The following is a 72,089-nucleotide window of genomic DNA, read 5'->3' as shown; positions in this document are numbered from 1 at the left end:
CCTGTGGACGCGGCTTACTGGGAAAGTGATCCCTGCTCTGGCAGAGCGAGATATCCCAGCTGTTGGCTTATTTGCAGCTTTCTTTCCTCATCCAGACATTGTTGGGCTAAGTAAACAAATAGGGTTTCAAACAAATTCCCTGAGAGTACAGACTTGTTTTTAAAAGGTACTCAAATGTAGAAATAGATACACATCCAACTCTAGGAACAGAATACTTACAAACTGAAAACATGTCAAATAAATTCCTTTATCAACCATTGACCCACTCACCAGAAAACCACAATCAGATGAAATACCAAGTGTGCAAATGACCTGCAGAAACATTATTTTATACTAAGCAGTGATTTATTGATTAATCCCACCTGGCTCCACTGCTGCACCTTTGCAACAGAAAAGTATTTTAAAGGCAAAGAAACTGTCAGATCAACTTAATTTGAACCAAAATATGACATTTAAGTTTCCAACAACATGACTAAATAAAGAAATATGCATAAAAGAAAATGATGTGTGTATCTTTGGCAACAAAAGCAGACTGTTTAACCACATGTTTTGATAGTTTTAATTTTTTTTGTTGGTTTTAACTTTATTTGTTATTGTATGCTTTCATTTGTTGAGAAGGCACATCTGATCCATGTTTACATTAGCAGCAAAAGTTTAATTGCTTAAATTGCATCACCTGAACTTAAAAGCATCAGCAGCAGGTGGCAGCACAGACCCCGTTGTAATGACACGTTTCCTTTAAATGCACACTCGTGATGTGGTGTATTTCTTCACGAAAACAAAATGCAACTAACTAATTCATTGACCCAACTCCTGAACTGAAGTGTTTGATTTTTAAGCTGCACAAACCAGTTTTATTTAATCCATCTCTCAAAAAAATATAAAATTGTGTTTTTACAAATGAATTTGCAAACCGGTTGACTAATACAGAGATATTATTATTATTATTATTATTGTTGTTGTTGCTGTGTGTTTGTGATGTTTATTCAAAGCCATAAAGCAGGTCCAAAACTAGTTTGACTCACTCACAGAACAAGACAAAAATTGGCACAAAAAAAAATAATAAAATATATATATATATATATATATATATATATATATATATATATATATATATATATATATATATATATATATATATATGTGCCTCTAACATTGGCTCCAGCCCTATTATTGTTGCATGTTTTCTTGTGCAACTGAATATCAGTATATCCATTTTTTTCTGGAAAAAATATGACAAAAGTCAATAATTCCAAACGCCAAAATATTTATTCACTCACACAAAGAAGTAGTCCTGAAAATGCATCGGAGACTAAGTCTCATACTTAGTTGTTGACAAGATCATGAAACAAATGACATCATCAGATTTAAATGTCTTTATTTGTCCCAACAAAAGATTTATTCCTAGCATTTCTGTCCATTCAGCCACTTCCAACATAAAAAGGAAAAATATATTGAAAAATAAAGTAAAAGTAAAATAAAAACGAGTTCTGTTACTCCACAAAGAGTTAAAAAAGGAATTATATTTTGCTAATCAACCTACAATAGCAGAATGAAAAAAGAGTATGCTGTTGCTGGCTGTGGTCTTGTTCGAGATGAGCCAGTTCTGCGCAGATTAGATCACGCAGTGCTTGCCGGTTAGATTTGTGTCCAACTTGACGCCGACTTGCTCTGACGTCATGCATACGTAGGCAACGATAACCTCGTGAGATCAAGGTGGCCGCAGATTTTGGAGCAAGGTGCTGCAGTTGCTCTCCACCGGCTGCAAAACCTAGGGCCTGACGGGAAACGCCTATCTCTCACCTGATCAAAGATCTGATTGGTTCACATTGTGATCCAAACATCCGGTGGTAGAACATGAAATGTTAGTTGGTCACATGTATTCTGTAAATCATGTTCGTTGATGATGACAACTATATAGGCCATAAAGAGAAATGTGTGTTGTGTTCTGTTGTTACGTTTCCTATGAGCACACTAAAACTACAGCTGATAACCTTTACTTATTATTACATTCATGTCTCCATATACAATATACAAGCACGTGAGGATGTGTTTCAGCTGCTAACAGGCACCAGAATTTAGGGGTTGTAAGAACTAGTCGACTTCACTGCTCTGTAGTGACTTTTTATGCCTGTCATCGACTAGTCGCTGTCACGTGATAATGACCGACAAGATGCAGTCCTCGGAAAAGACAGCAGGTGATGAGCCCCTGCACGTTGGGAGGCCATGCGCTGTGCCAGAGCGTTGGTATCTGACGCCCACCGTAAAACGGACATTTGACCAAATTGTGACCTTTACCCTCTTGCAATTTAACCTTCCCCTCACCCCCATCCTAATCTTAACCAGCTTGCGCATGCAAAGCTCTGATTGTTGACGCGCTCCAGACATCTGCATCCTGAGCACGGCTACAGTAACATTATCAAATTAGGTGTCACCACCTCAAAAACAAATTTAGCACGCGATCGTTCATGTTGGCTCATTTCTTTTTATGTTTTCTGTCTTTTAGTTGTGCCTGATGCTTTTCGCTGCTGTGGAGCGGAGCGCATCACCTGTTTTGTCCTCCGGTGATGCACCTCACCGATGTGGCCGGCGAGCAGCGTGCACTCCGCTGTTTTTGCGGTCGGTAGATCTTTTAGAACTGCAGTTCAAAGGTAACTCATAAGGTGAATATATATGAACCCAGGTAGCAGTTTTTCTTTAGGATTGAGAGGAGATGCAGGAAGATAATAAACAGGCAGGACAGAAAAATAGTCAAATAAAAACAAGTTAGTTTTTGTACCTGGTGGTTGCAACAAACAGACACCATTGAAGGTAGTCAGAAGTGAGGAACAGAAAATGAAATAATTATTTTAATGTTTAGAGCAACAGGAACTCTGAGAGGCTGCAGGCGCATCAGTGAGTTTGCGGCCACTGCGCAGGGGGAGGGGGAGAGGGCTGAAGCGGAACTACCGTTGTTAAAAGAGATGTGTTTAACTCTGAAAATGTGGGCGCAATCTTAATTGTCAAAAACTCCAGCAAACCAACTGACACCCCCCCCCCCACCACCACTTCAGGTGTATGATGTCATCAACGACTAGTCAAAGTCGACTCGCTTTTCATTTCTTGACTGTCGACTTTAAAAAAATTTTAGTCATGCAGCCCCTACCAGAATTAAAATAAAAAATTAAGCAAGTATGAACTCTAATGCGATATCTTCATCCATCGTCACCTGTGAGCTACACATGTAGGGAAATCTGTCCGACTTAAACGCCGACTTTCAGCCACTCCCCCTTCTGCATCCGTCTGCTTTCGTCTGTTTTCCAGGCGGGGCACTGCTCAACTCGATCAAGGCCGATGATAACAACATCAACATTAAAAAGGTAATTGCGTCCTGCTATCAATGGTGTCTAAGTAGGTAATTCTCTTAAATAATGTTTTGCAAAAGCTCAACACTGATTTTAACCAATAAAAAAATACTAAATGTGTAATCTGAATAGTCCTGTGACCTTTTTATGAGCTGGACAGCAGCTGTAACCCATTTGTCTGACAGCTTTTCCCTAGTGACAAACTCCCATTGTGCCGCTTCATTCTGCTGATAAAAGGTCATGTTGGAATGGAGGTTAAGTTCTTGTTCCAACAGGTAAAGTTTAACATGGTGCTAAACAGAAAACAGTGATTTGTGAGAGGAATGATAAGAGTCAAGGATAAGTGTTGTTTCGAAGCAAACTGGGCATACTGGGAAGAAGCCTTAGAGACATAATGGAAATACAGCACAAAAAAACTAAAAAGAATTCTAAACCTGAATGTTTTCTAACAGGTTATTAATAAAACAGGAAGTGAGGTGTCATTGTCAGATTCCTCACTGTCAAAGTCTCAGATCCTGTGTCCCCTTTTTCTTCTACCTTGGTGTTCTGACAGTGTAAGATACGGGATAGAAAGAGAAAGAGGCTTTGACAGAGTTCACTTTAAATGTGGCAAAGGGCCAATAGCAAAGCAGCAGGAAGACAAATTAAACAGGGACCTTCCCAGCAGGTCGTCCTTGGACCGATTGAAAGTGATTCAGTTTAACCTCTCAACATCCTACTAGGACAGGACAGGACTCACGAGCAGCCAGTCACTTGTACATCAGTCTAACTTTCACCTGCGTTGGTGCCAGTGAACACACTGAGCTGTTTCCTGATAGAATTTATTTGCACTCTGCTGAGACCAGATCAGGGTTTTAGACTGCAAGATGTAGTACTCTACATTTTTAAATCATGTCAGCTGCCATCATTGAGGCAAGCCATTTGTTTTCATGCAGCTCTCTTGAGGATCTCTGCCTGGATAAAGACTGAAGGCCTTCCGTATTTATTAGCAACAGTCGCTACTAACACTGCAGTTTCCACTCTGCTGCTGAGAGGGGAGGAGATGAAAGAATGAGGAGAGGAAGCCATGAAGGCAAAAGCAGACACAGCAGCATCTAATTGGTTTCCTTTGTGTCCGTCAGTTAATGATTCCAATAAAACAGCCACCACTCCATTGGTTCCCTTTTCCATTAAACTGATTGCTGACTTTACTTGTTTGCTTTTGGGTTTGCCTTTCCACAAGTTGAACTCCTTCAAGCTGACACACTAAAATAGGTGTGTTGTTTAAATTAGTGATACATCTAGATTTGCTTCTAGATGTTTACCTGATTTTCATAAACAAATAAGCCTTTTGCAACAACAGGGCTGTGGTACATAAACGCTATTGCAGATATGCTGTGCTACGATGATGTCAAATTCTCTAATCTAGAATATTTCTCCTAATTTTTTGGGGTGACAGTTAACTTTTGTCTTCTTTCTACTTTTATTTCACTAATGTTACTACAGCATCGCACTAAACCTGACACCTCAAAAATAGTTTGATTGTTAGCAGTAGCAACTTCACCTCACAGCAGAAGCTCCTCCAGGCTTGTGTTATTTGTGGGGATAAAAATCCATGTTTTTATATGTTTATGTTATCCAATCCAGGGTGAGTTGTCCAGATATCAGGAAATAAGACTCCAAATTCTGTCGTCTGAAGTTCAGCTGTGACTTGGTCCTGCTTAGGCAGGGGTTTGTGGGTTTTTTTGTGCCCTGAGCACTGCCTTCAATGCAGTCATTTCTACTAGAGACCACTGCAAATGTATTGATTAAATGAGTAATCCACATTATTATAAAACACCTGCTTTGTGGCCTATAAGGACTTTTAACTCAATAAATTTAGGCCCTTGTCTTGAAAAGTTTGGACAACCCTGTACTGAGCTATATTAAAAGGCACTTCTTGTGATTTAAAGTGATTAAAGGGTTAATAATTAGTGTGAGGTGTTCACATTAAATAAACAGTCAAGCTCTGACAGGAACCACTTTCATTACAGAACCTCGATGCTGGTTGTTATGAGGCCTCTTTTAGGAAACTGTCACTAAAAGCTCATAAAGGCCTTAAACCAAAAAGTTTGGGGACCCCTTGGGATTAAAAGGTGGATGTTAAATGTACATTTTAAGCCTAATTTAAAAGAGTGACTGATCTGTGGTGGTACGTAGGTCAGGGGGCAGTTTGCTCCACCGCTTTGGGGCTGCCACAGCAAAAGAGCGATCATCCCACGCTTTGTATCATGATCTGGGGACATCTAGAAACAGTTGACCTGATGACCTTGTTACTCTGTTTTGTGCACATAATAATAAACTATCTGATGTAGGAGGGATCAGTGCCATGAATACCTTGAAATGTAAACATCAAGATTTTGAACCGTATAAACTCACAGGAAGCCAGTGACGTGATGACAGAACAGGAGTAATATGAGTTCTCCCATCCTGGGAGTATAAGTTAGCAAACGTGCTGCGAAAAGGCATGCTTTACCTTGTTCCATTATTGTTTAATTGCCTGATCTTGTGTGCTATATGATTTTGGACCTAAGCAAGTTTAACTTCTTATTAAAGAAAAAAGTGTTTCATGATTTTCCTAGAAATATGATTTTATCAAATTAAATCCAATAAACTGTCTTTTATCTGAGCCAAAGAGCCAATATTTAATACCAAAGTGGAGGATCAGATCATACCTTTGTCTTGTGTTTTAGCTCCGACACAAGCCACCAGCATTCATGTTTGTGACAGTCGCTGGTTCATCCCATGTTTGTGGATAGCCTAGTTTAGGAGTGTTTTGGACTCTCCCACTGGAACTATTTTTGATCTGTAAGAAGACACTAAAGAGCCTCAGATAGTAAATGCCCAACAGTCTGTTGCCTCCTGAGAGAAATACTTGTGAGGCTGTGATAGTTTTTCCATGGCTGCTTCCGCAACTGTCTCGATTCACTCCCACTTGACAGACTCATAAACTAAAACTGGTTTCAGAAACAAAGTTAGTTTCCATCTTGGTGAAATTAATGTTTATATCTATGTTTTATAAAGATAGAACCAGAATAAGACCTCAAGCAATAATAAATGAAATGTGTTTATTTAAAAAGAAATAAAGACAAATTACACATTTTTAAAGTGCAATTAATTTATTTTTTATCAACAGTCACAGCTTCAGTATTTTGCGTGTTTGTTTTGAACATCACGTGGTCAAAGGGCTTAACTGTTCAGCTTTCTCTGGTGTAAGTTTGACTCATTGCCTTCAATTTTCTGCAATTTTCTGGGTGGAAAGCACTGGTGTCTCTAGGTAGCAATTTGAAATTGAAAAGCAGTAAAAAAATATCTTTAATCACATTTCCTCTCAACAAGGAAACAAATGGAAAAGGATTGTGATACAAAAGGTCAAAATCATGTAATTATCAAGCAATGTACTTGTCAGTGGGGAAGAAATTACTCTTACAAGGATTCTATTGTCTTCTCTTCAACTTTGACTCATCATTTCCAACTTTTATCCTCTTCAGGTTCTAAAGCAGCAGAGATGGCTACCAGATGTTTACACTGGTTGCAACCATTATCCCTTTTCCATTATGAACACAGAGGATAAACTTTGGGAGATTTAAAATCAGAGCAGGATTTGATCTGGCACTAAACATCGATGTATGGAGGGATTGACCAAAAGTGCACCAACACCTTCTGCCTCGTCATTAGAGGAAGACAGACGAATGAAGGACAAACAACTTTTCCATCATCCATCCATGCCACCTGTGCAAACCTCCCAGGTTTAGTTCCTCCATCTGTTTTTCACCCTTTTCTTTCTACCTACTAAAATAAAACTAGTTCAGGCTCTCTCTTATACTATTCTCCACCAACTTTGTTTTAAAAAAAAATATAATTCTCCTCCAGTCCTGCCTCTCCTCCCTGTGCCTTTGGTACCTCATCATCAATGCATACACAAAGAAGGAGGCATTCACACACTTCATTGCTTTAAATATTCATTTCCGTCTGTCTGTGATGTGTTTAGAGGAGTTTCCTGTTCCCAGCCTTCCCACTTCCCTGAGAACCAACATGTAGGAAGTGACAGCTCTGGGAATGGTTCCTCATGCCCCTCTGACTGGTAACAGTTCTACCTGATGGAGGCTGACAGACCTGGAAAGAAAGAGAAACAACTCTGCCATCGAGGTTTCAGATAATTTTTACAATACCAGTGTTTGGATTTGGTTGCAAAACGAGTGCCTTTTGTAGCCTTCTCTCAAGGAAACGTCTTCTTTACGAGACCATCTGCACAACCTGGATTGCCAATAAAGTCACCTTTTTTCAGAGCTGGAAGTTTCTCAGAATTTCTTTAATTGTTGTGACAGCAACAAGGAAGTTATCGTTTAGAAATGCATTGCTTATTTTATCCAACATAAACATACGATATTGAACTGTACAGTTGACTACACGTGGGAAACATCAAAATCTTTCACCTGGAACTCCACAGACCTATATTTTTAGGAGTTCTCTGCTCTCGTGTGAGTGAGCATGCTCAGCCTCATACCTGATGGTGTTTATGTTCACATGCCCAGTTTGGACACACATGATCACCACATAGATGGAACTCATGAAGGAAAGAACAATAATGTTCCTGCTTGAATAAGTTTTTCCACTAGTTTTTATCGTAGCAAATGCTTTTGTTAGCTGTCCATCTCTCTAACACAATTCATCTTAATGCTTTGGGAGTACATCACCACGGTTGTGTTTCATGCGTTATGTCAGCTAGTTTGTTAAAATTTTAGCCTTTAGGAGCATTTTCTAAGCTAGAGTTTCATTGTCTATTTTCTATCAGAAGCTAATGCAGGAGATGGGCAGCCTGGTGGTCTAGCCACGCTCCATTGGAACCTCCGCAGCTCTGGACAGTCTTGTGCCACATCACTGTGTTCTGTTTGGCAGGTGGGATGTTAGTGCAGTTGAACTAAACCAAGAAGGTGGCGACTCATTTGGGATCAACTTTGGAATATTTAGATTTGGGCTTTTCAATGAGTCAAGAGCAAATAGAGGTACTTAAGTCCTTTATTTAGAAAAAGGATGCATTTGTGTGTTCTTCAACAGTGTGTGGTGGACTGCCCTGTTGACTGACATCCGTGGCGGTGAGTATGTCACGTTTTTGTTGTCTAATAGCATGCAGAGACAGTTTGAAAGACAACCATAGATTCAGCCCCACAACTGAGACCATCAATGGGTCATGGCCAGACTAGGAGATAGGTGTAGATGACTATTTTCATGTTCAGCATGAAAAACTCTGAGTGACTAATTAAAATCAGAATTAAGATAAAAAAAATGTGTTTTTAATGTTCCACACATTTAAGGAAAGAAACTAATCTTTACCTGCTGTTATGTGCTGACCAAGGTTATTGCAGCACAGGTACCACAGGAAGTTAGTAGCTGTGTTGGACATGCCCACTCGTTCATTTCATACAGCCATTATTTCACTAGAGTTAACGAGTGGAGAGCACAAACCTCCCATGACTCATTGCTTCAACAATAAAGCAATGAGTTGTACTGTTAACAATGAAGTTGCTGATTTTTGCCTCATGTTGACAGTTTAATTTGACAAATCTCTCAGTTGTGGACCTGCTGAGAATGTTACGGTAATATTGATGAAAGCTCCTCATGTAATGAGCAATATTTAGCCAACACCATTAACGTAACAAGCCTGTAAAAGTCATCAAACAATGTTGAGCTGGTTAGTAGATTACTCAGTTCCAGTCTATGATCAGCCCAACTCCTCTTCCTTGAAAACGACTTTCCACTGAAGCAGACGGTGCAAGCGCAACAACCATTTGAATACGTTTTGATTTCCTCAAATAAAACTCAAATCAGTATGTCCACATTGAGTATTTTTCAAGATATTAACTATATATATATATATATATATATATATATATATATATATATATATATATATATATATATATACATATATATATATATATATATATATATATATATAGAGAGAGAGAGAGAGAGAGAGAGAGAGAGAGAGAGCAGGCAACATGACACAAATTTTTTTCAATCGTAGGACATTAACCATTGATGCAATTTGCTGGGTTCCTTACGTAGGAAACTTTTTACTGACTGGCTTAATGAACTGACCTGTAACTGTGTGAAGTGCCTTGAGACGACTGTTGTCGTGATTTGGTGCTATATAAGAAAAAGAGAGAACCATGACCAAAGACAGTGATTGTGAATTTGGTGATTGAAAATATACCATATTAGAGTGTGTGTGTTTATGTAAGTAGTCTTGTGTGTGTGTGTGTGTGTGTGTGTGTGTGTGTGTGTGTGTGTTATGATGGACCAGCGCCCTGTTCATGATGTTCAGGACATCCCACCTCCCATCTGACAGCGACTACAAAATGGATTTAACAGTTTATATTTATCCAAAGCATCTCATTGAATTAAGTATGAATTGCCAAGTTTGCCACTGAAGATAAACTATAACATTACTCAAACTCTTTAGCTAAACAATCCACAGTTGATTTACAGTTCAAATAAACAACACTGTCTTGAAGTGGGACATTAATTTTCTTGAGGTATTTTCTGTGATTGTTGGTTTTCTTGACATTGTTTCAATTTCTTGGATTGTATATGTTGATTTAATGGATATACGCACATTTCCTTCTGCTGCTGTTACCATTGTTGGTGATTTAATGGAATCAGTCCTCCCAGCCCTGAGTTCCTGAACAGCTTCCTAAATAAATGAATTCAAATGGACTGTGAGGGATGTTTATAAGACATGTTTTTAGTGTTTCCATCCTGTAACCCAACTTTCATCAGGATGTCTCTCTCCCCTTTTCCTCCAACTAAAACATAATCCTCATTCATGATAAGTTTAAAGATTTGAAGTGATTTCCACTGATTTCTATTGCCAGTCGTTTTCAAAACATATAATATGAACACCTGCTATAGTGCTCACTATTACAACAGGCTTTGCTGATGTTCCACAAGCGTTCAAATGGAAATGCTCCATGGCCTCTTGGCTGGCTTTTCTCTGCTTCCTTCCTAGTGGCTGTTGTTGCAATCTGCCAAACGCGAGGCACATAGCATCCACACACACTCATAGAAATTCACACACACCTGACACTGAGTCAGACCAGGTTTTGGGAATCTTCAGCACCACGTGGCAGCTTGTTTTTATTTAAAGATGTGCTTCCAGTCAGCCAGTTACATCTGGAGGAAGATAAATTCATCTATAAGAGCTGGAATTTGAATCAAAGTGAAATTTGTGTTATAATAATAGAAGAGAAGGGTTGGCATCAACAACATGGAAGAAAAATACAGCTGCTTAAGAAATAAAGGTGGCTAAATAATATTACAGACCATATTAGGTTTTGAAAAAAAATATTATTTTTAGGGCAACAAAGATGATCTGAAATCACTTGATCTGAAAATTAATCAAGTATTCTGATCTACTTTTATAAGGGTGATAACGCTAAAGTAAGAACTTCTTCTTCCGGCTGTTGGTGGGTGCAGACGCTTTTTTCCTCCTCTCCTCCATATCTTATCCTCAAGGCCTTTGTCTGTCTCTGTGTGCTGGGTGCACGGCTGCTTCTGCATTTTTCTGGAAACTGGAAACTGAAATACACTTAAATGGATCTCGTCAGCTGGTCTCTCAACGCGATTGATAAAATTTTTTCAACGATGAGAACGGGAGAAGGGGCTCCCGGATGTCCTGCCGGTACAGACCCAGTTGGACACATCATGGACTCCTGGAAACAGTGGAACTTGATTTGTTTGTCTCAGCTGTCTGTGGAGGACTCTGAAAATGTGTGGATATTCATGGTGTTGGTGTCAGGTTTCCTGCTCATTGGCCTTGGAGGCTACCTGGCTTACCGGAATATTAACGAGCTGTCGAGGAATATTGGCCTGATCCCGGAGCTCAGAGATAGTTTGCACCGCGCTGTGAATTCACAGACTCAAATAATTGTTGAGATGAATCATAAGCTTGGGACTGTGGCGGAGATTCATTCTTGGGCACAAAAGATTGATGCCATCAAGGAGTGAGTGGACGAATCAGCATGGCTTGGGATAGATTAACGTCCGTTGTTGGGATTCTGAGAGGTTGAGGACCAACAGACTGTAAGACAGAGAGGAAATTATCTCTGTCTGGCCCCAAAACAATTTCTAATCGGAGTCTGGCGCCCTTGAGCCTGCAAGGCTCCAACAACCCCCCCAGAAGATATGTGGAATGTGCCGTCGCTATGGCAACTCAACTCTGCTTCCTTTCCCAGCCTGGGCAGGACTGCGGGAAGGCCGCAGAAGCGTCCAGGGTCACTGCAACCCTCCAACCCTCAATGCTCCTCCCCCTATCCACCCTGAGATGACATGCGCTGCTTCATCGTGGCTGCAGGAACTGAAGTTGGGATAGTCCCAACCCACCACCCCTCCTAGTGGACACTTATGTTGTGTTGTCTGAAGTCTGTTGCATATCTCTGTCTGAGGAGTTTTTTTGCAGAGCAAAGCTGCCCTCCTGGTGGGAGGGTAACTTTGAAGTGCCTTTTTTCCCTCCACCTGAACCAATCCTCATGTAACCCCTCTTATCTCTATTAAGGTAGCGTGACTCAGGGTTGCGAATGACCACAGTCACCAATTCTTGTCATGTGTCTTGCCCATGTATGTCTGATCTCTGAATTGTGTGTACTGAAACTCTAATTTTCCTCTGGGATTAATAAAGTATCTTTGATTGATTGATTGATTGATTGAATATGTAAACCCAGCGAATAAAAAAAAATCCTGACAGAGTAAATAAAATCCATCACATTTACTAACATGGACCCAGGGCAAACACGAATAAAAAAGAAACTCATTGTAATATGAGTTTTAGATTCACACTCCATGACAACTATCAGACCCTTCAGGGCTTAAACACAATTAGATGAATGTGAACAACTACAGTTGTGGTCAGAAGTTTACATACACTTGTAAAAAATATAATATAATGGCTCTACTGAGTGTCCCGTTATTTCTAAAACTCTGATTTTTCTCTGATAGAGTGATTGGAACAGATACTTCTTTGTCACAAAAAACATTCATGAAGTTTGGTTCTTTAATGTCTTTATTATGGGTTAACAGAGAAAAGTGATCACATTTGCTGGGTCACAAATATACATACACCAGTGCTAATATTTGGTTACATGTCCCTTAGCCATTTTCACTTCAATTAGGCACTTTTGGTAGCCATCCACAAGCTTCTGGCAAGCTTCTGGTTGAATCTTTGACCACTCCTCTTGACAGAATTGGTGAAGTTCAGTTAAATTTGATGGCTTTCTGACATGGACTTGTTTCTTCAGCACTGTCCACATGTTTTCAATGGGGTTTAAGTCAGGACTTTGGGAAGGCCATTCTAAAACCCTTATTCTAGCCTGATTTAGCCATTCCTTTACCACTTTTGATGTGTGTTTGGGGTCATTGTCCTGTTGGAACACCCAACTGCGCCCAAGACCCAAACTTCGTGCTGATGATTTTAGGTTATGTTGAAGAATGTGAAGGTAATCCTCCTTCTTCATTATCCCATTTACTCTCTGTAAAGCACCAGTTCCATTGGCAGCAAAACAGCCCCACAGCATAATATTCCCACCACCATGCTTGACTGTAGGCATGGTGTTCTTGGGGTTAAAGGCCTCTCCTTTTCTCCTCCAAACATATTGCTGGGCATTGTGGCCAAACAGCTCGATTTTCGTTTCGTCTGACCACAGAACTTTCCTCCAGAAGGTCTTATCTTTGTCCATGTGATCAGCAGCAAACTTCAGTCGAGCCTTAAGGTGCCGCTTTTGGAGCAAGGGCTTCCTTCTTGCACGGCAGCCTCTTAGTCCATGGAGATGCAAAACACGTTTGACTGTGGACAATGACACCTGTGTTCCAGCAGCTTCTAATTCTTGACAGATCTGCTTTTTGATGATTCTTGGTTCACTCTTTACCCTCCTGACCAATTTTCTCTCAGCAGTAGGTGATAGCTTGCGTTTTCTTCCTGATCTTGGCAGTGATGAAACAGTGCCATGCACCTTATACTTACAAACAATTGTTTGCACTGTTGCTCTTGGGACCTGCAGCTGCTTTGAAATGGCCCCAAGTGACTTTCCTGACTTGTTCAAGTCAATAATTCGCTTTTTCAGATCCATGCTGAGCTCCTTTGACTTTCCCATTGTAGCGTTTGTGGCCGTTTGTATCCAATGAGCCCCATTTACCTGGCCTAAGAGAAGTCACCAGCTGTAGTCATTCATAATCACTCACAAGAAGTTAAGAGGCCATGCTATGAAGCTCAGTTCAATGACACGTTTCTAAGTCACCAAAATTGCTAGTTCATGTTGCTGTATGTATATTTGTGACCCAGCAAAAGTGATCACTTTTCTCTGTTAACCCATAATAAAGACATTAAAGAACCAAACTTCATGAATGTTTTTTGTGACAAAGAAGTATCTGTTCCAATCACTCTATCAGAGAAAAATCAGAGTTTTAGAAATAACTGGACACTCAGTAGAGCCATTATATTATATTTTTTACAAGTGTATGTAAACCTCTGACCACAACTGTACATAATGCTTTGCTGCCACTTGGGGGCAGCCTCAGAAAAATGTAATACAATCTGAGAAAGACATGATTCTTAATTAGCAGTTTAGCATATAATCTATGAGCATAACTAATAGATTCTTTAAAAGGACCAATTCATTTGGAAATGAACACATGCTCTCCTTCACAAAAATAGGAGTGATAGTTTTATTAATAATTCTTGTAAAGGCGCTTCAGTGGTTAGTCGCTACAATTCAAATCTTCTGTTAACAGTTAACTGATTGTTATAGAAAAAAAAATCTTGTATTAAAGGTTTAAATTAATTTAGATAAATTCATTCTCTAATTTAAGTTCTGTTTTCTTTACACACCAGTGTAATTTTTCTCTTTTCTTTCCCAGCACTACAATGTCGTGTTCTGTGTCCCTTTGGTCCCCAGCCCTTTTTGTCCCCAGCTCCATCCAGGTTTTCCTCATGTTCTCTTAGTCTCCCCACTGTAGTTTCTATAGGTTTATTATTTCAGTTCCTTAGGCCCTGTCCACACGTAGCCGGGGATCTGCCAAAACGTAGATATTTTTCTACGTTTTGGCCTGTCATCCACACGAAAATGGAGTTTTTTCACACGAAAACGGATCTTTTTAATAACTCCGGCCAAAGTGAAGATCTGCGTTTTCTCCGTTTTGTGTGTCTGCGTGTGGACAGACAAAACTGGAGTTTTAAGGTCCGCAGCGTCACTTTCCGCGACAAAAAAATGCTGACATCACGTGTGCGACCTGTGTTTACACTAGCCGGCATCATGGAAGCCTTCAGAGCTGCGCTCTGTCACTACCCGATTCATCAATTGTCCAAGCGCTTTCTGCTTGTTTGTTTTTGCAAGCGGAATTACTGCTCCTTGCGGAAGACCACAGACGAAGGACGAGGTTAAGAACGGGGGAAGTACTGCCGCCTACAGGTCTGGCATGCCCTTAACAACGTATTTATCCGGGTACGTGTGGACAGAGTTTGTTTTTAAAACACGGTGGTGTGGATGCAAGTTTTTGGAGGGGCGGATATTCGTTTTCAAAAAACCCCGGCTACGTGTGGACTAGGCCTTAGTCTCCTTTTAAGTGTGTGTGTGTTCCCTTCACCAGTTAGGTCTGGTTTCCTCCCATGCTCCGTTCTGCTCCTCCTCTCTGTTATTAGTTTCACCTGTACCCAATTCCTCACGCACCTGCTCCTCGTCTCCTATTACCCCAGCCCTGTGTACATAACCCTGTCTTATGCCAGCGTTGCGTTGTCCTCTACAGACTTATAGTTCCTGGCTCATGAGTGAGCTTTTGGTTTTTTGTCAATAGAACTTTAGATATCTTTTGCTTAGCGTCCTACAGTCTTGGTTTTCCTAATAAAAGGAATTTTATTTTCATACAACCTCTCCTGCCTTGAGTGGTGTGGTGTTCTACGTTTTGGGTCCAATCCTCCTGCTCTCGCAGCGTGACATACGAGGGCTTGTCACAATGTTTGTCCTGGTGAAACATCTCTAGCAATCTTGCAGTTCATTTAAAAACAAATGAACTTCAAATTTGTGGTTTGAAATTGGCATTTCTATGGCCCCTCAAGAGTTTCAGCTCATCTCTTCATTTGCCATCAGACAAAATAATTGCTTCTCCAGTGGCCCACCAGTAGAGATTAGAAGGTATATATCAGTCTTTCCATCACTTTGTCTTGGTACTGTACCCCCCCCCCCCCCCCCTTCGTCCCCTTGGAGTTACAGCTGGTGCAGCTGGAAACAAGTTCACATTTACAGCGGAAGGGAATTGAGGAAATACTTTTCTTCCACCCCTGGCCAATGCTTCCTCATCAGTGGGTGCATGATGTGATGAGGATGCTTTTAGAAGACACGGTGCTCAAAGTCTTTGTTTGCCGATATGAATGATCTGAAAGAGGCTGGTAAAGGTAACATACATGAAAACTATGAGCTGATGCAATGGGCAGTCATAATAATATTCTTAACAGAAATATGATTGAAGAACTGATTTAGTTTTACCAGCGATACTCTTACTCTCAGTTAGGAAAGAGGTAAGCAGATGTTCTCAATGAGGATGTTGTATACTTAACTTTATACATGTGCCTTTTGACTTTAATTGAAAACTGTTAGCCTGTAAAAGTGGAAACATTGGCTGAAGAGGGAAAATGACTTTGTTTTTTTACAAGAACTTTGATCACATTTGGTCAGCCGAGCAACTTGACCCTTGTCCGATCAAATAGAATATAATTTTTAACTTTACCTTGTAGATGTGGTTCCAGTGGTATGAAGCCTGATGGCTGATCTGTTCTAACCCAAACCCTAGCCCTAACCCTAACCCCCCAAAGGACACTCCATCTTTGATCATCCTTTGGGCGTAGGATCCTCCAAACGTATGCCCAGACCTCTTTAACCAAAGTGACAAATTCTGAGTTATTCAGACTTAATTTCTCTAGAACAATTTACATAAATTCCCTCTTCAGTATTTCATGGGTCAAACTTGCCTTTCTCCATACTCTTGTCACCTCCAGTTCATCAGTGGAGGCCAAATCAGGGTTTTCACTTGTGTACATAAAGAGTCCACAACTTTTAAGAGACTATCTCTAGCAATTGCACTCAGCACAGTCTGGACTGTCCCTGGAAGGTAGGATACGGAGACATCCTAAACCACAGCCTCTGTTTTTCTTTGGATTTTATAAAGTCACTCACATTCCTCCCTTATAATTTGTAGTTTTGGTACCCCCTGATACATCTTCCTAGTTGGATTCTGCCAGGCTGATTGCTCACACCTGTGTGCTTTCAGTTTTGGTTGTCTTGGAAATGCAAGCATTTTAGTTGTATTCTTGTGCTTTTCTTATGTTTTAACCCTGCTTGTTAGTTATTTGTGTCTTTTGCTAAACTGCTCTCCACTGTCGCTGCATGCTTGCTTATTATGAGGATTGCTGTAAAGGCACTGACACGGTCAGTCTTGAGATGACTCTTGTCGTGATTTGGCTCTACATAAATAAACAGAACTGACTTGAAATCATTGATGTTACTCCACCTGATTAAAGCCAGCATCGTATCTCAATGGGCTGTGATTTTCTGCATAATTAGAGACACAAAACTGTGAAAAATAAGGACATTTGCAGCTGGAATTATTTTGAATTGTGGAAAAGGTTTTGCATATTGGAGGGCATCATCATGTGTGGCACATGATATTATTGCAAATGAACAATCATACAAACATGCTTCATTTGTAATTAAAATTGATGCAAGGTGTCTAATTTTTCTCTTTTGCCCTTATTTTATGCTCCTTATACCTTTTAGATTTGGCTCCTCCCTTCCTAACTCACTCGCAGAGATAAAATTAAGATGTTTGCAAAGACTTTGTGACAACTTTGAGAAGAAGTCTGTCGCCCACATTCAGTCAAAATTCCAGGAGTGTCAGAGCAAGGCCCAGTGACTCATGGGAGGAAAAGGAGAATCTTTGCTAATATTTTGAGAAAATTTGGAAACTCTCCTGCAAGTACTGTTGAAAATTTATTGCAAATAGTTGCAACAAAGATTGAAGGCGATGCATCACACTAACAGCTATGAAACCAGAATGAAATGTTTTGAAATTGAAAGGCACACTGACCAGTTTCAGTAAAGACAGGGCCACTGTACAGATAATTATGGGCCAGCTATTGAGTTTTTATTGTTCACAGTGTGAAAGTTGGAGGAAAAAAATAATCTTTTGTCTCAAAGTCCTGAGCGAGAAACAGCATCTGTAGGCAATGGATTAAAGGAAAAGTGAAGAGAAAGAGCAGAGGAATAATTGTGAAATCTGGCTATGATCTGTGGGGAAGTGGTAACTTGGGCCGGACGAGTTCACAGATGTTTTAAAGTGAGAATCTAATCTTTATGCCAGGCCTTACCTCAACTTTTTTTCTCCTTTCTTCCTCTCACTCTTTTTCTGGAGGGAGGCTGGAAAGACTCCCAGTGTATGTTAATGCATCTCAGGAGCATCATGTACCACCGCTGCTCAGTGATGGACCTAGTTATTCATGTGCCTGTTATCAGCCCTGCTTTCAGATTCAGACACATGTGCAATTGCAATAAAGGGAGTCTGGAACTGAGACAAAGAAATGATGAAAAATAATCTAGAACGGAGCTGCCAACACAAAGGGATAAAAGACAAGTGAAGACACAAGAGAGCAGATCAACTTTCCTGTTTTTAAGCTTGACACACCTGTTGATAAGGTTTAAGTCTGGTGATCAATAGATTTTTACACTGACCATTTCAGTTGTATCATCTAAGCACCGCTGAAACTATGTTAAAGAGGTATTATTAAGTTTGATTAAGGATAAAAGACAAATCCAAATTCCAGGTCCCATTGGAGCTTTAACTTATTTCCTCTTCCTGTCGTTCTCTTCCTGAGTTCCCCTTTTTGCTTTTCCTGCCTTCCTCCCTCTCCTTCCTTGATAGCAGGGAGGCTCTGTGTCAGACAGTAACTGCATTAAAACACACTGAGAACTCCCTCAGTTTAATGGATGCACATAAATTAATCTCACTCTCCTGTTTAACAGCCAACACAATCGGCAATTCCTGCTGACACTCTGAACAAGGGGAAAAGAGGTTGCTGCTTGTCAGAAAAATCCCCAAGTCACAAAAACTGGAAACGTAGCCAAAGATTAGAAATATAAAAGCATGAGAAATCTACATTTATCAAGAGAGCATGAACTGTAAATCATCCATGAAGGTAATTTCCTCACAAACATGCTATTATTTATTGTTAATGATTGATTATTGAATTTTACACCATAAAATGTTTTTGCTTATTTGCTTTTTCAACACATTATTTTCTGCAAATTTGACAAACTGTGATGTTACATTGGGTGATTGTCAGTCATACGGAATGTTAAAGGTGGAATTCACTGAGAAACGTGTAATACTTGTTCTTTGTGAAAGACACAGAGTTTCGCACACAGGCTGTGCATGAAAAAAGTCTTCCACTCCTATTTCTTGCATTAGCCACAGATGAAAAGTTGACAGGGAAATGCTCGAGTCAGAAAAAGCCACAGGGACTTATCAACCTGTAAATTATTATTCATGGGCTCATTAATCTTGGACTGCGACTGTGGAAGGCTGATGTTGGAGCAACCAGGTCAAGCAACCAGGAGAGAGCAGAGCGTTTTGGCTAGTAGAAGCTACCTGTTAGCATTAGCATCCCCGCAACACAGCAGAACACTTTTGGGCTTGTGTTATTTGTGGAGATAAAACATCCACGAGGCAGAGCAAATGGAGGCAGCAGATAAGCCACGTTGCTGTTAGCCAATCACAGGTGAGATGTTCACATATAATGAATATTAATGAGTAAGATTCCAAATTCTGCCGTTTTCTGACCCCCTTTCCTCCGGCTAAATTCTACTTCCTGCCAAAGGTGCATCAGAGGTTTTTAGCAAGTGAATAACAACTTTAAAAGCTTGAGCCAAAAGCAGCTGGACCTATGTTAATGTGGAGAAAATTTGCTTCTTGTTATTAAATTAATGTCTTTAAATTTGCTAATTTTAAAATGGTCTGCAATGAATCTGACTCAACAAAAGTCCATGCGCTCATGCTCCTGTCACTGTCTGTTCTCAGACTTCCTGCTATGTTCTGCCTCCCTTTTCATCAGCGCGTTGCTAAACATCTGGAGAAAAGTGATATTCTCCAAGTAAACAGACCAACAGCTGTCAGACAGCTTCTATGTTTCCCTCTTTTTGCTCTTTTTCCAACTTTTCTCATTTCTAATATTGTATTCTTTTCATTCACTACCATATTTGTAATTATTAAAATAAGGAGTTGTATTGTCTGGTAGCTATCAACAGCTGACCTGGGCTTTTCAAACAGTTTGACTGAGCCAAAAACTGAATCTACATTACATTAAAGGTTGGGTATGTGTTTGCTTGTTGAGTTTTACTATTATAAATATCCAAAACATTTCAGGACCACTTTCAAGATCTGATCATATCACTTCTTTTTTGTGAATTTGCTGAATTTCTTACTATCAAAGATCCCTTTGACGTGTGTACATTGTGATAAACTTTCATGTTGGTTGCTTCCAGGAAAAGTTTGGAATGTAAAGCTGTTGTAAGCAGAGCCGGCCCAAGGCACATGCGAGTTAAGCAACTGCTTGGGGCCCCCATCCCACCAGAAGTATAAATAATAAAAACTTTATCACATTACACATGGGAAAACAATGTATGTATTATATTTACATAGTCTCTTTTGTGTCAAAAAGTGACATTTGGTTTTATACAGTAGTGACTGCACATTTGCATGAAATTTTATGAACCAAAGATAATAAACTCAACTTGTTTACTGTAACTTCAGTGTTTGTTTGCTGATGTTACTTTCAATAAATCAATAAATAATATACCCCACTTAAAAATTCTGTATTTCAAAATGCAAATTGTTTAGAGCCTTTCTTTTGGTTTGCTACTCCTGTAAAGTCCAAACCAATAGCCATAATAACACCTGTATGATGTAAGCTAATTACAAAAGACACTGATGTTCGCGGGTATATTGGATACATAGTGTAGCCTAGGAAAGATGAAAAATCTGGTGTTGACTTGTTGGTGTGGGGGGGCCAAAAGTAATGCCTGCTCAGGGCCCCACAAATGCTTGGAACGGCCCTGGTTGTAAAAGAGAAATATCCATTTTCCTGCCCAGCCATTGAACTTGGAAACAAGTTCTTTCCTCTTCTCAGCTTCAGTTATATATTTCCTGGAGCATATACACACTGTGTCAAAAGTAAATCAGAGGCACAAAGAGACGCAGAATAGAGGAAAGGAGTTATAGCACTTTCTATCAGAGCTACAGCTCCATCTGCATCAGTAGACACCTGCAAAAACATAGTTCTTCATTCTCACGCTGCAAAGGAATGTGTGGAAATGAGAGGAAGCCTTAAATTTGGAGATAAATGCACTAAAGAAAAAAAGAAAGTAAAAAGGTACATGTAATTTATTTGTCAGAGGTTAAACTAAAATTGCTGTAGATGAAAAATCTAATTTGTTGCACACATTTCCAGTTGGAAAGGTCTGGCAATGTTTTGTTGGGGAAAACAGCTGGTCCTTTTGCAACCTCTGCAGTGCTACATTAAACACACATGCAGTCAGAGAGACAGAGTGGCCCTCCCTGACATCAGGGGTCAGTGTTCTGGCTCATGAGTTCCCTGTTTCCGGCCGATCTTCCTGGTGCTGCACCTGCTTCTCACTGTGACCCACAGGTCTATTTTTGCTGATCTGGTTTCAGTACGAGTCTGTCTTTGAAGCTCAAGGGCGAAACCCAAAACCCTCGCTATCTGTTTTATGTGTTCCAGACCTAACCACCAACTGGTAGATCCATTCACATCTGCTACAGTAATCTGGGACACCATCATTTTATTGTGTGACACACTATATGTATCAAACTGCAGTTTAGTGTACTTAAGGGGTTAGAATGATTGAAAACTCATTGTGATGTCCAAAAAGGAAAGTTTCACACCCATTAAGGGTCTTTGACCTTGGAGGTAAAGTGATGCCCTGTATCTACGGTATTATCATAATGTTTATTTTTTAAGTTCGGTTGTCTTTAAAAAAAAAACTATATGAGGAATCTTTCGCAATTACTTCATCAGGGTATTTTTATTTACGATATAACCTAACTTCAAAAACTCTGCAGAGAAATGACATTCAAAATCAAAAAATCCTATTATCATAATCTGTAGCAACATGAATGGCCTCATTTGTGACCCAAAGGTCACACTTCCCCGGCTAGGTTGAGCTGGGTCGAGCTGTACTTTGTCCACAGATTATCCATCACAGGAGACGTAAAATCTGCTAAAACCATCTTTAATCTGACTGCCGTTTATCTGTCTGCTGTTCCAGCCCAAGATGAAGGACACTTCAAGATTTAAAATAATCATTTAAAAAAAAACTCTTTTCACTGTTTGTTACAAGGTTCAGAAATAATCATCATAAATAATCATCATGATTCATTATAAATATATTTAATTACTGAAATGAATTATCATTCTTTGGTGAATAATAATTGTTATTTATGATAATCAGTAATGCTTGATCAGTGACCAGAAGGTCATGTTCACGTGTACACACCATGCAGGGGACTGAATCAGGGTAAAGGTAACTGCACCTCACATGTCTTTGCTCCATAACCAAAGCTTTCTATCTCTGAGAGGGCGTGTCCTGAGTTTTAATAAAACCAAAAACTCCTCAGTTCAAGTTCAGTTCTGAACCAACCAAAAGCTCTCCGTGGCACGAGAGTTCCCAGAGGATAAGGGTCGATCGCCCGAAGCCTCCACCTAAGCTGTTCTGTCACGCCGATAGAATCGCTCCGAATAAACGCCACCTGCACCAGCTGACGCAAACTCTTTCAGAGTTATTGATTTTTGAGACACAACCAGTTTCACCAGTCGTTGCGACCCGGAGACATCTCAGGACCGATTTGGTTGCACCAAGGTCCTTCTACCAACCTCGTGCTTGGGGGTTCATCATCTCCACCTTACATCAGGGGGTCTCCTGACTGGGTGAGGTAGACACTTGCGACAGATGGCGTCTGTATGCTGTTCCCTTTAATAAATAACTTAGTGAGCTGCAAAACAACTCTTTCACTCAGAACGTGTTTCTCTCTCTAATAGGAACCTTCTGAGATTCCATCCACGCATCCAAACACACACATTTCAATTTAGTTTTCACCCAGACACAGGTTGCTTTTAATACCAAGTTTTAATATCAAAGCTGTTTAAATTGTCATTTTTAAATTGTTAGTAATACATTCTTAACTTTTTAAACCTGACTCTTCTTTGAAATGAAACACAGAATGGTCTATATTTGGTTATTAATCAAGCAAAGATTCCATTAAGTCTTGTGTTTAATAAATAAACTTTGCTATTAATTAAATTTCTTAAATTAAATATTAATCTTTGGATTAAATATAGACCAAGAAAGTTGGTGTATGAGCTTCTATCGATTGTATAAATATCCTGGATATTTATACATGATATCAGCTTCATATGCTAATTTGTTGATCTTTCTCAGGATCTAACAAAGCTGATAACAAACAGCGTTAAATCCTAGTATGTAGATTGTAAACGCTACAAATCTGTATTAGGAATATTTTTTTTAAGATCATACAAATATTGAGCAGATATTTAACCAAAGTTTCTACTACTGCTAGGGGGCGATGGTGGCACAGGAGTTAAGTGCTCGCCCCGTAATCGGAAGGTTGCAGGTTCGAGTCCCGCTCAGTCTGTCGCTGTCGTTGTGTCCTTGGGCAAGACACTTAACCCACGTTGCCTGCTGGTGGTGGTCGGAGGGACTGGTGGCGCCAGTGCTCGGCAGCCTCGCCTCTGTCAGTGCGCCCCAGGGCAGCTGTGGCTACATTGTAGCTCATCCCCACCAGTGTGTGAATGTGTGTGTGAATGGGTGAATGACTGATTGTGTTGTAAAGCGCCTTGGGGGGTTCCAGGACTCTAGAAGGCGCTATATCAAATACAGGCCATTTTTTTACAGGCCATAGTTCTACTAACTTCTAGAACTAATGAGGAATATAAAAACATGCCTAAAGAAAAGTGCTTATTTTATAATTGTGTTCTGTGGAGCTTTTATCAGCAATCATAAGTTTGTCAAAAATTATTAGTTTGTAATCTTAAAGGTGTGGCTGACTGAAAAGTCATTTTCATGTTTTTTCTGATTATTATCAGGCACTCAGAGTTTTTCATGCAAGCTGAACATGAAAAAAGTCTCCTACACCTATCTCCTGCACAAGTTTCTGATGGAAAATAGATGGTGAAACTCGAGGATTTGAAAATCCTCACGGACCTACGCCACGTTGTGAATTAGCATCCTTGAACTTGGAAGATTGTTGTTGTTTTAACATCTAAGAATCAGCAGAAGACGTCCCAGCTAGTTTAAGCTAACTGTTAGCATTAGCAACTTTACCACACGGCAGAAGATCCTCCAGACTTAAAGTTTTTATGGAAATGTCACATCCATGTTGTAAGTCAGTGGTAGAGTTGCGTTTCTGTTTTCCAATTCGAGGCGATTATCAAGAAATAAGACTCTAAATCCTGCCGTCTGAAGCTCAGCTGTGATGTGGGTCACTTTTAGGTCCGAGAAATGGTGCATTGTATATTTCACGTGGGAGTTGATATGTCAGGCAGAAAGATGTTTGGCAAGCAGAAAGAGTTATAGATAAGGAGGTGATTGACAAACAGGATTAGATAAAGAAGAGGTGTATTTATCTGTGATTTAGAGAGGGTATAAAGATGAGTTGATAAGGCAGTGTAAGCAGAATGAGTACAGGAGAAAACATAAGCAGGAGTCATCAAAAAAGGGTGTGTGGCTGTTACTTAACCGGTGAATGAACATTGATGTGTTACAGAGTCTGAGATGCTGGCTCTAACCCAAACTGTTTTCTTTCAAAACTGTGTTGCACAAAAAGGGCATGCACCTAATGTCACATGACTCAGCTTATGATGGGCATGACCTGCCGATTCAGTTTCTTCTGTCTTTCTTCTTTCTCTCTCACTAGTTGCAAGGTGAAATGTTCAGGGGAAGGAGGCTCAGGACAAAAGCACAACAGCTGATATGTGAAGGCTGAACATTCTGCAGAGATGTAAAAACATCTGGGTGCTTCACCACATCGTCTCTGCTTGGGTCTACTGTCCTGCTTATGGTAAACTCTGAAATAAATTAAAGGTGAAAATGCAAAATACTGCAGCAATAATGGGGTTTTATAACTAAATACAAAAAAATTCATTAAGTCAAAGTAATTCAAATTTAAAGAAAAAAAAAGTATAAATAAATAGCCAAAAGACTCTTTTTGCCAATAAAACACTAAAACAAGGGTAAGGGAACCCTGGTCCTTCAAAGCAGCTATCCAGCATGCTTTAGAGGTTTCCCTGTTTCAACACACCTAATTTTAATCAGCAGGTGATTAACAGACTTCTGCAGAGCTTGATGAGCTGCTGAAAAGGTGAATCAACTGTGTTGAAGCGTGCTGGATAGCTGCTTTCCAAGACCAGGGTTCCCAACCCCTGAATTCTAACTGCACACAAAACACATTTAGACATTTTTGAATGAAAATATTCCTCAAGTGTCTTGAAAGCAGCTCAACTTTATTTGCGGTTCCTCACAAACACCAATTTATCTTTTTTGTGTCTTAATTTTTGACTCCTTTTAACTTAACAAACATTCCAAGCTTCCCAGCAATTTGTGTAACCAGTTGTTGGGCTAAAAGATTCAGAATCTGAGGACCAGAACAAAACATATTTCATAATCTGAAAAAATTCTAAACATCAATCCATCAAAATCTGATATAAAATTGCATTCATTACCAATGTCTAGACAAACCAACAGCATCACTAAAACTGTTTAAAACTAGAACTTTTGCTGTTCTTTAAAGAGGAAACAAGATTTCATTAATGCTATTGACTGTTTCTTGTGAATTTGTAGGTTAAAATACGTTCTGTTTTATTTTCGTTGTGCCTTTACATAAACTATTACTGGAGCTGCTGAGAGCAGTGCAGCTACAGCGATCTGGTTTTTTTGTGTGACTATAGCTGCTGCAAAAATCTAATCATTTACTATGCGAGCTCATTCTCTGACCATGATGAGTCTACATGTACACACACACATACACACACAACGAAACAACATGGAAATGCTCAGTCACACTTCTGACGCTTGTTATAAACACACTATAAAAGAGCTAAAAGCTAACCAAATTAGCTGTCATGTGAAAACTAGAGCAGTACATGTACCGTAGTTTATGACTCAACATTATTGCTGCGTTTTGTGATCGCCTATAAAGTAACTGGGATTTATTTTGGAATTAAATTCTTCTTGTACACGCCTACTTCCTTTAAAACATGTCACCCGTGCAAGAGGACAATTTAAGGTTTTGTTATTTATAATTTTCTTATTTTGTGGTGCAGCTGAATTCTCAAAACATTGCTGCAAGATATGCAACTGTTTTCTCTGTGTCTATATAGAGCTTAATCTGTTTAAACCAGCTCTATAAAGTCTATGGCTAAATGGACATCTTGTTTTAGTATATTTTTTTATCTTCCTGATTAGATATCTGTAATTCTTTTGGTTGCTCTTTATAGGTTTCCTTTGTATGGAGACTGTCAGATTATTTCAGCAGCAAAAGAGCAAATTGTAATGAAAGATTAGCTTCTTGTAATGTTTTTTAATCCTCTCATCTAGCTTTAGCCCTTCATAGGGCCAGTGTCTATATTTAGACACTTCCACTTTTGACATAAATGATTTCAGTGCACCTTTTCACTGACTCTTAGAATTATGGAATATCATCCAGCCAATCATCAGAGATCAAGCTAGTCACAGTTCGAGCTTAACGGTGCTGTTCAATCAATCAACGGGTGTCTGGAGAACCAAAAAACTGCCTTCCTGCAGCTCGGTCTCGCCTCGTGTTTGTGATCAGATCTCTAAAACTAACAATGCTAGGTTCATGAACCTCTCACATGAAAAGGTCGACTAGCTGTGCTAAATAAGGATATATGTGTTGTAAATGTGAAGTTGGTGAAATGATAGCATGAAAATCAAAACTGCCATATTTGATCATGCGCCCTGAACAAAAGAAATTAAGTATATTTTTAGGTAAAATTCGTTGTTTTTTAGACATAATCTTCATAATCATGGTTACAGTAATCATAACAATTATAATATTAAGCATATTTTGCAGTTTTAAACTAAGATTTCCATGAAAAAAGAGAGGGACAGTTATTGTGCCAGCCTATCTCGCAATCACAGATGATGAGGAGGAAGATGACACTGAAGCAGATCCTCAAATATAAAATATTCTAAAATACTCTAATAATCTATACTTGGTTAGAAATCGTATCTATTGTTCAATAACTTTCAAAAATATTCTACAGTAATCTGGTTGTATAAAATTATACTACCCTATAACTTTACTTACCGTTAGTAATCCTATCAGAGGATATTGAGTAAGGATATTGAATGGGACTGACTTTAGGAAGGCAATATTTGCATTTCAAACTCAGGAATGTGAAGGTGTGGAAGAATATGGATTTTTTGTGGCATCAGTGTATTCTTCTATTTCTTTTTTGTCTCCATTCAGAAGCAAACCAGATAGCAGCTTTTGAGTGGCAACTTGGGATAAAACAATGGCTTTAAAGCTCCTGGCCAGGTTAAACACGAGCCGAGAGAAACACGTTTGGGCTCAAAAGAAGAAGGATGCAGGAGAAAAGTCACTGTTCGGTCTGTTTATTAGAGGTATATTGGCAAACATTTTACAAGCTGTTGCGTAAACGTTTCCATTTAAAGAGGAAAATGCGTCACTGAAAAACATCCGCTAAGCTCAGCAGAGAACACTTTTAAAGCCCCCGATTAAAAGGCACTAGTCAGAGTTTTGCTATCCATCTTCCCTTCTTTTATTAGATTTTTTGTAAGTTGACACACGTACACACAACTCTGACAAAAACACCTGCGTTACACACTTCAGCAGCTACGATACACAGAGCGCTTCTCTGACGTGTTAGTTTCTAGAGGTAATACGACTTATGTCTGCTGTGTACACCACAATGCATGTGAAGCAACACACACTGTTAATTTAACACACTGAACACTTGTAGGAATGTAAAGCACACACATTACATCGTGGTAAGCTTTCCGTTGGCTGTATGCGCTGTTTGAGTGAAGGTTTTTTAAATATTTTCAAGATTAAATACACCATATTGCCCTTTTTTAAATACATAATGTGTCATTTTAACTTAGTTTGGCTGAATCTTGTACAAATCATAAGACAGCCGTTCCATGCAGTTTCTACATGTTTGCAAAAATAAATTTACAAAACGTCTCTTTTCTTAAATAATAGTGATCGCAGTACATTCAAATAATAGCATAAAAGTTCCTCAGCACTGCTGTTGTTTTAAATAGCTGGTGATGTAGTGGTTGCATGTAAGGTACAATCTTTTATCTTTTATTGAAACAGTTGAACCCTTCTGAGTTTAAAATACTGGAGAAAAAAAAAGAAACAAAACACTGTCACGTAAAGTTTTAATGCCACAGTAGTGCCATCGTCATAATTCTGATACTGTCGGTCCACCTGAAAGGCAAACATTGTTTTAAAAATTGCTCTGGAGTTTTTTCTGACTTGCTAAAGTGATTTCTTTGTTTTTGAAGCAAAGCAGATAGCTGATAACTTTACCACAGACTGATGAGTTGCAAACAGGATTGTTTGTCTTCAGTTCATGTTAAACCAGTATTTTTAAGTGTGGTTCTGTGGAAAGGTTTTGAATAATTAATATCTTACCTGCTGCAGATAACCCTTTGAATGACCTCAGTTAGGAGAAATAGGAGTTGAATTCTGATCAGTTTAACAAATCTGCCAAATGTGCCTTAAGGGAAGCCATTCACTTCTTGCAAATAATAATAATAAAAATAAAAACCTAAACAAATAATCCTATTTAAAATATCGATATAATGCAAACCTGATGGTATTTTAAGGGTTTTATAGCAAAACATTGGCAGAAGAGTACTTTTAAAATTAGAGTTGTTTTGATCTTTGCCAGCCCAGCTGTTCACTAAACTGCAACCCCCCCCCAAAAAAAACTTTTAATTAAGAAAATTTTATTTTTAGTTAGGTAAATAAAGCTTCTTTAGAAAAATTGTATTGTTTAAAGCAAGGTGTATATTTTAAAGTTTTCTTGTTTCGAATAAAAAATCTGCCATTGGGGTAAACAAAATTAACCCCTACTTCACACTGGAAGCATCAGCGGCGCGGAACGGCAGCGGAACGTCGCTACTTCCAATAGAATCCATTACAGTCTAAACTGTAAATGATAAGTGACCCGCACGTGTTTAGCGCCTTTCAGAGTTGGAGGACTCCATAGCGTTTTACACAACAATGTATCATTCATCCATTCACACACCAGGGCTGGAACAACGAATCAGTCAAATCATAAAGATGAATTTTGTTGTGCAACTTTTTTCTTATTGTGCAACCTTTAGTTAACAGTCAATTTGTGCAGCTCATGTGTAGGAAGCAACAGAGCAGACCGGGGCAGATCAGAACAAGAGAGAAAGCCGATGTTTTGATGAGAAACGACACACTTAGAACCATAAGTTGCTTACTGACGCACAATGAGCTAATCTAGGTGGTGTGGAGGAAAGCAGAAACCAGCAAAGACACAAAGGCAGAAACAGTTTGGGATCAAAAGTGCAACTACCAGCAGATTAGCAAATGCTAGCGGGTAGCAGGCTCACATCAAGAGGGGTTCCAAAAAAACATGATGGTCGTGAAACTTAGAACATCTAAACTCTACAAGCGGAAGAAAAGTCCTCACCATTCTGTTTGTTCTGAGCTGACTGCAGCGCTATGGAGCAGAACCGCTGAACTCAGGTTCGAGTCTGCTCTGCTAAACACCACAGCAGAATTGTGGCAAGCCACTGTAGCGTGTAATTCACAAACACGTCTATCTCTGAACATAATATAAACTGGATTATTGCTAGCCCGTACATAATAAATATGTCACCATTAAACTTTTGCAGTAGAAATTAAATGCTACTAGCATTTCCAGTAGCTTAAAACTGAACATATTATGAAATACATTAAATTTTACTGATCATAGTTTAATTCTGGATATATTTAGGTGATAGCGTGTTGTTTTGTATGCTATTAAACTGTTAAATCATGGTTTGTTGTTAAATAAAGTAAAGGAAGGAGAGAAAAATGTTTCTATAGAAGTTATTTAATTTTCCCGTTTAACCCGATCAATCGATTAATCGAGTCGAGACCCGATCTGATTCATCAATGATCCAAATGATAGCCTGTTGCAGCCCTATCACACACACACACATTCACACACTGATGGTGATGAGCTACAATGTTGCCACAGCTGCCCTGGGGAACATTGATAGAAGCAAGGCTGCCGAACACAGGCGTCACCGGTCCCTCCGATCACCACCAGCTGGCAAGGTGGGTTAAGTGTCTTGCCCAAGGACACAACAGCAGAAAGCTCTGTCAGGAGCTGGGATCAAACCTACAACCTTCCGAATACTGGACAACCTGCTCTACCTCCTAAGGTACTGCTGCCCATGGGGGAGTCTATGGGAGGGACTCAAACCAGCCGTGATGCGGAAAATTTCTGGCGCGTTTCAGAAGCGTAGAGCCGCTAAAGATAGGATTGGGTTCTATTTTTGCCATGAGCCACTTCTGGGATATGTCAATTTCTGCAGTTAACATACAGCTAGACAGGAAATCACAAACAGTTTCAGTGCAAAACGTTTGGTAATTTTCAAAATAAAAGTCGATTGCAGCTAAGTGATTTCATATCTATGTAGGTTTTGTCTATAGGTGTAACCTCATGGCTTATTAACTCCCTGCATCTTTTGAGAAATGCAGCGGTGTGGTTCCATGTTTTAATCCTGGCAGTGGAGAGAAACAACATCATAAATGACATCAAACAGCGATATAAAACGTGATTTTCTTGTTTTTGGTTTAATGGCGGATGGCATAAACAAACTGTAACCTTTAAAGTCTAGAGGGATCTTGTGATCTTGCGAGTTAAGCGAGTAACATGGCAGAGAAGCCACTTTGCAGCTGAGACTGTTCTGATGTGTACCGGCACGCAGCAGAACCCGTTCCCCTGCCATTCCGCAACGCTGATGTTTCCACTGTGAAGTAGTGGTAACTTAGCTAGAATTCTTAAAACTAGCTAATAAATCTAAAATACTTTTTTTAAAGAGTTCTTTTTAGACTAAAAATAAGATAAAATGTCTAAAACGGAATTATTATTTTTTTTGCTTTCTTAGAAACCATTTTTTGCAGTGTAGTCAGAATTAAACAAAAGTCTTCCCAAATGAAATTATTCAAAAAGCTGTCCGCAACATGCAAGGTAACAATTGTTCATAAAATCTTCACAGAACTGTCACAAAGTACTGGTTTCACATGTGATGATAGGAGGTCAGTGGATGATGTAAACAGCTGAAGTGTCGACAAATGGAGAAAAACAATAAATCCTGGCAGTTTATTAACTTCTGGAAGGCATGTCTGCTGTGATTTCTTCCTCACCCCTGTCATGTGTTTCTGCTGTTGTCTGACCTCTTGCTCCTGATGATGATTAATTAGCTGCTTCAGCCTTCATCCTCCTCGTCTACACTCATTTTTCCAATTCTGCTTCTCTCTCTGTCTTTTTTTTATTCTTAGGTTCTTCCTCCCCTCGTCTGCACTTTCATCCTTCCTGTTAATGACGCCACTTGATGAGCGGTGGAGTCTTACTCTGTCAGAGGTGTTTCAACCTTCTACCAGCATCCACAACTCTCCACCACCATGTCCTGATAATTCTTCAGTACGACCCGGTCCTGATGGTCCAGGTAGAGCAGAGCGATGGGGCTGAGGGAGGTGGGGACGCAGCAGGCCCTGGGCACCGCTCCATTCACAGAGTTCACCATAGTTTGAACTACAGCGTGGCTCGAGGCATTCATGTGGTCAGCCAGAGGGTATCGGCACTCTCCCAGGCAGAAGAAGGCGTCGTAGCCGCTGGGTGCGATGATCCACTTGTGCCACCCCACATCATTAAAATCGACATACAAAGGATGGCGACGACATCTTCCACGAGAAAGCCGCTTCAGTTTAGCTGAATGACCGCCGTTTCTCTTCACCCTTCCTCGATCGCTCCAGTTGACCCCTCCTTTGTCACCATCCCTGTCCTGCACAGAATACCCCCCTTTTTTAGCCCGGCCCCAGCCTTGGTCTTTCTTGCGGCTCTTGCTGCTGTTCTTGGACTTCCCATTTGACCCTTTTCTACCTCTTACCCATTGCCCATTACCAGCCGTTCTCCTGATGTGTTTGACTAGAGGCGCTCCATGGCCGTCATGACTGTAAGTCACTAAGAGGGGTCTCTCCTGGGCCCAGCTGTGATCATCCTGACCCACAGATCTGCACACCCTCAGGTGTCTCTCTTTGTGTTTCTCTGCCTCGTCTTCTCCTGCAGCAGAGGAGCTCTGGTCAGGAAGCGAGGTGGTGCTGTTTTCAGGCCTGTTCTCCAGGAGGAAGCCCAAACTACCAGTCCCAGCACTGGCCTTACGGAGGACCTCAGCATCTAGACGAAATACCTCCCAGAAACCATTAGGTTGATGACTAAGGAGGACATTGTTAAGTAACCTAGTCTCTAGCAGAGTGGGCTCAGGATCCTTGTGGTGCTTGGAGAGGTAAAGGTTTAATCTGTAAGGTCCTTGAGCCAGGGAGGCTCTAACTCCGCGGAGGAGCCGAAGCTCAGCCGAGAGCAGCAACTCATCCTGAGGTATGGAGGAGATGTTGAAGGAAATGTGCACTCTTGTGCGATCGTTTGTTTTGCCATGGTCTCCAAGAGGCTCTGAAAAGAAGAGAGAACACAGATGTTCAGTGAGGTTTGTCAACCGCAAGCTTGTTTTTTGGATGTCAAGAGCAGGAAATGTGTTAAACTATTTTAATAAAATCAACATCAACCTAAAGCCCCTTGTTACTCAAAAATATAGGCTTTCATGAAATGTTTCCTTTTTTTCTTTTTAACTTTTTAACATAACAAAAAGACTTGATCAGCAGTTATCACCGTTATATAGAATTTGAGATTAAATGAGATTAAACCAATTATTTGTTCACACTGACTGAGATTTAAATGAATTATTTATTATTAGAAATTATTATTATGGATACTGTCCATGCCTTTATGTTACACACTTTTCACATGTTTGTGTGCTTGACCACCTCCAGTTGGTCCAGAACTCTGCAGCAAACAGAAGAGCTCACATCACTCCTATTCTGATGTCTCTGCACTGGTTACCCATTAACTTTAGAGATCATTTTAGAATCCTGACTTCTTGGTCAAGCTCCTCCTTATATTACTAATCTGTTAAAATCTTATGATCCAACCCGAGGCCTCAGGTCTGCAAAGTGGAACCTTCTAGAAGTTCCAAAGACCAGATATAAAAGTTGAGGTGATTGCTCCTTCCAGGCTTTGGAATAAACTTCCTTTATTCTTACGTACTGACAGTTTGGTCACCTTTAAAAAGCAGCTTAAGACTCTTTTATTTAAAACTGCTTTCACTTCAATCTTTTGTGTTTCCTTCACTTTTTCTGTTTTTAATAATCTTTAATTTGTTTTATTATTTTTGATTTTTTTTACTTTATGATTTTTTTGTTTTGTTGATCAATGTGAAGGATTTTGTGATTTTTTTTGCGATATTAACTATATAAAAACTCTTTACTTACTTACAAAGTATGATGTGGATTTAGAGGAAAACAGAGCAAATTCAGTAAACGAAGAAGAAAAAATTTCTGCATGATGTAGCTTACAAAATATGCTAATTTTAGAAATATTTCACTGCTTTAAAAATCATTATAATAACTAAAAGCACACAAGCAGCAATGTTAATTTTGAAATGTAAAAAATATGGTTCCCATGGATACATTCTGTATGTTTGTGATGTAAAACAGCATATTAACTATCCAACAGGTTTCAAGAAATGTTGCAAAAAGAAATAGCTCAAATGAATTTTATGTTTTTTTTGTGAACTTCATCTTTTACATTTTGCGTCATTACATTTCCTGCCAGATGTGGTTTATTTAATAAATGTTGAGGAAAGCACGTTAAAGGTAAGTTGAGGCAGAATTATAGGAGACAAAAGGCGCAAAAGCATAAAACAAAATGTTAAGTCATGGCTCATTTCTCCAGATGAAGCTACACACAGTAGTTCTGCATTTTCAATAAAACTCGGCAAAAAGGAAAGAAACGAAATCTACATCAGAAACTTAAATAAGTTCTTTGTTTTTATCAAACAGAACAGACATCCCAAGGAGATGATACTACAGGAATCTGACTGAAAATCCTTACAAGAAGTGAAACATGTTTCTATGGAGATCTGTAGTAGTGAGCATCATGAAACATCAGTGATCTCACCATGGTGGTGAAAGCTGCGTACTGTGTTGGCCTGCTCAATGTGCTGGCTGGGGAAGCGGAACAAAGGGTCTTCTACCAGATGGTACTGCTGCTGATGGAAGCGGTAAAGATCAAGGAGGTACTGTGGCACTGACACTCCGGGTCGTGGGTTAGGCTGAGACTGTAGGCCCAGTCGGCTCAGGAGGAGACTCTGTATGGCCTGAGCCAGACCAGGATCAGGGAGAGCCGAGGTGGGTGATGGGGAATTAGGTGAAGGGGACGCCCTGCCATGACCAGTCTCGCTGGTGTCTCCACCCTGGCCACCAGACGAGGCTTGAGGTAGCAGCAAGACCATGAGGAGCAGGAGGTTAGCAGGGAGCATGGTGGACCTGGAGGAGCACAGGCAGGAGAAGAGGATTGTACAATCTGGGAAAATCAAAGCATAAATCTGCAAAAAATTATTCTTTCCTTCAGCTTTTATACAAAATTTATGTTTGAAGATTGTAAATCATATTATGAAACACAAATTAAAGTGTTTGCAGAGAAATCTGCAAAAGACATGAAGTCGCAGTTCTGTGTATATCATGCTTCTCATGTCTTCTCCTTCCTGGACACACCAGTTTCTCATTAGTCTTTTGCCTTCATGTGGCATATGTTCAAGAAATTTACAGTCGACTTATCCTCACAAAGTTGTTTGCTTGTTACTCCAGGCTGCCGTTGTTTTTACTGGGCTAATTTATGGTGAGCTTAATGCCCGTATGGCCCATATATCTCACAGGACACCTCGGCAGGAACAATTAAGCAGCTTCTAGCTGTCATTTAATCATGTTGTGTATTTGCGTTTTAAATGGCTCGGAGTTATTAAAACTTGTAGCATCAATCAGGTGTTGTTTACTCAGGTGGTGTGTTTTAGGGTTGTGAGAAGCTGCCACAATGACAGATTGCCTGATTTTTTTTCTCTTTTCCTTTTAAATCACCAGAGGATTCAGATATTAAAGCGGTCAGTAGCTTTCCATAACTTTGGCATGGTGAGGGAAAGAAAAAGATATTTCCCAAGCTTCAAACAGATGTAAGAAATAAATGTGATATGATGTGTCTTAGATCTAGTCATAGGAACAAATCTTAGACAAGATGTAGTAAAGGTTCAGGTTTGGATTTCTATGTAGAAAAAGAGAATCAAATTTAAATGTACTTGAAATAAAATGCTCTGAAATGTATGACGGTCACATTGTTGTTCACCGGTTGGCAGGATCATTCTGCCTGAATAAAATTTGTTCCCAAAACAATGTGGACGGTGACAGCTTTTTACAGAGAATGACATGTATATCTATATCTATTTCTATATTTATATCTATGTCTATATTTGTATTTAAAGAGCAAGTCACCCCCAAATAAACTTTTTTTTTTGCTGATAAACTAAATAAACGAGTGTCTAATCGTGCTGCAGACATGTGTCGTCAATAATTTGGCACTTCAGTGCATCTTAGTTAAAATTTAAATATTCTGCCTAAAACTGGCAGTGTTGTGCCGTTGTCAGGTAAAAACTCTGCACTGTATTCTAATTTTAATCTACCACAGCTATTGGCTAAGAGGTATGCTATGATGTAAACTGGTACATTATGATGTCACAATGTTGTCGTGAGCCTGTGTGTGTATTTGTTAGCAGCTCCGCCCTCTCGGTCTGCCAGGCAACAGCATTTGTTGCATTTTTCAAACAGGAAGTGGGAGTGGAGTTAGAATCTGGTAGGGGTTGACTTGCTCTTTAAATCTCTCTCTCTCTCTCTCTCTCTCTCTCTCTCACACACACACACACACACACACACACACACCAATACATACATACATACATACACACACACACACACACACACACACACACACACACACACACACACACACACACACACACACACATATATATATATATATATATATATATATATATATATATAGAGAGAGAGAGAGAGAGAGAGAGAGAGAGAGAGAGAGAGATGAATTGCTGTGAAATTGTGCAAAAACTTTGATATTCTCAAGTACTCAGTTACTTTTAACTAATCAAGCCATCATAGATATGTCTATCATTAAAAACTAAAATGTTCTCTTTTGTTGTCCTTGGAAATAAATCAGAAGCAACAACAAAAAAAAAACCTTTCAAATATTGGATGGATTTCTTTAGTTTGAATCCCAGTGATGCTGCAGTATTAGAAGTTATTTAATGAAATAATTTTAGTAGATCAGTAAAGAATTTTTTCAGGGACAAATTGTGATAAAAAACTAAAACCTGCTATGTTTTGATGAATGATGAATATCAATGTCACTACTCTGGTTCACGTGTAGAAGGATCTCTTAAACCTTTGGTGTTTGCTTTTGTAAACTTTGACTTTTTTGTGTGATATTCTCTCAATCGTCTTTAATCACAATTTGAGTCTTCACTTTATTTCCAACTTTATCATAAAAGAAGAAGAGAAAAAGAAAGACAAACATTTATTTACTTGGATACTAATGATGACACATTAACGTTCAGTTAAGCTCAGCTTTTCTTGGTGGGGTTTTAGGCTTTTTCACCGAACTCAAAGCAAGGACTGACCTGTGTGGCTTTTTGCATTGCGGGAACTCCTGAATAGGGTCGCCCACCTGACCCGGCTAACACCCTGCATCTTTGTTGAGAAGGTGCTCTTAACTGAGAGAGTAATTACAAGCCAGCAAGGTAACAGCTCCCTTGACACAAAGAGGTCGAGTTAACCCTCTGGAGGCAGGCGTTGCAGATTTGCAACGTTAAAACCTACCTACCTGGTTACTCCACATACGTCTTTCATGAGCATTTTTTAACTCAGAAGTACCCCTGAAGGACTTAGTTGTTCGTCCTTTTATCAAAACTTATTTAGAGCCTGAGAGGGTTAAAAGTATTAAAAGGTTGTAGAAAAAAATAGTCTGTAATCAAATATGTAAAAAATGTAATCATTTTCTCTCCGTGGAAGCACTTTAAGTTTGTTATAATCTCTTTCCTTCACAAGTGCTCATATATCTCTCTTTTTCTCGCCTCTATCTCTTTATCTCATCTATGTAAGGGACAAAGAATCAATTAGGGCCTCTGCAGTGAGATAGCAGTGGCGTTTATGGCTGAGTAAACATATAACAAGGCTGTAATGACTCCTAATCTTGCCGCACTGTCAGAAACAGGGCCAAAAGGAGGTCACAGGTGTGAAGGCGCGCATATTTTTAATGCATGTTCAAATGTGTGCTACTCATACGAGACGTGGTTCAAAGGGCAGGCATGCTGGGAAAATGAGCCACCTCCAACCGTGGGATTGTTGCTAGCTATCCATTAAACTCTTGCAGCTCCACCCAGGCCTGTTTCACCTGAGGCAGCGCAGCGGAGGACAATTACAGATTAGACGCCGCTGAGCAGCCCCTCCCATATACTGTGGAGGCTTGTAAAGCAGATTAAGGACAACAACACCACCACTCTCCTGTACTTTCCTCACCTGCAAAACTACACAGGTGACTCTGCGGTACAAAGGTTTAGTTGTCACACAGAAAGGTGTGTCAGAGCAGGAGTGAGGCAAAGAATCAGATGAATAAGAAAGAAAAACGTTCCAGTTTAAACAAATGCTCTCTTCTAACTGTGTTCTGATTGGTTCTTGGGTAAACAAGGCAAAAATAAACCAAAAGTGATTTGGAAACCTTTTGAGGGTGTGACCCAATCTGCTGTCAGATAGCCAAGAGCTCTGCTGTTTCATATCACCTTTAGCTCTTTTCCTGTCCAGTAAGGCTCAGGTCTGACCCTGAGGTCATGTCACATTTGGAGGATAATCTTTATCTTTCTGAATTTGAATAATTAGAGGCTCGCAGATAAGCCGAGACAAAGGTTTGACGGTTTGGAGTTCAGCTGCTGTGTGTGTGTGTGCGCCTCGGGTCCGTGTTTCGGCCGAGGCCTGACCTCCGGAGCAGACGGCACCACGACCCTGCTGCTCTGCCCCGTGTATTTCTGAACTCGCTGATTAAAACCTCTGAACTCCGACGTCCGCCTCGCCTTTTATCTGTTTATTTCAAACTCTGCTCCTCTTCCCCTTCCTTCTTCCTCTTTGCATTTCTTGAACTTTGTCCTGTTGTTTTGAGCTGTCAATACAGACGTACCTATGTATTTTTTCCCCACCGGCTATTTTAAATTAACAGTACCATCAGAGGGGATCCCTGTCTTCAGGTTCCCCTTGTTAGAAAGATCGATTACATCTGAATCGACGCTAAAACACTTTACCACTGCTTATTTTCTTTTCCTAGCTCTTAAATGAATGGTGTTTTTACGGAAGACCGTTGCTGGGTGTTGCTCGTGTCACCACAGCCAGCTGATTTATCCACCGCCACTGTCTTCGTGTTCCGCCTGGTCCCTTCACTTTCCCTTCCTGTTGTTCTTCCCGTGTTTCTTTTCCCAAATTCCTTCTTTCAATCTCCCTGATTTCTTCTTCCTCTCCTTCCTCAAAGCTCTCCTTTTTCAGTGCAGCCATCCTTTTACTTCTGAACTTGATACATGTACCATACATGCCACCGGGTTCACTTTTACGCTCTGAGCAAATGCTTGAACAATATCCCATCAGCCTCGTGAGCCAAAATGTAATACGCACTTGAGGAATACACACCTGTGGAACACTTCAGGAAACATTTGTTTTTGTTGCTGCTGCTTGCTTACAGCAGCTCTTAGTTTGAGAGTGAGATTACATGCTATGATGGGTATAAGTAACCAGAACATTATGACCGAGTGATTCTCTACATGCTTTCTTAAGCACTAAAGTAGGAACTATTGAATTTGGGAGTTTGATTTGACAGCAGTTATAACTGCAGCAGAACTGATGAGTGGCTGTGCTGCAGCTACAGATGCAGATGTGCTCTGCTGTGAATGATGCACATGGAAATAACACAGAAAACTGGGAAAATCCAACAAAGGTACGCATAACTTACAAGCATCAAAATGTTCCATCACCCTGAGGCTCTCCCCCTGAGCCGGGGATGCTCGGAGGTCTGAGCGCCACCAGAGCATTGTGGTTTTACAGAACGAGGCCTCCGCTCTTCACCAGCCTCAGTGGAAACACTGACATGCCGAAGCCACAAACTGCTGCCTGACAGCTGAACCGATGTGAAATACAGAACAAAAACACGCCGCTGCTTTTCACATTAAACCCGATGTGTGTTAACACTGAGGGCCGGCTCATGCCGAGCACGCTGCAGCGGTGCTGAGTTGTGTTCTTTGAACCCATAATGGGCACGTTATTCCCAGATGAGCTGCTTATGCTGAATGAGATTTTGATGGAGTGAAAAAGTTTGCAAGCTGTGTATGCATGTGCATGAGAGTGTGTGTTTGTCCCCTGAGGGACCTAATGGTTTCAGCAGCAGAGTTCCTGTGGCCAGTAGCTTGACAGGCAGATGTGTGTGTGTGTGTGTGTGTTTGAGAGAGAGAGAGAGAGGGAGGAGGTAGTACTTACGTCCAGGTGTTGTGGGATGTATTCAGAGTCCATGATTTATCCTTGAGCTCCAGTGTTACGATCCCTTGCCTCGTGCTGTCGCTCCTTTGGACAGAATGGACAAAGTGGACAGTTTATGTCTCTGTGTATTTTTTATTCTCTCAGAGCACGTCCCTTCTATGAGTCTCTACTCGCTCCATGTTTCTTCTTGGCTTTCTCGCTCAGCTTCTCATCCTGCTGTCACTGTCAGATAAGCAAATCTTTACAAACATCCCCTTTCCCCTGCCTGACCTCTGCTGGTGTGCGCCACCCTTTCTGGTTCCTCCACACTTCTACCTCTGGTTCTGTGGAACAAGCGACTTCACCTAGAAGCTTTAAAAGAAAAACGTGTTCTGTATCTGTCATCGATAACAGCTCCCTCCTGGTCCTAAACCTTCTCTCTAAGCTTCCCTCCTTTCCTCTCTACTGTCTTCCTCCCTTTTGTATCTCCTCCCCTTTCCCCTCTCTCTCTCTCTCTCTCTCTCTCTCTCTCTCTCTCTCTCTCTCTCTCTCTCTCTCTCTCTCTCTCTCTAGCACACACACCTCCACACACACATTTCTTCCTTATAGCCTGTACACAGCTGATAAACTGTGTCCAACTCTGACTGCCTTTACCAACTCAGATTCTATAAAACAGTGATGTCACTACATTTACAAACATTTAGCTCCATGATTTACACAGATGTCTAAACTAAACTGATTTCCCAGTTTTAACCTGCACACATTCTGGTTCAGATGACCCTGGAGGTCAGCAAACACAAGCAGATTGATAGTTTCCTTCGTTAATAAACTCACCTGCTGCGTTTCATTTGGGTTTTTGGCCGACATGCTCCCAGACAGTCGCCCTGTCATTATAAATACCCGTAAGAGCAACGAGACTCAGTCACAAATCCGAGGTATGAATGGATGACTCATAAGTTCTGCCATGAAGTCACCAAAAGCGAGATTTGTGATTGGATGGAAGTAAGACGTTGAAGTAAAAAACGGGTTGAAGCAAGGTGCATTTGTCCTTCCCGCATAGAGCGGGCGGCGGGGCTGAATTTGTATTCATGAGGTAAGCCCATGAGAAAACGTCTCTTTAGGATGCATCGTCTCACATATTAGATCTCATCTGGAGAATCACTCATCTACGTCCCTCTGCTCCTCCTCCCTGTCCCCTCCGCTCCCTCTTTCAGACCACTCGAGTACAAACACACACACACACAAAAACTTAAGCCACAGACCTCATTCATCCCCAGACTGAGTAATTGTCCCACCGCACAGCAACTTTACACACACACACACACACACACACACACACACACACACACACACACACACACACACACACACACACACACACGCACGCACGCACGCACGCACGCACACACACACACACACACACACACACACACACAAACAAAACTCTGCTTATGTATCATTTTTGAAAGTTTGCAAATTAAAGACGGGCACAAAGGTAAACAACCTGAACATGTAGACGTAATTCTGCACAGGAAAGTGCCCATTTTGACATCAGAGCATATCCGTGTAATTTAGAGGATACCAAAGCTTGTACGTTGTCAGTTTGAGGCGTGACTGAATAAAGTTTCTTTTGACTAGTGGAGTAAAGCAAATAGAAAATGGTCAGAATGTGTCCTCATGGAGTCAAAAAACAAAAAAGCTTTTTTCACAGATGATAGAAATTTAAAGGAAAATAGTTTTGATTATCAGGCCTGTGGTCTACAAAGAAAACCAAATCAAAGTAATCCTTATCCATAATATATAAACACCATCAGTGGGGAAAAGGCTGATATTTTAGACTTTTATTTCTTTCTAGTGACCTTTAATAAGGTTAACACATCCACTGTAAATGCTAGCCTTTAAAATAAGTTTGACTCCCGAGAGAAAAACCTGAAAGAATAAACATCCCAACTCTACTTAAAGTTCTATAAAAATGAATGAAGGATTTAGGCACGTTGAGCCTCTGCTCCAAATTCCTTCCCAGAATGAGCCCAGCCTCCAGCTTTCCCATCCTCTGGAAAAGCTCTCGGCTGCCTGTCCCTTCTGACGGGGGTGGTGAGAAACTTTTAAAGTAATACCTCATCCGCCCTCCTTAATAAGCCGTCCATCCATCCTGCATCCCAGCGTTCCCACCTCCATCCCTCCACGGACACAGTTAATGAGGCCCCATCACGGGAGGAGGAAGAGACAGTTTTTTGGATTTATTCCCAGTTCTGCTTCGTTTTTTTAATGTCCACCTTCAACAAATTTTCACATATAATAACTCATCAATCAGCCTGATCATCAGTCACTCACCAGCAGGAGAAGGAGAATGCACTGAGCTGGAAAAGAAAAGTTTGTGTGTGTGTGTGTGTGTGTGTGTGTGTGTGTGTGTGTGTGTGTGTGTGTGTGTGTGTGTGTGTGAAGACTTACTTGAACATTAAATTAATTAAATTGTATGAGTCTCCAATGATCCTGCAAATAATAATTTATGCTAAAAAGATCATCTGATTACCACTATTGGGTTGTCCAAATGCAAAGTTTGCTCAAACTTTTCTTTAGTTATTTTTATAATTAGTCTTTTTTTAATTGTGCATTTTCCTCTTAGACCAGTTTCTGCACACTGACTGTTGGTGATTAGATAAAGACTCAAATCTGTGTGCAACTTTTAACCTTTAATCACAATCACTGTAACATTTAGCAATAAATTTTATTCATGACACAAGGAGAACATCCTTTTATGTAATATGACCTCAATTATGTTGCAGTTTGTGTCAATTTATTTGTATTTTGGTCCTCAACCCATTGCAAGGTTGCCATTTTGAGATTGTAGAAGTGCCCTTGTCAATCTCATCTGCGTTGTTAAAGTGAGCATCTTGCATTGTAGCTGCACTGGTTGCACTCAGTAAACAGTCTGAGCTTTCCGTGTCACTTACTGTAAACCTGGATGGAAAGAGAAAAAGACACTTTCCTGTATTTGAATCAAAGAAACGGTTTAACTGATGAGCCAAAGTTTTCGCTCTTCTATCATTGACTGTTTGGTTGGAAGGCAGTTATATAAGCTAAACAGGGTTAGAAATGAAAACAGTGAAGTAACATTGATACAAATCATGTGACATTTTGTTTACAGAAGTTTGAGAAACAAGGAAGTTTAATCAGTCATCTGCAGCCTTTTCTAAATCAAACTTTCCTCTGAAGAAAGCAGGGTGAGTCAAAAGAGCAAAGCTTTGAACACTTAATGAAATCACTAGAAGAAAAACGTTGCATCAACCTGCATCAAGCAACCTTTGTGAGATAAACATAGAAAGTTTAGCATTTGATGAGTAGTTATTTCTGATGGTTTGCTCCTGTTACAGAAAAATATTGCCTCAAAAACATATAAAATCCTCAACACAAATTATAGTTAAGAAACAAATGTAACTTGGCCGATCTGCAGTAGCAATCTTCAAAAAGTTACCAATATTTTACAAAGTTACACGTCTTGTTGTCTATCTTCTCTACCATCCAGCCAAAAATCCCTTTTTTAATGTTGCTGTTTCTTTTGAACGTTGCCTAATAAAAGCTATAATGGACATTTATAAATAGTTCTTTGTGTGTCAGCTACTGCACCAATGCTCGAACAGCTGGAGGACAATAGAATGAAGGATCCAGACGCGCTGGAGCACTCAGGTGACTCAAGTCTGAATGGGTGCGAAATCATAAAAACTACACACTAATGTCTCGATGCACATGTTACGATTTTGCACTTATTAAAGGGACTTTGTGGACTTTTGAATTTTTATGCTCACGATTGCCCCCTCAGGCCAAAAGCGTAACGGCAGCTTCAATAGTAGGCTCGTGCACGAGGCGTGCATGCTGTATGTGCACACTCCTTGACGAAAATAACAGCTGAGACAGTCCCTTGTGTGTGTGTGTGTGTGTGTGTGTGCGCGCGCACGTGTGTGTGTGGCCTGGAGGACAGAGGACAGGAGAACGCGCAGCTAATTAATTAAATAATTTGGTTCTGTACCTTTCTCTTCAGCACAGCCGACAAAGGTTTAAGATGGGTCAGTCCTCCTGCATGCTCAGATCATTCCCTTCTCTTGCTTGAAAAATTGTTTCAAAATGAAAGTAGAACCCACATCTTTTTTATCTGTGAATTCAATGCCGTTCGGCGAGTCTCAAATAAAAATTTGGGCATCTTACTGTAAAAAATATACCATTAATGTAAAAAAGAAACTCTACATAAACTATGTTCACATCCAGAATTGAAACCAGGTCTTCTACATGAGAGTCAGACATCTTACAAGGTGAGCTACACACCAGTATCATTCATAACATCTGTAACTTTTATATCCTTGATAACACCTGAAACAACGTCAAACCAAAGAACGGTTCTTAGCGAAAATGGCTATTTTGTTGCTAATTTGCAGGAAATATCTAGAAGAAAGTTCTACAGAAAGTAGCTAAGGGTCCTTAGAAATGTAGCTAGGTTCATCACTAGGCATTAGGAACAGCGACAAAGTCGCTGAGTTGGCACTACCTCTCTCTCTGCTGCTAAAGCTACTGATAGCAAATGCTATGGGCTATGCCTGAGCGTGAACGCGCATGAAGCAGCCTGCTCGACCCGAGCAGCTCTCTTTTTCTGTGATTTTACAGAAAAACAGGCAATCACAGTAAAAATGCCAGGGCTCATTCTACAGGACCAGGGCATTGCAGGAGAATGTGTGAAGAAGAAATTTATAATTTCTATACATGTTTTGGCTGTCAAACTTCCATAATGCCCCTTTAAACTTGACTCAACTGAAAGCTCCAGCTTCTGCTTTCTCCATAATCCACATTGTTGTCTCACTCTAGGAGACTTTGAACACATGCAGGCGTCACACTTTATTTCTATCTACCATTTTATCTTTGCATCCTTTCCTACAGTTTCTGGAGTAGAGACAACAAAGTTTCAATAGGAATTGAATTCAACTGAAACCTTCATTTAAGCCTAATTCACTCATTATGAAAAGCCTGCAATATGCTCTCCACAACCCTAGGATCTATTAGAAAATTACTGGATTTGGAAAACCTCAGTCAATATGCTGCTATGGTCAAAAAGCTTTTCTCCATCTTTGTGTGTTGCTCTTCTGCACCTTTTAAGAGATACTTTGTAATCAGTTTCTTGAGCCCTAATCCCAACCCTAACCCTAAATGTCAATTTACAGGATTAGGGTTAGGGTTTGCAACCTCACAGTTGCCTGTCCAGTCTGTTGGACTTTGGAAACAATTGAGCTTATATACCTGGCACTGCAGTCTGGCTCCAGCACCTTCCCTGCATCTTTGGTGTGTTCTTGCTGTGTTGAAATTCTAATTCCATATTTTAGTTATTTTTAAAACACAGAAAGTTTTATAAAACCTTTCTGTGTTTTAAAAAGAACTAAAAGATGGAATTACCTTCCCTGTATGTTTTAAATCATGAACAAAGCTGATTAGTTTAATTTAGTGATGAATCACCTCTCTAGACACTAATCAGAATCAGAACCAGAAGGTTTTTATTGCTATACATGTGAGAATCACAACATTAGGAAATTGCTGCGGTACTTAGTGCAAGAAAAAATAAATGATAAGCAAAATTAAGAAATAAACACAATGAAATGATAATAATATAGGGAAAGGAAATCAATAATTAGATAAACAGCTACTTTATTCAAGTCAGTGTAGGTACTGGTCAGAGCGGATCAGTTCAGATGCATACACAACACTAGGGTCATGTGACTGAAACACAGCAGTTGGAGTGTGCAGGTCTATGATTGTCGTTCATGAGTCCGACCGCAGAGGGAAAGAAACTGTTTTAGTGGTGAGAGGTTCTGGTCCAAATGGATCGGAGCCTCCTGCCAGATGGGAGCGAGTTGAAGAGACTGTGTCCAGGGTGAGACGGGTCAGCTGTGATCCGACCTGCATGCCTCAATGTCCTGGAGATGTACATGTTCAGTATGGAAGGGAGTTTGCAGCCAATGACCTTCTCAGCAGAGCACATGACATGCTGCAGCCTCTTTTTGTCCCTGATGGTGGCTCCAGTGTACCACACGGTGATTGAAGGGGTGAGGATGGACTCGATGATTGCAGTGTAGAACTCCCTCATCCACTGTACTGATGAGGGAGGCGATGGTGGGCTCTCACTTGAGGTCCTGGGTGATGGTGTTGCCCAGGAAGCAACACCAGTCCACCTTCGTGACGGGAGTGTCAGACAGGGTTGGGGGGGGGGGGGGGGGTTCCCACAATAACCTCTGCTGTCTTCTGGGTGTTTAGCACCAGGCCGTTGTGGCTGCTCCAGGACACCAGCAGTTTGACCTCCATTCAGTAGGCTGACTCATCAATCTCTCATCAGAGATGAGTCCGATGATGGTGGTGTCATCTGCAAACTTGATAAGCTTGACAGACTCGTGGTTGGAGGTGCAGCAATTGGTGTACAGGAAAAAGAGCAGAGGGGAGAGAACACAGCCACGAGGAAGGCTGGGAGATGTTTCAGTTGTTAGATTAAGGTGTTAAAGAGAGCAATACGCAGCAAGGAGATAGGTTTTGGCTCAAAAACGAACACTAGGGGGTGATAAAAGCAAGCCAAACTGCCTAGTCTCCCTTTAACACTATACTAGTTGCAAATTCCCTTTAACCCTCCCACTGTCTTTATGGGTGACCCTGCAAGAAAAGTTGGCCATTGAGCAGGATTGATGGTTTATCCCTTGAGGTCCACGTGGCAGGAGTGAGGTAGTGCTCACTCCTCGTCCCTGCCACATGGACCCAAGGGATAAACCATCAATCCTGCTCAATGGTCAACTTTCCTCGCGGGGCCACACCCATTAGGAAAGTGGGAGGGCTAAATCTCTATCATACAAGCCCACAATAGCACCAGGCTTTTTGTCCTGGCACAATTCGAACTATGTCAGAATGATACTCGCCAGATTACACAAAGCTAGCGAAACACTAATATGTGATGATGTCACAGGCTAGGCATGAGCATGATAAGCTCTTTTTTAAAAATTCTTGTTGCCAACCAAACCAATGCAGACCTTGTGCCATTGACAAGCTGCAGCAATACTCAACACAAAACCCAGAGCTTCACTATGTTAAAAACCTTAATGACCTCAATGAAGTTTTGCACTTGCTCAAACATACCACGCTTTATCAATAAACACTTAAACCCCTTGCTGAAACGTCACACCCCATAATGCAAATCATCTTGTTCTAACTCAGCTTGAGTCTCAAATGACTCTTCTGATAAGATTTGAGAATATTTTTTACAAGAAGATGGACCAAATGGAAGCAGAGGACAAAAAACAGAGCAGTTATACGAAAACTACAAATGAATCAGTGCTGAACCAGAACTGAGTCACTACATCACAGTGAGAAAACTGTTTAAGGACATTGATTTAGTAAATAGAGACTCTCTCCACTACTTGTAGATGCTGAGTGTACTTTGGAGAAGGAATGACATTGGAAAAGAAAAGTCAGGATGATTTGTGAGCGTTACAAGCAGAGAAAAGGACAAATGGATGTCAGAACAAGAAGACTCAAAAACAGGGAGAGAGAGACAAAGATGAGATTTCATTAACTTTTGTAACAAACGAGTCCACTCGACTGAAGTGGACACACATCCTGCATAACTGTAGAGTGAAAGCCAGACACACACAAAACATGCACTCAGACTCTGTCGCGCAAACATAGTCTGGCTTTTTCCATTCACCAGTAAGGAATTCCAGGTTTGTGCAGTGATAAGATTTCATACCTTCAGTCTTAGGTCAGCGTTTCTGCAGGGAGGAAAGTGTTTGTGTGTTTTTTATGGTACCACCTCCTGCCCGATGACTCAACCTCCACCTTTTCACCAGCAAGACCCAAGAGCTACAAAGGTATGTTTGAGATAACAATTAACCCCTTCAAGTAAATCACATGTTCTTTGCATAAGTTTAAGTTTCTTGGACCTCTACGTCTTTAACAGGATTAGTACATTCCTCCAACTTCTGCTCCGCTGAGTTCATTACAAGTCTTCTGCCTCCTTGTGGAAAGTCCAAGTGCTGCAGGAAAATGTTGCCTATTATATGCTCTTACATTTTATTTTTGAAAATTATCACATCAGTTGTTCTCTGTACATCTTCATCACTTAGTTGTGTTGTTTAATTTACTTTTCCACTTTTCCTCAACTTTCTTGATAATTTCCTCTGGGATTAATAAAGTATCTTTGATTGATTGATAAGCAGTTTTGGTTGCTTTTAGCACCCCCTAGTGTCCGTTACTAATTATCTGTGGTCAAAGCAAAAGTGAAACTTATCTCCTCGCTGTGCATTTGACTTTTTAACACCTTAATCTAACATTTGAAATGTCTCCTCAGCCTTGATTAGTGTCTAGAGGGGCATTTCATCACTATTCAAACAAACCAGCTGTGTTCATTATCTAAAACATGTAGGAAACGTGCTGGAAGCAGACTGCAGTGCCAGTTCAATTTTTTTAAAGTCTTAACAGGTGGCGGAACGGCACTCTGAAGTTGCAAGTGATGTATTCTTACTACAGAGGGTGGTGGGTCTGAGTGGCATTTCATTAACCCTGTACCGGCTCAAGAAAACACTTTAAAGATATTAAAAAGACGAATGTTCCAGTGCTCACCAAAGTTGGGTGGGTCATTTTTGGTTTTACTAACAGATTACTGCGTATAGCATGTTTTACCACAATTATTGTTATAGATTAAAAACAATGCCCATAGATGAATGAAAAACATCCCATTGGTTGATGTTTATGTTTTTATTTTTTCCTGTTTTTGCAGTATTTCAATATTTCAGTCGGTGATGGGTGAATATTCAGCTGAGCTGTTTTCTCTAGTGATATTGAGCCTGCAGTTTCACTTAGATCTTTATTGATTTGAAATACCAGGTAGAATCTGAGCAACGCCAGGTCCACAGTGTGAAGATGAGATCACTAGCTCCTCACATCATGGTGAAATTTTGGAAATGGGTTCTAAAAGCTGCATTTAAAACTATTTCAATCAAGTAAATTCCCACAATAATTCTGTGATGCTTTAATCATTGCAGACAAATATGAGAAACAGCTGCAGTGAAGCATCAACTTGAGCTTGGAGAAAGTTTCCATTTATCACTTAATTATGTCATCAGTGTTAAACCATTTAGTATTTTACCCCACAAAACTCATGTTCAGGAAAAAACTTGTAATTTATGGACTCATAAAATAAAACTTTATCAAAGTACTGCGGTGAACCAGAAGCGTGAGGACGGATCATTAATACTATTACTAAAGGGCTTCGTGATTGCAAATAGAATTTAGAATGAACACCAAATGAAAACAGGAAGTCCCGTGGTCACACTCCTCACCCACAGGACATTTAAAGACAAGGACATGGAAAAGATGGATCTGACGTGTGTGTGTGCGTGCACACGCGTGCGTGTGTGTGTGTGAGACAGCATCCTATAAGCTGGGACGCTTTCATTATCTTGCTCAAGGACAGCATCTCCTCTCTCTGGACACTACTACGAGTGCTGCCTAAATTCATTCAGTACTTCAGTGCTGACATGGAGTTGGGGTTTTTTTCTCCAACAAACCAGATGGTCATTTAAGACTGTTTGGGTTTCTTGGTGCACGTTGGCAAAGCACCTGTATCTTGTTTCTTCAATATTGACAAGAATTATTTCATTGATCATCTGTATTTGCTTTGGCCTCTTTTCTGTCTTTAATTACAGAAATTCACTTTCCCACTGTTAAACCGCATTCACTTTGCTGGAAAGCAAATCAGTAAAGTGATGAGAAGATGTTTGCAGATGTGTCCCATCGTATACATAGTGTCCTTCACCACGTGTGGATGCTGCCCCGTAATTACAGCACATGCACTATATTACAGGTTTGTATACGTACATGTGTGTGTGTGGTCGGCAATCACAGGAAGCTGGCTCTTCATGTTGACACAAACTTGCCCGACTGATTGGCCCTTTGAAATAAATAAACACACAAGTCACCCACCCCGTCCACAAGCAGCAGAGTTCTTCATGAGACTAAAAACAAGAAACACTGAGTGCTTCACAGGGTCAAACCCAAACAGGAACACCCGTGGCTTGCCTAACGGGTCGCCATGACGACCAGCTGCACTGCTTGCAAACAGTTTACAGTAAGAGTAAAGACGGGCGGAGGGGAATCTGCAGATGGAGGGTTTGAAAGAAGATGGAGGAGCTACAGCTAATCTGAAACACAGATCATGAGACAAGAGAAGCAAAACATAAGAATGAAGACGCAGGAATGACAGGGATCATAGAGGATCACCCCGGATGAGCTGGAGAACGTCACTTAGGAGATGAATGTCAGGATTTCTCACCTGGATCTGTTGCCTTCCTGACACGACCTCAGATATGTAGAAGAAAATGGATTAACGAATTTGGTGACAGTATAAATTCTGTATTTTGACTGCAGGGAAGCAAACACTGGTTTGACTGGTTTGTCCATCTCATAGTCAAGTTGTTTGCTGAAGTAAAAAACTGGATCGGTTTACGAAATAGCAGGCTTTCAGCAAAACACACCATTGGACTCTGTCTAAACATTATACTTTACAAAATGTGAAAAAATCAACCTTAAAATTTATCCTCGACCTTTAACCTCTTTCCGCTGGTAATGGATCCTGCTGTACCATGCATGTCATTGTTCTGGTATTTCAGACTCAGGGGGAACCACAGAAAGTTGGGCCTGAGTTACAATAAATTACCTTTGAGTTTCTATTGTAACTTATTGCCTGGAAAAAAAGAACAACTGTGCATTGCTGCTGCGTGTAGTCCACAGCCCAAATGATGTTTTATCTACGGTTCGATGCAAGCCGTGCTTTGGGATGTCTTATCCACCGCTGTGGACTCATCTGGGAGGTTAACATGCTGTCAAACAGCTGCAGCACCTTTGCATATTTCTGTCTGAGACAGTGTGATAAAACACAAGTGTCCCTTTAAACATGAAATACTAAAGTAGGTTTACAATTCATGAGACGACGAGACAGACCATCTGCATCTGGAGTGTGTGATTATATGACCTGACATATGTTGTGTTTTCTATATGAATGGATATACACAGCACATGTGCGGAGAAATGCCGTGTACTTGTTCTTTGGGAAATGTATGTGCATTTATGTATTTATGGTGGAAATCATACTGTACATGTGTGAGATGTTATTTATGCGTCTCCTCTGTGTGTCTGAGAGTGTCGGCTCCAGATGTGCAGGGTTCAGAGCAGGACTGACCCCCGTTTCTGCTGAATCCAGGTGTGTAACCCTTTTGACCCGGAGACATGGTAGAGGGTCACTTTATGTTTCCAACTTGGTCTGCTTCAAAAGAAAACGTAAAAAATAAAAAAATTAAAAATACTTACTTGATAATCTATACTTGTTTTCTAATTTGTAGCATTTTTTACTTAACAAATGAGGATTTGCCTCATTTGACAGGACACAGTCCCAGTCTGTACAGCTATGCTCAGTGATATACTCAGCAAAGAAAGCAGAACAGAGCGTAAGGGTGGAAATTTGGCAATTTTACAAAAGGAAAAGGGCATCCAGGTCTTATATATTCTGGCACCACAAATGGAGAGACAGAAAGCATAAAGGGTCAGGAAGGAGAGGCAGACCCAGAGCAATGGCCTAAAGGAAGGCTGAAATAATGATGTTATAGCAGTAGATGTAGGAAAGATTGTGGAAAAAGGACAAATGTATCTTTAATTACACAAATTTAGTTTAATCACAAATCTGTGGAGAAGAAATTAAAGGGAAGAAGTATTCTGATTAGTCTCACAGATGACATCAGCAAATACGCTGCGACCATGTAAGTCCAAGCCAGAGACCCCAGCTACCGAAGTCCTTAGATTAACTGCAGTACGACCAGGCAGTCCAGAGTCATCTCCAGGTAACGGCAGTTGGAACTAGTTTGCGTCTCAGGAATAACTCTTAAGGAGTTGAACAAATCAGCTTGTTCTGCAGGAACTGTTTGTTGTATCAGCTTCACAGGTGCAAAAAGGTTTTGACGATGTGTCAAAAGCTTTGGTGGTTAAAGAGGTGCTGCTTCAGGTGGCCGGTCTGAAGCTTTCTCTAGAACTCAGGGAAAACCCGAGTAATCTGGTTTTAATGTTCTCATGTTATGATTGTGTAGCCAACCAGAGGTTGACAAGTTTGAGGAATATTACCAAGAATCTCAGAAACACGCCTTCTTTGATACCAGATGCTTTGATCTGGGTAAAAGACTATTTATGTGTCATGGGTTAAACTTTACCTTACTTTGTTCTTGTTTGAGTGCAAATGGTGATGACCTTGTCAAGTAAACATGCAATCAATCAATGTAATCACAACATAACATTTATTTCAACCTTTAATCATTGAGCACAGATTAATGAAAGCATTTCATTATATTTATTATAAGATAAGTAGCAACAAACAAACTTTTATTTAATGATTATCTAGCTTATAAGTTTTAAAAGTTCATATTTAATTTTAAATCTTCTTTCTTCTTTCTTCTGTGAAGCAAGGAGTCTTAGGTAAAAGGGTGCTCTGTGAGGGACCTTGGAAATAACAGGATGTGAATGTTATGATTCCAGGATGTCAACAAGCAGTGCAGGATCTTGTGGCTTGTTGACAGTTAGAATATAAAATCCACCTCATAGGATGGAATTAGGTCTGTAGATGACCGATGACCTATAGGTCAATTTGTAGGTGAAAACTGACCATTTGTGGACATTACACATTACATTACTGTTGTCGGTTTAGCGTCCAGGAAACAGCAGACAACGTCTCGAATAGTAGAAGCTGACCATTAGCATTAGCAACTCCACCACACAGCAGGACTCACCCAGGATTGTGTTATTTGTGGAGATAAAACATCAACATTGCAGAGCAAACAGTCAGTGGTAGAGTTGCAGTTCTGTTATCCAATCAGAGGCGAGATGTCCAAACATCAGGAAATAAGAATCCAAATCCTCCTTCTGAAGCTACTTTCTTCTCCGGCTAACTTCTACGTCCTCAAACAGGTGCACCGAGGCATTTCTCCCCAGAGAATGACTTACAAGACCTTAGTTCCTACAAGAAACCACTGCAAATGTATTTTGAAAAATGAGTAAAGTTGACCTTTAAATTCAGAAGTGAAGTCAGATCACAAAAAAATCAAAAATGACTCTGCATTTTTTTTTTTGCTGGATATCTTCTTGACCTGGAGTTTGATCCTCAGCTCCTGCATCTTGTTTAAGTGTTCTTGTGATAAAGTTTAACTCCACCCACTGTTCATAATATAATTTTTGCTGTATAGAAATTAGTTGGATTGTGCTGATTTTCTTTTTCTCCTCCTAGGTACCAAAGACATGCATGAAGGATATAGACTGAACAGGTAAGTTTGTGGTCCTGTAACTGTCCAGCATCCTGTCCACGTGTGGAATATCTTTGAACATCTTAGGTGTGTTCTTGCTGTGTCTTTCTAATTCCATTCCAACATAAACACACCAACAAAGCCATACACAACAGTTAGAAACAGATTAGTACACCCAAAAGACAAAATACCAGCTGGACAAAAATGTGGAGTTATTTACGAAATCCCATGCAAAATATGCAATAAAACATACATAGGAGAAACCGGACGCCAGCTCAATACACGGACAATAGAACACAGAAAGGAGTGCGAGAAAGAGGCAAATCGTAAACACACAAGAGCAGCAAAAGAAGAAGCAGAAAGTACAATAAAAAAGTCAGCCGTAACAGATCACTGCACAAGAGAAAACCATATAATGGACTGGGACAGCACACGGATCATAACCACCGCACAACAAAAATACAAAAGATGGATCAAGGAAGCAATCGAGATAAGGAGACGTGGATGTGGGACCATGAACAGGGACGACGGAGTTTACACGCTGGACCACGCACGGGACTGCATTGTCGGAGAGGGGAGAGCGGGCAGTAGAGGGCGACAACGTCCTCTGCTGCCCGCAGATAAACGGAGAAGGAAGTGACGCGCCACCATCAGCGTCAGCCTGAAGAAGCCGGCAGCCGTCGGCGAAACTGTAGCTACAAAACAGGTAAACAAAACTGTTTCTGTGTTTAAAAAGAACGAAAGCATGGAATGTGGAATATCTTCCAGTGGAAATTAGCAGCAGCTCATTGTGGCCTTTAAACTTAAACCTTTTTATTCTTCCCAAGCCATTCCATCCTTACGAAGGTGTGCCATGTTTCAGGGAGCCCAACGAAGGCAGCAACTGTCTCTGAGGAGGGTCAGTGCTGCTGATGATCAATGGCCATCACTTTCAGCTCATGACAAGGGTTAAACCTGATTGTATCAGTTTGTGACTAAACACACTGATATTTAGTGAACATGAAATAAAGGATGAATCCCATTTCCTGGTGTTATTTGTACCCCTACATCTTTCCACCGTTTAAAGTGACAGTATGTGTTTTTCCTGGCGATAGGGGGCAGTAGATACCTAAATCATTGCAAGCAAGCAGTTTTTTTTGTGTTAGAGTAATACCTTACCAACGGATGCCCATTAGGGTCGAAAAGCCATGGGGGGTGCAAACTTCAGCAAAATAACAAGCACATCAGACTCCCTTTCATCACTGGCAACAAGTGAAGAGGTAAACGTGCAAAACAACAACGTTTATGAATGGTGCAATTTTGGAACTGCTTTTTACAAATGCATTTTGTCCTCAAGGGCTCCCGTAGAAGGAAACATGGCATCTAATATGACGTCACCCAGAGGCTTAGATGCGCTCCCATGTATTTTAGACCTTTTATGGCTATATGTTACAAAGCCGCCAATATTTTTCAACAACTGGGCATCATTTCATTCGTTTTCAAAAACATTTTGATGGATATTGGATATTTCAAGAAATTAATGGTAAAAACTACACATTGTCTCTTTAACCCTCTGGAGGCAGGCATCGAAGATTTGCAACAGTTAAAACCTACCTACCTGGTTACTCCACATACATATTTCATGAGAGTTTATTTTAACTCAGAAGTACCCCTGAAGGACTTAGTTGTTCGTCCTTTTATCAAAACTTATTTTGAGCATGAGAGGGTTCACAGAGAACATATAAAGATTTTTAAATGGTTGTTATTGAATATCTATATTAAATGAAATACATCAGAAAAGACCTGGTAATGAAATGCTTTTAACTCAGTTGGAGGGCCACTTATCCCAGTTTGAATGGAGAAAGCTCCGTAGATTAGAAAGATAATGTCTCCAGTAGACAAAATCAGATCAGCTGTCTAAAAAAACAAACAAACATAAAACAACTTAATTCTCAAAAACAGCTGAGACACCTCCACACATTAAGGTGAACCCGCAAAACTTAAACCATCTTCTTAAACAAACCCTTCCTCAAGTGTACAGATGAAGATCAGTGAGTGGAGGCTGACGGGGTCGTTAGTTCATCCAGACCTGACACTAACCAGCTTTTTTAGCCCAGATATAATATGATAAGTGCACTAAGTGAGAGAAATGGCCATTTAATCACACTTTGAAAAGGCTATAAACATTGATTATGTAACAGAGGCATTGCAGTTTTTTTCTTTCCATTCACAAGATACACGTCCCCTATTTATCTTCCTCTTCTGTATTTCTTCAGTCATGTTTGCGCGGCAGAGTGGTGTGACAGCAGAGAGCAGACAAAGTCGGGTTACCCGGGTAATTTAGGATGGAAGCATCCCGGACACACAGAGTCCCTCCTCCCACTGCAGCGAGAGTCCCGCTGATGATTCACCAGCCTTCACGACGAAGGGTGGTGACCCCAATTTGAGTAAGGCATGAGGAGGAGGAGGAGAAGGCTGATGAAGAAGAAGGATAATAAGGAGGAGGAGATGGCGATGCCTGCGTCAGTGGCATTCAGTAACGGGCAGATGTCCTTGTCTCCGTCACAAGTAAATCATGTCTCTTGGGGAAAAGAATCAAAGAAGGAAAAGACAAACAGATTGAGATTGCTGTCTGCAGAAACAAGGAACTGGGCTGGATAGTAGAGGGTGTCTAAGTGAGGTTAGGAACAATTAGTTTAGCGTCTGACATGAGAAAGAAGGACGCTTTAAGAAGTGAAGGTGAAACGTGTTTAAAGGTATCTGGATGAAGCTGGATGAGTTTGTTACGCTCACCAAAGAAAAAAAAAGATGATTTTCAGATCATCAGAGTTATGTTTTAAACAACAGGTGGGATTCTGATGTAGAAGTGACAGCATGGGATCAGAAACACTTATAAAGCAGTGTGCCGACATGCTCACCGACACATTAAAAGGATAAATCAGTTCAGAACAGCATGCAGGTGTGTGTTTTTATACATTTGAATATGTATTCCTTCCATGTTACACATCAAAGAAATAATCAACCAATGACTTTTGGCGTGCGAGGCTCAGATGGGGAATTCACTATACTGAAGTGATGTTACTTCCTGGTACTCTAGGGAAGTCATAGAAGGAAAACTTGGTGTAATTTTATTATTTTATGTGTAGCAGTGTGTTTTAAACAGCTTCACAGTAAAACACAATTAAGGATGCATCTCCCAAAAGCCTAACAGACTCAGCTGATGATTGCAGAGGAATAAACTTTCACCATTATGCAATCATCTTCATGAATAAATGTTTACAAACATAATAATTTCATTTAATGTTTCTGAATGAGATTCTGTTTTTGCACGTAAAAGTAGCTACGCTTTAACACCCAGGTCAGTGGTTGTGATTGAGCCCAGTGTTTGGCTGCAGCTGTCCAATCAGCTCTGACATCACACTGCCTTCAGCCTCACTGACTCTAATTAGCAGCATGTTCCTGTGTTTACTCTTGTGGGAAAGGGAGTGAACCATGATTGAGTCTGCTCATTTATAGATAAACTAAGATCACTTTAATCTTGCTCTAATTAGCGCTTCCTTTCACCTCCTACCTCCTCTTATGTCTTCCTGTCTAGACATGAGAGGTGAAGCTTCCAGCCTCCCATGAAGCTGTGGCATCTTCTTGGATGTCCATCCGCTTTAGACAGCTCACTTACTGACTAGACTGTAAGACCTATAAGGACGTTTAAAAAGGCAGCTTTTTCAAGTTCTGAAAAATTAGCAGCTTTATGCTTATTATGTTCATATTACTAAACAGAAACGCAACATAATGTTTCAGATTTGTTGATGTCCAAGGGCCCAGATCTCAGCAGAGCCCAGCTGGCTCGTTCCAATCTTTATCTTCCCAGCCACTTGAGTCGAGGAAGTGAAACTGCCACTCAGCGTCTGTTCCTCACAATCGCAGGAGCTCTTCCAGCCTCTCCCCCTCCTCCAGCACCACCACAGCTAAGAGCAACTCAAACAAACCTGGAGCCTGACCATGACTCAGCCATTTCATTTCATGCCTTCTTAAACAACACCTCCAGAACAATGAAACTATTCTTTCCATGATGGTGAATCATGAGACGGCATATCACAGCAAAACAAAACAAGCATCAGCCAGTGGCATTTCCAAGGGGTGGCCATGGCCACCCCTAGAAAATTGCTGGCCACCCCAGGGAAGAAGCCACATTAATGTTCACACAAACCATGAATTTATCTCATATAATGAAGACATACTGGTAAATTAAAAAAATAGTAAAATATTATACAAAAGTCCATTAATGCCAGTAATTCAACTTAGACTGAGAGACCACCTAAAGGCTCAGGAACCCTTTGCAGGTGTTTTGGATTCATTATACAATTAGAGTGTGACACTTTGAGTCTAGAATACTGAACTTTTTCACAATATTCTAATTGTCTGGGATTTTGAATGTGCGGTTTCATAAGCTGTAAGCCATAATCATCACAACTATAACAATATTATCAGACTTTGTTTATGTTTATATATTTAGCAGACGCTTTTGTCCAAAGCGACTTACAGGTGATAGTCAAGCCAGCATGTTGCCCTTGAGGCCTAACAACAAACACTATTCAGCAGAGGTGTGGACTCGAGTCACATGACTTGGACTTGAGTCAGACTCAAGTCATTTTTTTAATGACTTATGACTTGACTTGATAAAATCTATAAAGACTTATGACTTGACTCAGACTTGAATTCCAATGACTTGCAACTTGAATCGACTTGCATCTGTTGACTTGATGATGACTTGTGCATATTCGATGTTTTAGCACAAAAGTGGCAAGACGTGGACAAAAATCATCAATCATTCTTTGTTCTGGGTTTGATCTTGTTCTGCTAAATGCAGCAGCATTTTGTTTATAATCAGTTTCAGTTGCACTTTCTGCTTGTTTGAGCAAATAAATGAAGCTTTAAGAAGCTTTAATTCTGGAATTTATTTATTATCATCATCATTAAATTGAAGTTCGACAGATGACTTGATTATGACTTGAAAATTCAAAGTTAAGGACTTGGACTTCCAGATCATTGACTTTGGACTCAACTTGGACTTGGTTGTCTTTGACTTGGACTTGACTTGAGACTTGACTGGAAAGACTTGTGACTTACTTGGGACTTGCAAAGCAGTGACTTGGTCACACCCCTGCTATTCAGTCAATCCTAGGTGGCAGTGAGGCAGCGTAATCAATCTTACAGACATACAGACTCTGCATGTGATGTGTTTATCCCATATATTAGTTTCCTCTTTTTAGTTGAATTAAAGAATTAAATGAACTTTTGCATGATGTTCTAATTTTTCGAGTTTCACCTGTACATGTAAAACCGTATAACAACTAAACATTTAATTAAATAATAAATAACCAGAATAAAAGAAATGTTAATGTCGCTGCTGCTCAACAGTTGGTTTTGTGGATGTTTTAGAAAAGAAAGAACAGGTGTTATAAAATCCTAAAATAATTGTTAAGACAATAAATCAAAAAAAATGTTTTAAATGTTTTTTTTCTCTCAGATTTTTGTGTTTGATGCTTTTTTATTTATGAAAATGAATGAAGGAGCATTTATTGCATCACCACAGTCTAAACTTTCCCGGAGTTACCACAAGGATCAATTTGGTGTGCCACCCCAAAATTTCATTGGGTGGCCCCATGGCCACCCCTATGAAACTTTCCTAGGGGCACCACTGGCATCAACATTTCGGAACAGCAGCATGGGCTCCTGATGATGACATCTAAGAGTAAAGTTAGAAAAATTTCAACTGAATCACAAAATGAAGATATACCCAAGATATGATGGTATGTGTACCCATATCAGTTACCCAATGTGACTGTCTGATTCAGTGGTGTAGACATGATGTTGGTTTGCAAAATAAAGGCAAACATCTAATAGATGCCAACATTTGGTTTTAAATACCTTATAAGCTTTATGATTGGATTGAAATCATCATCAGTGCTCTGTGCTGTTAGAGTACAAAAAAGGGGGGACATTTAATTGGTTAGTGGGCCAAACTTGGCAAAATTTTATGTGTTGTGGTTTTAGTTTGTGCAGTGTAAAGTGGAAAACCTTCCGATTTCGATCACATCTGTCTGTTTGCTTGGTCTTTTAAGCTCTACGTTACAAGCATTGTATACATTATATACCTCCCCACCGTACAGATTCAATGTGCCTTTAGAATATGTGGAGGTTCAGTATGGGGTTGCCTATCATTTTATCAATCATAAGACTGCCAGCAGCAGTCTTATGAAGAAACTTATCAAGAAACTTGACCAACCAATCATCACCAACATTAACATGTTTTCAGTGAAAAGTAAAGCAATCATCATAGAATCAAATAATTGAAACAGAATTAGAAGACAATATTAAAAAATGGATGTTGGAGTTTATAATGCTAAAAAAATAGACAAATTTAAAATGAGTAACGCAGGAAAAAAATGTTGCTCTGACTCATCAGACTGAATTCCCCGTACTTTTGTTCTGTCTATGCCACAACTCACATGATAAGTTACCGAGTCAGTCACCCCATTGTGTTTTCATATATCACATCAGTCTTGTTTTCCAATATTTCAACAAATACTAAGAAGCCGTGCATCATCGTCTTTTGTCTTGTCGGTAAAGAAACAAGCTAAAAATACACTCGTGTGAAGTCGCTGGCTTTTTATTTTAGTCAGCCACCAGGCGTTTTGGGCAGATGGGTGATTAAGTGGTTTTATAAGTTATCAGACACTCGTCAGGAAATGAGAGAGAACTGCAAACAGGAAAAAGTGGAATGTGCTTCCTGCTGGCTGGTGGTGCTTTACAGGGCAGATTCCATGTACCATCATGCCGACGCGCCGATACACAACACACAAACACACATATGCATACTGAGAAGCAGGAATGTTTTTCCACTGAAATCAGGAAAAAGCAGACGGTCAGGAAAGACGAACAGTAGGAGAAGATAACACTGAGACAGCGTGTCCCCCTGAACTGCTGCAACACAAATTTAACTCCAGCTCTAAAGAGGAAATTATTGTAGCTAATTTACTTCCCAACTTGAGTTGAACAAAAAAAAAAAGTTTTTTAAGTCATGAATGTATAGCTCACTTACTATCAACTTAAATGTTTATGCAACAATTCTGGGCTGAAGCTAAATGAAGTGAAGATTGAAAAGCTTTACAGAAGGCAGAAACTGAGATTAAACAACCTCCATATTTGTAAGGGAAAGGAGAAGATTAGATGAAAGATGCTGGATTCCTTCAAAAAACAGTGGAAGGAGGCTACATTTTGAAAAAGAGATAATAATTCAAAGGTCCTACCCTTTTCTCAGGCTCCCCCTAGAGCCACGACTCTGATGGTTGAAAATGGTACAACACCAGTTTGTGACACACACACGCTCAAAAAATTTCCAGAACCAACTCCAAGCTAGACCCCCCCCCCATGTGGACTTTTTAACGGTAAACAATGAGGCTGTTTTTAACATTCTTGGTTGATTTGTAACGTCAGAATCACAACCTGGGGGATGCCCTCCGCTAACAAAACCTCCAGAACTAAAACCAAACTCTCCTTTCTGCATGCTCACAGCCACCACACACACACACACACACACACACACACACACACACACACACACACACACACACACACACACACACACACACACACATTCTCATGCTTGCTTTTAGCACCCTCCAGTGTCCGTCATTATCTGTGGTCAAACTGAAAATGAAACTTATCTCTTTAATGTGCGTTCATCTTTTTAACACCTTAATGTAACTGCGGAAACGTCTCCCCAGCCTTCCTTGGTGTCTACAGGAACGGTTCATCACTAAATCAAACAAATCTGCTGTGTTCTTGATCTAAAACATGCAGGAATCGTGCTGGAAGTAGACTGCAGCGCCAGGTAAGTCAGCTCATATTTTTCAAGTCCAACAGGCTCTGTCACACTGAAGTTGCATGTTCTGGCCACGGAGGCAGGTAGAGGTCTGAGTGACATTTCACTGTAAAATGTCATTTTGGCACACTCTGGGTGAAGAAAACGATTTAAAAATATGAAAAAGTAGCATAGTATTGCTTCAACATTTTCCAACCTAAATCAAACCAGACTGTAAACGGGACATTCTGTTCGCGACATTGGCAGCTCAGCTAGCTTCCTGTTTGGCTGCTGCACTGAGTACGCGTGCACATAGAGGGTGTTCGTGCAGCGCGGTTCAGAGGAGCAGTTTCATGGATGGGTTATGAGCCAATCAAATAGCTGGGTTTGATGAGGTTTTCCAGGTTTGTACATTTGAGACAAAGTTTAAAATGTTAATTTTTTTTTACATTTAATTTATTTGTTTCCATTGGTATGTGAAGAGAATTTCAAGCAATATGGCAAAAATGTTACAGAAATAAATAAATAAACTCGGTGCCTTTAAATTTAATTTGTTCAAATGAAGTTGCAGCATTTGAGAGTTAATGTTCTGCCTGAACACTGTTGCACAATTTCATGTAAATTTAATATTTGGTGCATCTGCTAAAGCAGACATCTGCCACTAAGTAAACTATTTACTCCAGAAACTCATGGCAGTGTCAAGCAGCAGTAAATAAATCCACAACACCTATGTGGGACCTTTATGTGATGCTTTCACCACACAGGCTGAGAACTGAAAGAGTTTGGGGCAGCTGATCAGAGAGCAGCGTACATTGTTGTGTCTATGAAATTAACATTGGTTGTCCTTGAGGTCTTCCTGATTGAATCATACAGGCCCGATGACGTCATGCGAGGTTTAAGTTATATTTGGGATGGTGGTGATGGTGTGTATGTGTGTGTGTGAGGTGGGTGGGGGGGATTAGAGGGAGAAAAGAGACAGGGATGAGTCACTCACTGATGACTGCCTCCACTGAGTGGTCAGATAATTCAGGTACAGAAAGAGACACACGGGCACAACGCAACCGCCTAATGGTACTCAAATAAAATGACTTATTGGGAACTCGCAAAATACACCTTTTAAGAAGATTAAACAGTGGCGATGCCCCCCACCCCCCTGTCTCTCCTCCTCCTGCCCTGGAATGGGCCTGGTGCTAAGCAATGATGAATCCAGTTGTTCTGGATTAAATTTATGACCAGTGATTTAAATAACTAATATTTTATTCTCTGCTGGTTTTTTGTGGGACGTTGAACAAAACCATCTGATCCATTTAAGAGCTCTGATTTAAATTAATGCACCAATCTGTTAATATCTTCTATTTGTGACTGATTACATTACATCTGAATACACTCCACGCTCCACAGTGCCCAGGTCACTAAATGGGCCCTCAAGCACTCAACATCAAAGCTAAGTGTTTGAGCTTTGGATCCTGTTACAAGCGGCATTTAATACAGACGGAAACAGCAAAACTGAACATAAAGTGAACATTTAAAGCCATTCTGATGCAAAATGAACAAATGAAATGTAAAATGTAGATATCAATGTTGAGATGTGAGTGTGACTCCATATGGACCAAATTCAGAGATTTGGGATTGAAATCCAGATATCTAACTTTCCTGCAACAGACAGGTCAAAGGTTAATGTCAACTGCATTACATCAAACCTGCAGCAGAGGGCTCCCACCACTTATAAACACATCAAAGTATATAAAGCAACATTACATATGTTCCTTATGCTGCATAGTTCTGGAAACACAGGTTTCCTTTTTATTTGTTGTTTTTAGTGGTTGAAGGTTACAAAAGTAGATTATTGCCTTTGTGTGTTTACCTGTAATCTTACTTTTTCATCTTCCTTTTCTCTAAGTGTTGGTGCTGCTGTAACAAATGAATTTACCCCACTGTGGGATCGATAAAGTCTATTCTATTTTATTCCATCACAGCTGCTAATCCTTAGAGCGCAGAGTATTATTGGACTATTCAGTTTCAAACATGGTTGGATGGGTAAAAAAGGCTTTTGACTTGTTTTTACATATTGACCTTAAAATAAACTAACTACACAGCAGAGAGGAAGGTAAACTACTACACTGCAAAAACAGATGTGTCAAAAACAGCACACGTGTCATTTTTTAACACATGCCGAGTGTGCTCAGGGACGACACATTTTGTTAATTCCAACACATTCAATGTGTAACCCATTTTAACACACAAACCGTGTCAACCTTTTTAACACTAAAACGTGCTAATTTCAACATATTAAATGCTAAAATACACCTTTTCTATAGAAAAAGGTGTATTTTAGGTAAATGTACAGTTTGCACACAATAAAAAACATAATACTCTAGGGTACAAATAATGTACTGGAATTTAGTTCAAATAAAACAAGCTTTTAAAATATCAGAGTTTGTGTAGAAACATTTTCTATCAAAATGTATTTTTACATTCCAAAATGGAACACACACACACACACACACACACACACACACACACACACACAAATGAACAAAAATCAGAAATATAATAAAAATGCTTTTTCAGTTACCAAAACTCCAAGTCCCCTGGAGAGAAATGGAATAAATATAGATAAATATGATGCCCAACAGGACGTCAGAGGAAACAGATACACAGTTTGATTCAGCTCAATGTAGTACTTATAATTGCATTTTCCAACATCTGAGTAAATGGTTTAGTCTGAAACACGTTAAAAATAAATATTTCTGCCTCCTCAGTTATTTGTAAAGATTTTTCTGTTGTGAAATAAACTCAAAAAGTACAAGAAGTCTCCAAAAACAAAACGAAACATTAGCAATCATGAAGTATGACGTCTGACCCTTTCTTTTACTCAAAGGCAAACGGCTCCCTCTTGTGATCAAATAATGGAACAGTTTGACATGATTGGATGTTTCAGTGTACAGAAATAAAATTTACAAGCTTACCAATAGGTAAGTTTTACTCTGTAAAATCAGACAAATTGTTCTATAAAAGTATCTTAGAGATTATTTACAAGTGTTCACAAAAGTAAAATGGTAAATGGCCTGTATTTGACATAGCGACTTCTAGAGTCCTGGAACCCACCAAGGCGCTTTACAACACAATCAGCCATTCACACACACATTCACATGTAGCCACAGCTGCCCTAGGGTGCACTGACAGATGTGAGGCTGCCGAGCACAGGCGCCACCGGTCCCTCCGACCACCACCAGCAGGCAAGGGGGTTAAGTGTCTTGCCCAAGGACACAATGACCGAGACACACTGAGCGGGGCTCGAACCTGCAACCTTCCAATGACAGGGCAAGCACTTAACTCCTGTGCCACCATCACCCCAAAGAAATCACAACGGATTAGTGCTTCTGTTTACACCACGAAGGGAGTGTGCAGGTATGAAACCAAGTGTGGCTTCAGCATTCAGTTCACAAGTACTTTATCAATCCCAAAAGAGAGTTAGAAGTCGTAGAAAATCGTTAACTTTGTTTCATCAGAGGTATTGCAAAAAGGTGTGTGCATGAAGGATCTTCTGTGGAGGTCTGTGTTGCAGCAAATCTGAAGTAGTCTCAGACTGAAGAAGCTGTTGGTCTGACGAAGAGGACAATCAAACTTGTCCATTATGTCCATTCACCTTCTGATGAATGTGAAACTGGTTTATTTTGTATTTATTTGTTCTTCTTCATTCCCTACAAGTACAAAAAGCAACATTTAAGATTTGTACAATTATTCCACTAATTATCACCTATGATCTATGAAAACCCACCTTAGCTGGCGCTCCAGTAGCAGAATCTCCAGGTCTACTTTCTTCAATTTTCGGTCCAAATACTTAATCTCCATGACTGTTTTTTCAATGCTCTTCTTCAGATGTTGCTTGTAAAGCTCCTTCACTGGTAACTGCAGAACATACATATGACATTTAGATCCTACAGATTCCCATGCAGAATTAAAATGATGGTTATTGAAGAACCCACTGTGTCGAGCTGTGCAGTGGAGGTTGATGCATCCCTGTCCTGATGCTGGCCAGCCATGCTCTGTAAAATAACAATTATTAACAGCTCGTTTCAGGCACGTGCAGAGGGGGGTGCGGAGGGTGCTTGAGACCCTGCCCCTTTTGTCCGAAGTGCCCAAAGTGCCCTTTTTCCGGTCGTTCGTCAGATTTTACCATACAAAACTGTTATACTGTGATACAAATTGGGCACTAGGACCATGTGGAGGCAGCCGCCTCAAGCTGAAGGCTATTTTCCCTTAGACCCGCCTACAAGCTCACTGATTGGCTCTGCCGCATCATACTAACGTGTGATTGGTTGTCCTTGCTGTTGCTCTACCTTGTAGCCATGGAGACGACAGACCGGTGTTTTCCCTGCGGACAGGAGTCTGCGTTCATCTACCTGTAAGTTTTTTTTCTGCCTGCTTCACGTCAGCTGGATAGATTTTAATATCAGAGCTTTTGTTTACATGCGTTTGAGTCCGTGGTTAGTGTGTGTGGAGCAGAGTCAGGTAGCTGCATGTCTGGGACAGAAAATGAGACATGAGACAGACTTCTCCTGAAGTGTTGAAGAAACTCACAAAGAATCACGGATGTGTCTCACTCTAGATTCTCCGGGTCATAACTTCTGAATTACTAATCGAATAAAAATACTTCAAACGGTTTCTAAAAGTACATAAAACGAGCTTTCCAACGGGGTATTACATGATGTAATTCATGTTACTCCAAAAATCGCTATTAGAAGGAAACCAGCTTTGCAGCGTCACAGAAAGAGATGGAGCGAACCGCGACGGGAGAGCAGAGAACCGAAAGGAGGAGATGATCTGATCATCTTCATCAGCAACTTTTATAAAGTTATGGAAACATCACAAATAAAATCCACCTGGTTGGTCAGGTGTCCCAGAAGGCTGTTTCTGTAGATGGTGACATGAGGAGGGACAGATTAAAGTCACACTGGTTTTTATTTGAACACACAACTGTTTACTAAATGATTCAGCTTCATTCCAGCATTATTTATACGTACAATAAATATTTATTTAGCTGAAAATATCATTTTATCAGTGCAGAATTTTATTAGTTGACTTTTTGTAATGAAATGTTTACATTTAACCTTTTATCTGCTTATTGATCTTCATAATGCTGGTAGAAATGCAGCTACAGCTGTGAAGTAGCCTATGAGTGTTATCTAGTATTTATCTTACTGTATCCCGTTCTCTGGACCAGAGCATAGACCTGTGGTCACAGACAGGCTGCAGTCATTAAACTGGTTAACATGAGGTCAGGGGTCACACTGTTTTCTGAGTGTTTGCAACACAATTCTGAGTTTAAATATCGGTAGTTCTTTTGACATAGTTTGCTCGTCATTTTGAAGTTCCTGTTTAGTAATAAATGTAAAGAAAATCTGTTTTTTTTTTCATTTAAGCTGCAGTTTTACAGACTTTAATAAACATAAACACAAATACAAACTAGACACTGAAAGCTGAGGTTGTTCTGAAAAAAAGGAGCAGAGTTACAAACATTTTACACTTTTATTACAATGTTAAAGCCATAAAACAAAGCAAAACAAAAAAATACTTGTTATATTTATGGTCATAAGAGGGTTAACCGTGATAAATGTTCCACCTCCCACAAGGAGATGGTAAAAGTGAATGTGAGCATAATTATATATGTTTTATTACTTTATTATGTATTTTTTATTATTGACTATTACTCCAAAGAGTTCAGATAAAGGCAACTGGACTTCTTTGGTTTCTTTAAAACGTTTCACTTCTCCTCTGAGGAGCTTTGTCAGTTCTAACTGGAATATGGGAGAGTCAAGCTCATAAGCTGTAGCTGTCTGTTGTTATTTAAAGAGCAGAAACTACTCTGAGTACCCCGCCTCTCCATCTCCTGATGAGTCGTTAGCCTCTATTGATGGTGAGTCATCGTGTTGATTAGATGCAGGAAGATGTGACCTAGACTGAAACTGAATGAGATTAAAAAAAAGTTCTAATCTTTTAAACAACGCTGTTGATCCTCTTGGTCCTTGTTCTGGTTTTCTAAAACCCTGTGTTAAAAACCTTGGTGTGTTTTTAGACGGTTCTTTTAATCTTTACAGACTGGTGAGTGCAGTGGTCCAATCAGGTTTTTATCATTTAAGGCAGATAGCAAAGGTGAAGCCATACCTTCCTGCTAATGTCCTCGAACATGTCATCCACCTGTTCGTGTCTTGCCGATTGGACTACTGCGACTCCCTGTATTCTGGCCTGGACCAGTCCTCCCCACACCGACTTCAGCTGGTCCAAAATGCAGCGGCTCGCTTGCTGGCTGGAACCAGCAAGTGGGATCACATAACCCCGGTTCTGGCCTCTCTCCATTGGCTTCCTGTCTCTTACAGGATCAGTTTCAAAATTTTACTTTTTGTGTTTAAATCCCTTCATGGCCTGAACCCAGTTTACATCTCTGAGCTGCTGTCCGCTTACGTCCCTGCCAGAACCATGAGGTCCAGCTCTCAAGCTCTTTTTAACAGTTCCAAAAACCCGCCACAAGACTCGCGGCGACAGAGCGTTCTCTGTGGTTGGGCCCAAACTGTGGAACAAGCTACCTCTCAACATCAGGACCACACAGAATCTAGAGCATTTTAAATCCCTTCTTAAGACACATTTTTTGATTTGGCTTTTAATGCAGGTTGACTTGAGCAACTTAATAGTTTTTAACAGTTTTTATCATAGATTGTGACTGTTGTGTGCTCATCTTATTTTAGGTTTTTATTGTTGATTTGTTGTATCTTGATTTATTTTACCTTGTACAGCGCTTTGGTGTAGCTTTGCTGCTGTAAATGCGCTCTGTAAGTAAAATTGACCTTGACCTTGACCAAAGCTGCATTATTGGTACTGGAAAGGTGAAATCTAAGCCCCGCCCCTATTTAAAGTGGGGTGTTCACGTTTTTACATAGATAGCTTCTTTTACTCCTCTCTCAAATCATCCATCTTCTCTGTCCAGAATGTGGACTTTGTCATCTTCAAAGGTGTGTCCCTTGTCCTTCAGGTGAAGGTGGACTGCAGAGTTTTGACCTGAAGAGGCGGCTCTCCTGTGTTGTGTTATGTTCTTGTGTAATTGTTGTTTAGTTTCTCTAATGTAAACATCTGGACAGTGCTCCTACACTGGACTGCATAAACGACCCCACTGAGCTTCTGTTTGGGTGTTTTGTCTTCTGGATGGACCAGGTTCTGTCTGAGGGTGTTGTTGGGTTAAAGTTTACCGGAATGTTGTGTTTGGAGAAGATTCTTCTAAGTTTCTGAGACTCCTGCCACGTATGTGATGATGGTGCCTTTGTGTAAAGGGTGTTGTTGTTAGGTTGGTAGCAGAGCTCTCATGTTTAGTGTTAAGTTCAGTAAGATCATGGAATGGGATCAAGAATTTTCTACAGACAGGAAAAAGATGTCAGCTAACATAGCCGTAGATCACACTGGATAAGTCTCTGTGGTTGCATTTATTTTACATTTATTTTACTACCTCTTACTAGAGCTGTCTTTAGTAAGCACAAAATATCTTTGGTTGTACAACTGTGCAATAGCAATAAAGTATCTTGATTCCTGTTAAATGTACTTCCTGAATGAGTGACCTTTTCAGGCTAAAACAACAAAATAACAAATACAGACAGAAGGACGACTTCTTTCTTCTTTTATAATGCGTTGCATCACCACCTGGTATCAGAACAGGACTCAGTATTGGAAGATAATCAAAAATCAAACAACTTGGACTCGGATCAGGGGCAAAAATGTGGTTGTAACATCTCTAGATATAAGTCAGCTTTGAAAACTAAAACTATTATTTATGAACTAACATTAACACTAATGACACTAATTTATATATTTTTATTATGTTGTTTGAACCCAAGGGTCTCATTATCTGAATTTCCTAATTTATTGGATTGCTCTATAAGAGCCCCTTTTTTACTTTGAGCACCCGCCCCGTCAAAGGTCTCTGCACGGCCCTGGCTCGTTTGTTTTTGACTGAATGAATAAAGACGGGATCGTGGCGACATGTCATGTACTTCAGCATTTCTCTCCGCATTGCTCCTCATGGCAGTGAACAGTGCTTCCTCCTCCTCCTGTGAAGTGAAACAGGAAATGCTTTTCATTAAACTTTGAACCAATGAGACAAGAGCTCAGAATGAAGTGCTTACAACCTCAAACTCTTCTGCTTTTGCAGAAAGAATGAATCCATCTGTAACTATTAAGAGGAGAAAAAGGATTAAAATCAGACACCATGTGTACTTGTATGCGCGTATATGCTTGCCTCCGATATAAGCACTTGTGTCCTGGGAAGTGACCATCTCAGATGAACTCCATTCAGACATGTCATCAGGTTCTGTTTTTGGAGAGTTTTGGCTTTGGGTCAGCTCCTCAGCCTCTATTTGAGATGCTGATATCAGAGGTCCTCCACTGGTTTTACGGACCTCTGCCCTTTTTCTGTTGGCTGAAAACAACTCAGTTTATAAAAGTGGGACTCAAACCTGTCTAAAATACCTGAAATAGTTTAAAAAGTTAGTAAAATGATTATGTAGAAGGGGGAATTAGTTTTTACATTAAAAAAAGGACTAAGTTACCGTAATATTTACTGTAATAAAGGGGGAAAATCAGTCTCACCTTTCTGAATTAAATTTTTGTATTTCATTTTTAGCTGGATCCAAGTCCTCTTCTCTCCTGAAGAGTTGCACCTAGATGAAAATGGTTCTTTTAATTTTTATGCGACAGTTGTAAATGCAGATAAATATATCAGTTGTTCTTACGCGTTAACACGGGCAGCTATTTTCTCCCACGCAGCCTTTCTCTCTTTCGATGCTGCAGCTGTGTTACTTTTTTTACTGAACACATGGCCGTATTCTTCATAGGTCTGCAGGAGGACCTCCTGCTCCAGTGGTGTGAAATAACTTGATCTTTTTCTGCAAGCGTTCATGGTGGGCTCAGGTATTGGTGATCCATTGATCACCGCTTTTATCGCGCTCCTACACGGGCTTAACTCGATGTGGAGATCATACTCAGAGTTGAGTGAATTCATTGAGCCCGGTCGTGCTGCTAACTCGGAGTTCACTGATAGACCCAGAGTTTGTGGAACCTCCCCGGATCTACAATGCTTCAATAGGTTTCCAAAAGAAACAATTTTTTATTTAGTTTCGGTGACTTTAATAAAACGATCAGGTGTGGTAAACATTTTGATTTAACTGTATGTTTCGTCCATTCATCAGCGATAATCAAAATACATCAACAGATGATGATCAGCTGAAGTATTTTTACTCACTGACAGCTTTCTCCCATGTAGCGTTTAGGATTGGCTTGAGAGTTGGACTTCTTCGTTGGTTTTGTGACTATTGGTGCATTGTCGCCCTCTAATGAGCAGAAATTAGTAAAATCAGTTTAAACTTCAAGTGATTGATCAGTTCATTCTCCTCCTCTTCTTCTTCTTCTTCTTCTTCTTCTTCTTCTTCTTCTTTATGCTTAATAATACAATTTATTCAAGTAACAATAATATTACCAATCAATCAGGTCAAGCTTTCATGTATTAATTAATTCACTTATTTAATGTTTTACTGTATTTTCCTTCTAGATTGAGCTCAGCTTTAGGAAGAAAAACACTGATCTTGGTTGACAAGAAATATCTTTCTAAATACTTTTTTTCTAATGTAACTAGCTTAACACACACACACACACACACACACACACACACACACACACACACACACACACACACACACACACACACACACACACACACACACACACACACTGAGACCAGGTAGACAAAATTGATGAATGAAATGAAGTAAAATTGCTCTTTTCCACAACAGACAGTCTATTAGCAGTTTATCATGGGCCTTCAGGCAATTCAAACGTTGCTGAAAGAATGGTGATGTAAGAGAACTGTCATCACTGGACAGGAAAGATAAAATCAGCACGCACAAAGCAAAGCAAACACCAAGCTTTCTGGGTCACCATTTCTGGGCTTTTACTGTTAAAAAACTGTACTGATGGTATACGGGTATTATCTCATTAGTGAGTAAAGATTTTATCTTCAAAATGCTGTCTGAGTGGTAATGAAAAAACAAAACAAAAGAGAAAAAAAATCTGGAAAAAAACAGAGAAAGAACTATTACTTGTATTATTGACTATCCATATTTTCTTTTTAGAAATTTAAAAATAAAACTTATATAGGGAGCCTAAGTCACACCCTCTGGTCCATGGGTCTCCAACTGTCAAAGACAATGAATGGGAGTTAAGTAATTTAGAACTTTATTTATGAATTTATAAATTAAAAAAACACCTGCCGATGCCAAGAACCCACTTCTTTTTGACAGGGGGCAAAAGTTATTTTAGATTTTGTGTGAAAAGATATAGTGGACTACAAACGCACATCTCACCAAATTGATGACATTGAACCATGGAGAACAGACAAAAAATGGGTGTGAGTTTAGCGACCTCCGAATCCTTCTTCCAGGATGAAATAAGCAGCAACAAATGTGAAATACACCACTATAGATCTGTCCTTGTGGAAAGTAGCATCTATGCTGGGGTAGAAGAGATTCTGCTGTGACATTCACTTTATCAGCTAGAATAAATAATACGTAATAAATAAATGAATGATAAATAATCCTCAAATGAAGTTGTTGAAACTATTCAATCTTTGTTCTATTTTCACTGATTCACTTTTCTACTGGTGTGATTTTTACATCATGTTGGACTCCAAATTAGAGTTTTTAGCTTCTGTGAAATAACGTGCTCCCAAAAATATGCAGGACATCTCCTGGTCACAATCAGGGTAACTCCTGAATGTTGTCACTCAAGCTCCACCTAGCAATCGCTGCAAGGAACAAACCACAAGAAAATACTTTGGACATCCAAAGTCAGGGGAACTCCTATCAAATGTGTAAAGGAGATGTAATGTGACGGTTCAGAAGGATGATGTCAGGTTTACAGCTCAACTGTCAGCCCTGATATGAAGCAAGAAGAGAGGCTCATTGAAATTTCTGGCTGGGCTTTCCCATTGTACGTGCAACAACAAGCTGGAGTTTGATACACATCTTAAACAGTTTAATACTTCTAAAACAAGCTATTTATTTTCCTGAGGCAGCAAATAGAAAAACAATCACAACGGTCAAAACTTGTTTACTTTGTTTCTAATTCACACTTTTGAAAGAAACCAAATAATTACAGCATTTTTCCTTAGTCAGTGTTCCATAAAAGAGCTTTGACCAAATGAGTATCTTGTTCAGTGTCAGACGCGCAGGAGTGTGAAGCAGAGATGAGGATCCACACGCGGGTACAGAAGGTAGGCTTTCAGACATGAACAGGTTAAAGGTTTTAATCTTGAACACACTGACACAGAAACAATGATCCAACACGAGACACAACACTGAAGGGGTTTAAAAACAGGAGGGCTGGGAGCTTGGGTGATTGGGAAATGAGAGGCATATGGGAGCAATTAACAGAGACAAGACTAAACCATAAGGGGGGCAGGACAGGCTGTGACGTACCCCCCCCCCCAAAAGGGCAGATTCCAGACGCCCACAGGAAGACAAAGCAGGGCGGGAGGAGGGGGACCCGGAGGGAGGGCCGAGAGGAACCGAGGGCCCGATGAAGAGGAGGCAGGGATCAGTAGAGTCCGGGGGC

General features: G+C 40.1%; 2 protein-coding genes across 2 annotated transcripts; both read right to left on the bottom strand.

The window, feature by feature from the left end:
- Window positions 1-27,114: 27,114 nt before the first annotated feature.
- bmp16 (bone morphogenetic protein 16) lies at window positions 27,115-40,190 on the bottom strand. The gene is made up of 4 exons (XM_015951453.3): window positions 40,074-40,190; window positions 39,261-39,344; window positions 33,805-34,172; window positions 27,115-32,241 (listed from the first exon to the last, which is right to left on the bottom strand). Exons 1-4 carry the CDS (start codon window positions 40,085-40,087, stop codon window positions 31,169-31,171), a joined length of 1,539 nt encoding a protein of 512 aa, XP_015806939.1. The 5' UTR covers window positions 40,088-40,190; the 3' UTR covers window positions 27,115-31,168.
- A 23,944-nt stretch (window positions 40,191-64,134) lies between these two features.
- On the bottom strand, window positions 64,135-68,595 carry LOC107380287 (uncharacterized). The gene is made up of 4 exons (XM_015951454.3): window positions 68,477-68,595; window positions 64,427-64,486; window positions 64,219-64,349; window positions 64,135-64,141 (listed from the first exon to the last, which is right to left on the bottom strand). Exons 1-4 carry the CDS (start codon window positions 68,561-68,563, stop codon window positions 64,135-64,137), a joined length of 285 nt encoding a protein of 94 aa, XP_015806940.3. The 5' UTR covers window positions 68,564-68,595.
- Window positions 68,596-72,089: the final 3,494 nt, after the last annotated feature.

Source organism: Nothobranchius furzeri, chromosome 13 (genome assembly GCF_043380555.1).
Source record: "Nothobranchius furzeri strain GRZ-AD chromosome 13, NfurGRZ-RIMD1, whole genome shotgun sequence".
Taxonomy (NCBI): Eukaryota; Metazoa; Chordata; class Actinopteri; order Cyprinodontiformes; family Nothobranchiidae; genus Nothobranchius; species Nothobranchius furzeri.
The sequence above is the reverse complement of the archived record's forward strand: the minus strand, read 5'-3'. Positions and strand labels throughout refer to the sequence as shown.

What these genes read in the sequence shown, in the direction of transcription:
- bmp16 (XM_015951453.3), bottom strand. An exon ending in ACATCCCACAACACCTGGAC is followed by an intron (nt 34,173 to 39,260) that starts GTAAGTACTACC and finishes GTGCTCCTCCAG; the next exon opens with GTCCACCATGCTCCCTGCTA. An exon ending in ACGCAGCTTTCACCACCATG is followed by an intron (nt 32,242 to 33,804) that starts GTGAGATCACTG and finishes TCTTCTTTTCAG; the next exon opens with AGCCTCTTGGAGACCATGGC.
- LOC107380287 (XM_015951454.3), bottom strand. Translation starts at nt 68,563, where the DNA reads ATGAAAAGCATTTCCTGTTTCACTTCACAGGAGGAGGAGGAAGCACTG. An exon ending in ATGCGGAGAGAAATGCTGAA is followed by an intron (nt 64,487 to 68,476) that starts GTACATGACATG and finishes GTTATTTTACAG; the next exon opens with AGCATGGCTGGCCAGCATCA. An exon ending in CCACTGCACAGCTCGACACA is followed by an intron (nt 64,350 to 64,426) that starts GTGGGTTCTTCA and finishes TATGTTCTGCAG; the next exon opens with TTACCAGTGAAGGAGCTTTA.